The 70,450-nt window shown below is 37.9% G+C and overlaps 2 protein-coding genes and 1 long non-coding RNA gene across 5 annotated transcripts in view; all 3 read right to left on the bottom strand.

Moving 5' to 3' along the window:
- Positions 1-7,584, bottom strand: part of ADCY7 (adenylate cyclase 7) — a 29,637-nt gene extending 22,053 nt beyond the window's left edge. The window contains exons 1-6 of one of the 2 annotated variants that reach the window (XM_026856823.1): positions 7,429-7,584; positions 6,483-6,632; positions 4,082-4,230; positions 3,653-3,764; positions 853-980; positions 444-602 (exon numbers count right to left, since the gene is read on the bottom strand). In XM_026856823.1, coding sequence (XP_026712624.1) covers positions 444-602; positions 853-980; positions 3,653-3,764; positions 4,082-4,230; positions 6,483-6,632; positions 7,429-7,554 — 824 coding nt within the window. In that variant the 5' untranslated portion in view covers positions 7,555-7,584. The remainder of the gene's footprint in view (positions 1-443; positions 603-852; positions 981-3,652; positions 3,765-4,081; positions 4,231-6,482; positions 6,633-7,428) is intronic. The other variant, XM_026856824.1, reaches the window with a different exon arrangement.
- Positions 7,585-11,478: 3,894 nt separating this feature from the next.
- LOC113484442 lies at positions 11,479-44,003 on the bottom strand. Of its 2 annotated transcripts, none has more exons than XR_003399224.1 (3): positions 43,930-44,003; positions 22,282-22,434; positions 11,479-11,543 (listed from the first exon to the last, which is right to left on the bottom strand). It is a non-coding gene; the product is annotated as an uncharacterized LOC113484442 (long non-coding RNA). The 2 variants fall into 2 exon arrangements; XR_003399225.1 differs by lacking the exon at positions 43,930-44,003 and adding an exon at positions 37,077-37,180.
- Positions 44,004-54,552: 10,549 nt separating this feature from the next.
- Positions 54,553-70,450, bottom strand: part of TENT4B (terminal nucleotidyltransferase 4B) — a 21,715-nt gene continuing 5,817 nt past the window's right edge. Inside the window, exons 3-11 of the mRNA XM_026856716.1 lie at positions 68,017-68,137; positions 66,892-66,999; positions 63,609-63,737; positions 62,155-62,368; positions 61,197-61,323; positions 60,996-61,099; positions 59,083-59,270; positions 58,390-58,554; positions 54,553-57,183 (exon numbers count right to left, since the gene is read on the bottom strand). Coding sequence (XP_026712517.1) covers positions 57,004-57,183; positions 58,390-58,554; positions 59,083-59,270; positions 60,996-61,099; positions 61,197-61,323; positions 62,155-62,368; positions 63,609-63,737; positions 66,892-66,999; positions 68,017-68,137 — 1,336 coding nt within the window. The 3' untranslated portion in view covers positions 54,553-57,003. The remainder of the gene's footprint in view (positions 57,184-58,389; positions 58,555-59,082; positions 59,271-60,995; positions 61,100-61,196; positions 61,324-62,154; positions 62,369-63,608; positions 63,738-66,891; positions 67,000-68,016; positions 68,138-70,450) is intronic.

Below are 70,450 nucleotides of genomic sequence, written 5' to 3'. Positions count from 1 at the left end.
GGTGGTGGTGAATATAGAGCTAATATAAGTCAAGTGGGACTGATCAATATATTTAGAGAAACACGAGGTAAACATGCAGCTCTGCCTTGTCAACATAAGCAGCATATCTATTCTTTAGCTAAACTTACAAATAGAGTATTATCCCCATGTACAATGTCAATTAACTAAGTCAACACAATGCACTGCTGAAGACGCACAAGTGTCTCCAGTGCAGGGAAGGTCAAGAAGCAGTCACTAGCCTATGAACAAAATTTTCTAGTTCATTGCAAACAGAATCAGAAAATATTAACATTTTACAATTCTGGTAAGCACACATTTGTCCTGTTTTCATAATCCCATTATGAGGGTTTATGTCACAGCAGTTACAAATTCCAGACTCATAAACCAGGATTATGAAAACCGTGATGAGACAGTGAGTCAGCAGGGACAGGGAAGATCCTCACCCAGGTACGCCCGCGGACTCCATGCGGTTTGCCAAGGACACGTCGTGCGACCAGACGTCATACTGCCACTTCCGGAGGCCGATCACACCGCACAGCACATTCCCAGAATGAATACCAACCCTCATGTTGATATCCACTCCTGTGGCTTCTCTCACCTGCCTATGGAGGGAAGAGGGTATTACAGTGTAAGTTACACTTTAGATTTTCTCTCCTCCTCCTGGAGATCTGTTAAGGTTTAGTCTAATTATATGCTTAGTGCCAAGACAAGAAACAAACTCATGACCTAATGTGTAACTATCCAACTACAGCTAATAAACCCACATTGAATGTTGACAAGAACACTAAGAATTACTTTACCGAGTATCTTCATAGCCTTGATACATTAAAAAGTCTTCTGTGCTATACTTACTTTATTGCCTCACACATGTCGAGTCCCATTTTAACACAGTTCCTGGCATGAACCGGTAAGGACACAGGTAGGCCTGAGACACAGTAGTAACAGTCTCCAAGGATTTTTATTCTCATGCATTCATTCTCCTGTGAAATTACAGTAAACACATTTAACAGGAAGAAATGAACTGCAAGCAGGCTAATGACACTAACACTAAGACCTGTCTATATCGTTTTGAGAAAGTCAGGCTTCATTCAATCCTTATTGAATAAAGCTTACTTCTCTTTTTCCCACATCCAAATGTCTGGAGTTGCTCACTGGAGGATAACAGACATGACCACTTCAAGCATTTCTGAAATAAAATTGTCTTACAGTTTCTGACATTATTCTTGGAACTGTGGGCAGTTAACAAACCATAAATAAAACCAAAACTGTCACAGAATTTACCATCAAAATGATGAAATCTAATTATCTATCTTTTAATCTTTGTCTTTATTAACACCTGACTCAGAGGCAGTTTGTTCACCTTTTCCTCAATTTTTGCATGGCGTCCTCCTAAAACTGTGCAGTGTCATAAAACCTCCACAGAATTTAAGGAGAAGTTAGTAATTAAGATGCCCAACCTGGTAGCTTTGTAGAAACAAAATGCTGGTGGGGTTTTTTTTTTATTAAATATGACTGAAAAGGAAGCTGGAACACACTGCAGTTTGCTATCACTAACAAAAAAAAAAAACCACCAGCAATACTGTGTCAGCAGAAAACTACTTCCCAACTGTACAACAGAGGATACTGCTGCCCATGACTGTCTGGAGAGAGCAAAGAGGAAGAGCAAAGAGCTTCTCACACTGTCTTTTGTTAAAATATTATCGAAGAATTCTAAGGTTGCAAGCAAGCCAGGGCTAATTCTGCAAGGGTGCATAGTATTTGACTGATGAGTAGAGATGGCTTCATTTGGGCCAGCTGACACCTTCAGCTACCCAACCCTCCCTGCTGTAGGAACAGCCCAGCAATTCTTCAATTAACTCCAAAATCAGCCCAAATCAGTGGCAATTTATGAAACAAAGCTGTTCACCCTCATCAGTCAAAGCTGTAAGAGAATATCCATCATTCTCCATCATCTTAAGTCACCCAGTAGGTTCTAAGCGTTGCAGCAAGCTTAGACAGCCCTGTGCTTCAGAGATCAGCAGGGGAACGTAGCCCTTGATTAGAGATGTTAGACTTCAGTATCCAGCTCAGTGTCCAGGTTAGCTGTCGGCTTTCGTTAAGTAAATTGGAGCCTACAACATTTTTACATTATGGAAAGGATGACTGAGAATATGCCCCAGCAGAATAAAAATAGCACAGAAAGCAGGAATCTCTTCTAGCAGCTCAACCCGAGTTGCAAAAGACCTTGACTCACTAAATCCAGACATTTTTTTAAACAGTGCAATTTGCAGAAGGAGTAATTAAAACATAGCCCTCAAAATCTGGAATCTTTTCCATTTTTCTATCTGAGGAACAGTTGCAAGAAGTGACCAAATGTCTTTAACCTTAGCTTCTACTTCAATGTAAAAAGTTCGTGGCAACTAAGATGACATGACTTACTCTGTGTGTTCTTAATAGCTGCTGTGCAGCAACAGAATTACTAAGACTCTCTTATTTGCCAGTACTTAAAGCTTTAACAGCAACTGAATTCATATAAATACAAAGATTAGCGATGTCATTTAGTTAAAAAGGTTAACTAGGATTTTAGCTAGGTTTTAACCAGTGATATATTTAAGAATTTATTAAATGACATCCACAAAGTTTAATTAAAGCAATTTCATTCCTCTGATATATTAATAATATTAGAATTTTTCCACTTTTTCAGAATAATTTTTAATTTCACAAAATCAAGAATTTCTAAGTCCATTCATTTTCTCATTCACATTCAGTACATTCAAATATAATCAATAATGAAATCAAACCAACACCTTTAAACCATGGGAAGTTTTAATAGGTTGTCACTAGTCCTGACTTATGCTTTACTAATGCTAAATTTCTAGAACCAGAATTTGGGTTGATATGTGTTTTTTTGATGCCACATAGGATGCAACAAAATATTTTCCTACAGCCATATTTGCCTCATAATACTAACAGAAAAATTAACGGATATGACAGAACATATATTTAAGGGTCAGTTTTAGAGGATAAGAGAAATCATCAGAATCATTCATGCAAACATGTATATGATGCAGTCCCTGTAATCTGAGAATTCAAACCCTGAGTTGCAAAGAAATTAACCTCAAGGAGCAATTGGAAGTGGTAAGAACTACTACCAGCCTGAAGGGTCAGTAGCGAGGGTGCATCTTAACAGGGACCGGTTTGATCTGCTTCCCATTCTTACACTTTTCTGTAAGTATCCATTACTAATTATTACTCCTGAGCTAAAGAACTCCTTGGTCTGATGCAGTAAACTGAATTTATGAATTTAAGTGTGTGCCTGAGAGTTCTGCATTTGCAGAGCCAACAAACAATCCTTCTAACCGAACACAGCAAAGCCCCTCAATAGAGCTTGTATACAGCGGTATTACAATCTATTGCTACCAGACAATTCCCTTAACAATACAGCTAAACCTCCAGACCCAAGAATTGGAATTACAGTAACAACTTGTTAAATTTCCCATTTTTGTTTTAAATTTTGTTTGAATGTAATTTTGCTGCTTAGCTTTAAAGCCAAAGCAATCTTCCCTTCCTGACTTCAGAAGCACTAACACCAACTTTCTTCCGTATTGTGGAAAAGACTTCTTTTTCCAGTGGTGGCCTTTATCCCTGCTGCACAACAAACTGCAACACCTACCTTTGCAATCTGATCAAACTTTCCAAAAAGTTCATTCAGCATCACTACTAGTTCCTTAGGAGAACAGTCACTGGCAAGGCGAGTAAATCCTACAATGTCTGCGTAAAGAATGCTAAACAAGAACAAAAGGAAAAATCAATATAATTGAAAAATGAAGATATGTCTATTCCACAGTCAGCTTAAATATTAAAATGCATTTAATACAAAGCATCTCTCTCTTTGGAAAACAACTCCAGAAAAAAGGGTTCAGGTACCTCAACTGATTTAGAAGACAGCACATATCAGTTCAAGACATTATGCTCCCACAACGGGAAAGCAGCTCACTTCAGCCTCAAAGTCTACCTGCAAATTTTAATTTCACTGGACCACATACACTGTTAAAAATCAGCAGCTTATATTAATACAATTACTTCTAGAGTTTCCACTTACCTAACATTTTGGTGCCTTTTTACATACAGACTATGGAAGTTGTTATCATGCATTTGCCTATTATCATTAGTTTCCTTTAGTCGCTCTATGATTGCTAACTTCATTTCCATAGAGATATGAGCTGGCAGTATAGATAAAAGCAAATTTTCCTAAAAGGAGAGGGGGAAAAAATGAATGCTGCAAAATTCTTAACAGTAAATTTGAAACTGCAGGATTTTAGTGACTGCAAGAAGGAATAATAATAATAAAAAAGCGCCTTTATTCAAATAGCTTTTGAATAATACATTTCAGGTTTTCCAGAAAAGACTTTTACATTTCTGTTCTCAAAATCACCAATTTTGCAGTTAAGTAAGGGTGCTGCATATTTTTTCTCTTTTGTTCGTGACTTAGATGTGATCTCTCTCTGTAACTGTGAAACACACAAAAATTCAGTATTCAATACTACAGTTTTTGTATAAATGAAAACTTACTTTCTCCACCAATCTCAGTGTTACGTTAGCATCATTTGAAAAAGCTTCTAGTAAAAGCTTATATTCTGTAATGAACAATCTATGCGGTATTAAAAACCTTTGTGAATTCTCAAACACTGGTGAGGCAGCAACAGACACAAAAGTGTCAACAACATGCTGCTATAGCTTAAATGAACCAGGAACTGATGCCACTGAAAGAATCTTTTGAACTAACTGAGAATACAAACTCTTCAAAACCCACTTACATTGTTTGACTATTCAGTGCACTGTTTTACACTGGCTTTGACTTAAAAATGCTTGTTCTTCAAAGAAGACCCTGCTAAATTGATGGGCAGAAGAGGAAGACAAAAAGAGAATACTTTTAACCCAGGAAGGGCTCTAGCACCCCAGAGACAGAGTCACCACAGAAGGGGAAACTACAGGCAGGAACTTTTTCAGATGACATCACCAGCAAGGTCAACACATTGTGTAACTGAGTAAAATACTGTCCCTTCAGACCAAATCTTTGTCCCCTTTCCCTGAATACTCAATGCAGCAGTATACACATGGCAGTGAGCTGCCAGGGTTACTTAACCAGTGCCTGCCACCCAAAAGAAATGTCTTGCTTGGAATTATAGTGGAAGGGATTGATTGTTTGAGCATCGAGTACTGGCCTACTTATACCTAGTAAAACAGCAGTTTACTTTGAGACTGCCCCTGAAAAAGAAACACCTCCTTCCCTTCCTCTACCATTTTAATACTAAGAGAGTCAATCATGGGGAACAATTTAAACTGACAGCAGAGACCCAGTGAATGTAAGGGGGACATTTGAGGCTGACACATTACACAGTTTTCAGGGAAGTGATGATGAACCCTGAACTGCGTTTCTCACATCATTTTCACAGAGAAAAAGTGGGTGGCAAAAAGGAAACCTAAAATTGTGTGACAAATTACAACACAGATGAAAAGAAAGTTGTCCATAGACTTAAGCACATCTACACTTCAAAGGAGCAACCATTAAAAAATCCACCAAACAAAAAAAACCCATGCAAGTTACCACATAGCCTGAAGAATGAGAGCACACTGCCTGTGATGCTTCCCTGGCTGCTGCGTGGGGAAATTCTGCCAGGAGTTTCATGCAGATTTGTCATCTCATCTCACAAGATTAGCATCAGAGGACAGATCGCACCAGCAGTGTGGCATTTTCTTCTTTTCAATTTGGCCAACTCAGTTTTCAGCCCCTTCCTTTTATCTAATAACTGGTGGGCAGAGAACTCCTACACATCAGCCTTCTAGAGCTGCTGTTCTTAACCCTACTTATACCAGGATAAAAGGAAAGGCACCCTACTTTCAGCTTTGATACTTCTTTACAATCCTTCCTCAGTAAGGAATTCATGTTCCTTGCTTATTCTCCGAAGTGTATGGAAATAAACACTGACATACCCAAACACTGTAATCTACTATATGATTTTTTTTTTCTCCCTTAGGCTCCAATTTTCTTCTTCTAGCAGAAAAAATGGTTGCAAGACAATAAAATACAGGAAGAAATAATACTTCAGAATTCAAAACAAAAAACAATGCGACCAAGGGAAGCATGAAACTAACTGCTGAAATTACAAGTATTATTCAGGCCATTAGGGGCATGTTCTTTTAAGTTACCTTGGACAAGTCCCAGTAACATTTTATACTAGGAAAAAAGTAACTAAAATAACTGGCAATTACATTCCTGTTACAAATACTGTGATTTTCGTATAGACAAGCCACAGAGAACAGCTTCCTCCCTTTAACTTCCTTCTTTTGTTACAAATGGCACAACTTTTATTTTTGACACTAGGTGGGTACCACAAAGATTGGACCAAGTTTTTCAACATGCATTAATCACCAGCCTCATAATATTATACAGACTTTAGAAACAAAACCAAGCAATTCATAATATGAATTAGTTCACTCACTTGTTGCCTCTTTTCAATCTTCAATTTCATTCGGACCTGAATGCACTTTAACGTGTATCTATACAAATCCCACGAAGCAACCTGCATTTGGCGTTTGTGAAATGCACCCATCAAGTTACCACAAAGAAAAATGACAGCATTGGCAAGTAGCTGCACAAGAAGAAAAATATTTACCTACTACAGAACAGTCATTGATACTTCACTAATACATATACTAATCCCAGGCCATGTTCAACTTCTCCCTTACTCTGTCGCACACCAAATCAGTGTTGCAACTCGCCAGGACACACCTGGGAAATAAAAGCTAACTTTCACATTCACAGGCATTCCTGTACAAACATACAGTAGTATAATGAAACAGAAAATTCTGCTATATCATTTAACATTCATTTGCAGCCACCAGTGTTTGATTTTGGGATAAACCAGTCTGCAAACTCATGCATCAGCATGCTGGGTGAAGTCTAACACACACCTGCATCAAAAGAGCTGGGGTGCTCCTTTGAACACACCCTATTAATAGGTGTTGGGAACCCTGAAAGCACCCAGCAGCACTCCCAGGCCCTGCTGACTCCCCAGGGCAGGAATGGCCCTTTTGATCCACCCTGTAGGTAGTGCCAGATGAAGTTAGACAGACCCATCTGAAACAGCACAGACTGGGAAAAATGATTGTGACAAAGTTTGTCATTTTTTGAGTAACTTAGTTTGAAAATTAAAATAATAATTCTGCTTCTTCCACTTTGATCAGAAAACCAAAATGCATTCTAGACTACAATAACTGCAATTTTTTTGAAAAGCATGCAAAACACATTGGGCCAAGGCTCCAAATCCATGAATTTGAAACATCCATGTGGAAGTCTGGAATTTATCTAAACAGAATAGTGATGCCAATATCAAATGATAATACAACTAGCGTATTTAATCACTTAACCAATTAGTATTTCCTTACCTGAAACAGAATGGATTCCTTATTTTCCTGAGAAGTCATGCTTACCACAATGCTTAGAACAATAATATGGGAGAGAGCAGAAAGAATGCTAATTATGACAGCACCTCTCATCCCAAAGGGTAGCATGGTATAAACTGTGAAGATTATGAATAGAAAGAATGGAAAAAAAAAAAAAAAAAAAAAAAAAAAAAAAAAAATCACACATATACGTTATTAGCTGCCTGCCAAAAATCACTACAGAACAAGGAAGAAAGTAACTGGATTCTTGTTCATTTTCAGGCTGAACAATTAATACTGACATTTCCAAAGAACAGCTGAAACCATAAAGACAGTGGTAATCCTGAAAGCTTTGAGGGAATCAGCAGCTATAGATTCATACATGACAGTTTAACATGGCACATCACCTTGAAGTTTTTCAGTTGTCCTTACCCTTTATCTTTAATTTATCCGTTACAGCTGAAGATGCACTTTGTACATCCTGTGTCGGGAAGCGTGTTGCAAGGATAGCAATATTGAATAGAATCAGATTTCCCACCTTCTCCAAGTTATTATTCTAATTTTAACATCACCCGATTACATGCATGATTTACTCCATATTTGATAAAAGCCAAAAATCCAACCAATACTTCCTGATGCTGACACAAGAGGATAATCATTATTGCCACTAACTACATATTCAGCTGCACAGATTTTACAACATGCACAATGGTTCACTAAACTGCTCAGGATCAGAAGGAAGGTCTATAAAACTGAAATCCATATTTATAGATTTGTTATAGTGTTTAGCTCATATCTATGGAAACTAACACCCCTGATCAGAGGAAAATATTGCAGTGTTCCTGGCTCAACTCCATCTCATCGTTGCAGCTCAACCTGTGCCATTCCAGACATGACCTTCCTTCAAGGAAGTCTCAAGGCCCAGTCTACACTTAAATGTTTTGCCAGAATAGATAGCTTGGTTGGGACAGTAACAAACAACCAAGCAAGCAAATGTAAGTTTTCATTCAACAAAAGTAATCTTTTCATGTTTATCTCTACTATTTTATCTGGACTAAAAAAAAAATTTTCTGGCATACACACAACCCCTATCACACAATGTTCCGAATACTGCAATTTATAAGCATGGACAAGCAAAAGTCATACCTGCATTTAAATAGCAGCTTTAATTAGTGATAAATTCAGAACTTGAGATAAAAGTCTGAAATGAACCTATTCACTTCTAGTTTCTAATCTAGGGTCTCCTTATATCAATGAATTATTACCACATGACAACAACACAACACATTGGCTTGCAGCACTGAAAGCAGCAAAACCAAATCTTGCTTCATTACATATTTGTACTTAGGAACTGTAAATTTTGTTTTTTCCTAAGATAATAGCTTCTTAAATTAAAAAATACTGAACAGCAACTGTAAATACATGGTGCTGGATCCGGGCCATAATATAAATCAGATTTGGGTCAACTGATAATTTATATTTTTCTTTATTTGAAATAAAGAGGGGAAGGGGAAGAGTCAGTAAAGCAAGATAAAAAGTAATTTTTATTTCATTAAAAACTCTTCTGTTTACATTATGAGAATTTAGGAGGAGTTTCCTACAGATTATGATATTTTTGGCATCATGAAATCGCCTGTCTTCTGATCAGAGATACTAAGCAATGAACTTCAGCCACACCCAGCTATGCCAGGATGTGTCATTAATTCTTATTGTTCACTTTACCTCTCCCACTGATGTGAAAACATGCTCCCTAGGGCACACCCAGCACTGGAGTCCTTTATAGATTACTTGAACACAACTTTGACCCATATAAATTAACACAGCAAGTATTAGTAATGAAAAACTCTCTCAAAGATGAATTCATAGTAATTAAGATTTAATGAAAATCTTAAATAAAAATACAATTCAATTACATCTTAAAGATGCAATTCCTGCATAGATTTATGCAGTTATCCAGTACTCAGATTAACTGTATTTTCACTATAATAAAGAATACAAACTAAAATTTACTATTAAAAAAAAAAAATCAATAAAACCTATTTAGGAAAGTGAACCTAAGTTATAACATTCAGAAAAAAATAAAGCACACAAACACATTCATATATACCAACTAGCAGTTCTATGTAAGCACCTGAATGAACAAGATACACATACCTGTTCCCACAGTTGATAGTAATTTTCTTTTCCAAAAAGAGATACATATCCTACGGTTAAGAAGCAAATCCATATTGTGATTCCAAATAACGTTAGCCATCTCCGAAACAGGGATTCAATACATAAAAGTAAGTACATGACTGCAAATATGAGAAGAGCAGCACATACTACAATAATGAAGGCAAGATGATAATGTGCTTCCTGCAAAAGCAAAACAAAGTGTTATATTTGGTCTAAATGTCCCCTTTAGGAAAAATGGAAAACACATCTATACTGTCCTAGAAACAGCTTAGATAGCTTTAACATATGCTAACCTGAGTTCCTAAATAGTCTAGCTGTGGCACCATTAACACTTTCTGATATTCACACATACAGAGATAATAAATATTATTATAGATACCCAGTCTACCCCGGTTCCACTATTATAATTTCCCAAATTAGCAGTTTTGGTCTTGTCTTTTAAGCGAAATTCTAACTACACTATACTGTACAATGCAGGTGTACCTAAAAAATGCATTTAAGGAGTTCAAGCTTTGCTAAAAGGGAGTTTAACAGCTCTTTTCCTAAATTTTACAGATGACATAATACAAATAGTGGTGCTACTTCTTTCCTTTTTTTAAGAAATAAAAGCTAAAAGGGATAAAAGTGTAATTGGTAAGATTAGATTTGTTGCTAAAGAGAGACTTAAAGACACTTTACCATGAAGCACAGTATTTGGAAAGCAGCTAGAAGGCAATGAAGAAATTTAACAGCTTCATTACTACCTTTTTACAACATTATCTTTAAATCAACTCCCCTTTTTACCAGCTGTCAACTGGCTGGTTTGAAGAATACTCAATTTCTTTACAGAAAATAACAGTATACTACACAATACTAAGTTGCACCTTTCCTGTGCCTATAGGATCCCTCCTCTTTGCTAACTAAATATTGATTCAATGGATTGCCCATTGTACTGGGAGATTCCTGTTGTTTTCATTACCAAAAAAAAAAAAAAAGAATGTGTCCAAAGCTTTAAAAAAAACCCTCAGGAATTCATGAATCACTATATTATATTTCTTAGATGACTCTAAAAAGAAAACATGAAAAATGCAGGATATTTTAACTTATGTTCTTGTTCCTTCCTTGCCCCCTTTACTACTTATTTATCATCACAGTTACTATTTTGCATTGATTATGATTTGTTCATAACATATAGGAAAGAACAATCCTTACGGTAACTGTGCATGTGCCTGACAACACTGTCTCCTCTCTTCCCTGTCCCTTCAAAAACATACACAGCATTATATACACAATTACTTGATTCAACATTGCAACTTTGATACTACAAATTTTATTTATTATTTAGCCAGAAATGTTTCGTGTACTGTTATAGTGATTCCTCATCACCTCTGAAAAGACTGAACACAAAGAAAAAAGTATACTCACATGAGTGACAAAAAAGGTTATAATTAGAGTAGTCCAGAAGATGATTGCAATGAAGAGCAGCAGTAGCAGGAGTGGATGCTGCTGGCTTGTATAACGGTACTTCTCATAGAGCGGGTCTGATATCCTGCAGTCATCATTTTCGTTGAAGAAGTATTTACCTTTAGCTGGCATTTTCTCCCACGTTGGCTGCTATTTCTCTCAGTTCCCAGTGCACACAATAAGATACAGCTGAAGCTACTGCTTCAAAGAGAAGTGTTATCTTTTCACTGCTGCCTCTGTGATGTTTAGGCACACCAAGTAACCCACGTTCTCTGGTTTTACTTCTCATGAGCATTAACTTCAGATTTCCAGTGCAATCAAAAGCATTGGAGTTAGCCTCCCCAAAATCACAGGCAATTCATCATCAGGTCTACTCATGAATCTCTAGATCAGCTTGTATTTGTGCAAATAGGAGTTTTTGGCGTGGGTTTTTTAAATTATTATTTTGCAAGTCTCTAACTCCTTTCCGTAAGCTTGAATCTCACTTTCTGGGATGACATCTGCAGGGAGACAGTATTTTTAAATTATTAATTCAGTTAAGTATATACAGTATTCCCAAGGGGAAAAAAAAAAAAAAAAAGAAAAAAAGTATATTTCTTAAACTTCCTATCTTAATGCTCTAGCTAGCAAGCAAAAACTGTTTCTTGCTGGCGGGGTGGAAGCCCAGCAGCCCCGTGTGTGGGCAACGCTGCCCAGCAGCCACAGAGGCAGGGCTTGGGCAGCGCTCGCCAATGGCTGCTCTGCACACATCAACTGCACCTTCCTCTAGCAACTGAAACATTTTCATATGAAAAAGGTACTAAATTTTATTTCCTTTAGAGCAAATGACACAGTTTCCATGAGCATGGTGTTATAAGTGAATACTAACATCTCTTCTGAAGTGATGTGCATGCCTGTGTGTACATATATACATCTATAAAATCTTTATTCACAATACACATTGTTTGTATTCTTTTTCAAAACATGCATCTTAATTTTTAAGAAATCCCTTTTTTTATTCCTTTCATACTTTAAAGTATGAAAAAAGAATACAGCTGTCCAAGCCAAAATTAATTAAAATTTTTTAAAAGATACTTAATATCTAGTTCTATGTATTTCATTCAACTCTAATTAATAGTGTTTCCAAGGCAATAGGTGTGTTCTGTTAACAATGAACATTAAGCAATGAACAGTATTGTTAATTACTAATGACCAATGTTTTTCAAAATAGATTCATGAATATAGTTCACTCAATGCCAAGAAACATAAAACAAAAAAGCAGATGGATGGGTTGGAGGGAAGCATGAAAAACGGGATTTCAGAAGAAGTCTTATTAAAACTTGGTAACAGGACAACAGCTTCTTTGCCACTTGACTGCCATCACCATGGTGCCCAAGGCCATTGCGAGGAGAAAGAACCCGCAAAAAGACTTGTAAAAAAGCCAAATCCTAGCCAGTCACTCTCAAAATGCAAAATGCTTAGCTACACACATGTGTTTAGACTGCATTCACACTACAACCAGAAGTGGTGTTGAGGAAAAAGTTTCAGAAAGCATACTTCAGTGATTTAGCCTATGTAAACAGAGCCAAACACTAGCAGACTACCCAATTATTAATGCCCATGCAGGCAAAAAAAAAAAAAAAAGTGAACTTTTGCCAAAATGAGTAACTACAAAGTCTTACTCAGAGAATCCCACTAGCTTGGATTAATCACAAAAAGAGAAAAGACCACATTGCATCACTTTTATTCAGTAACACCCAGAATAAACTCACATACTTATTCAAAACTGAAATTAAAATTGAAGACATCTTTCAATCATTTTTCCTGTGTATAGTTAAAGGTACACCTAATATCTCACCTGCACTGGTTATTACTCAGCTTTTCTTCATAATAAGAGGCCTCTCATTTTTCACCTGAAAAAATTCTTCCCATACTCATACCATCTGCATGTGCAAAATAATATAATGCTTTTGCAGAGGTGTGTGAATGCACCTTAGAAATCACTAAATGTATCTATCTTTCAGTAACAAAGACAACACACTAAAGTCAGTGGGAACATTACGGCTCTGCTGCACCAGAGAGGCAGACAACTCACTGAGCAGCCCAAAGAATTCCTTCACCGTGAGGGTGGGAGTTCAGGAACTCACTCTGCCTGATGTGATGCACTCCACATGACAGACGACAAGCTTGCTGTCCCAGTTCCCTCTAAAAGCATATTTTCAGAATAAAAACAATGTAAGAGTTTAATATACTTGCAGAAATATGAAATTGAAGGTAATTTTTATGATAATAGGTATTTTGACAGGCAGCTTTATTTTTCCTGGTAGCAGAACCAAATCCATTTTCTAAAACTAACTGTTAATTGCTAAGCAGTAATACATTTGCAGTTAGGAGAGACGAGTAATCCTGTCTTGGGCTACTTAATACTGAAATCCAAGAAAAATTATTTTACATCTTGCTTTCTATAATTTATTCTTTTGACTATGTCAATGATAAAACAATACCAGGAACAACCCCTATTCTACAGAACTCTACTGTGTGGCTGTGGTTCAGTTATCTAATGTTCAAAAGATGAAAGAGATGTCAAATGTCAGTTTAGAACTCTCTCTGAATATTATTTAAGAGTTTTACAGGACACCAAGTTCTAATCAATTATAAACCATTTAATCCACTTTAATAAAAAAAGAGATTGCTACACCTTATTGTTTATTCCTCCACTGATCTTCATAGATAGACATTATAAGTAATTACGAATGACTCCTGGATCATAGCATTTTCTTCTCAAAACTCTATTAGGTAAAGAGACACTCAAACAGTAATTTATTGATTTACCAAAAATCTATAATACACTGCACAGCTGCTGCTTTGAGAAGAACAATTCAACTCTGAACTAGTTTAAATTTCCATGCCATGTCTCACTGTCACTACCACTCCTTTTTAAAAAGTACCACAGAGCAATTTGTGCTCCTTCAGTACAAGTTAAACATTTTTTAAATTGCAAATTACTGGCAACCCACAAAATTAGCTATTTGAAAATCATGAAATTACGCATTAAACAAATTTTTACATGTGACAAATATAATGACTCAATCATTGTCTAACAATCAAACCCAGAAATATACACACACATATTAGTATAGAATTTTATTTCAGCTCCAAAACTACTACAAACGCTTAAAACAACTTTTTGCCCTTTTTTCCTTTTAACATTACCAGCATTATCTCTTTCCATTAACAGACAAGACAATCTTTTATTTAATAAATAATTATTTAATAATTAGACTTAGCTGAAAGTCACCACTTTTTGTGTCCTTCCCCCTTCTCTGATTTTTTCCGAGCAATCATCTAAAAACGTAGAAAACAGACTTGAGAGAAGGAAAAATTCTGTCTCACAGATGGCATCACACACTAGTAAAATCAATTTAACACACTCCTGTTTAGATATTTAAGGATCACATGAGCACTGTGCACCACAGTATCACTTGTGCTTTTTTGCTCAGTTTCTTGGAGATTTGCCGTTCTGACACCACAAGATGTGTAATCCTGAAACCGCAACAGGCCACAAAAAACAAACAGCACTCCCAGAAGCACCAGTGGAAAACACACCAAGCCAAATGGGGACTGGATCTGGGCTGCTGCCATAAAAACACAGAGCTCTGATCATCAGTTTATCAAGAAAAAGCCTCATTCCTTTAGAAGCTTTCACTGTGTTCTGAAGAATTAGAAAGGAGAAAGAATCTGTCAATCAGATTAGTATCTATAAGAAACAACCCCAGCAACAGAGGTTGGAAACTACACTGAGCACCTAAAGGAACATCTACCAAACAAACAAATACAATTTAATCAGATCTGGGTGAGCGCAGCCATCTGTATGCCAATTAACGTGAAAACCATTTGGTCAGATAAAGAAATCTGCACAATGAATATGTAAGAACAAACACTGGACATGAGATAGGCATAAAAAACTGGACAATAGGATTCTTTCCAGAACAGCTACAACCTTCCCAATCTACTGTTTCAAGCCACCAGGAGCAAGGCTGTGTTCAGATTCAGCAACAGAAACTTATCTAGGTAAGTGCTAGGCATAATCTTGTGCACAGGCACAGCCACCGTTCACTTGCAAGCAAAAAAGACAACATTTCTATCTTTCACAAGCCTGGGTACTTCTGACTGCTCCATGCTTTCCTTCCCACAGATAGGAATTTTCAAGCATTGCTAAACTCTCCAGTCTCCTACTGACAAAGGCATAGGATGTTGTTACAAAAAATATGAAAGTGAATTATTTCATTAAGCTACTGGGCTTGGACTGAAGCTCTTTTGTTCTCCCCATCTAGTTAAAACTGTCTGCAGTGCTTTGTATCAGTACACAACCTTTTCTTAAGAATTGGCCTGGACTCAACAGTTGCAGAACAGACATGACCGCTCTACAGAGCCTATAGGGACCAAGTGTTTTAAAGGAAACCAGCTGAAACATGGTATCATGGGCTACACTAACAAGTTGTATTTACAGAAGTCAGAGAAGCCTCTTTCTTTCACAGTTTGATCAAGATAAGTAGCTACAAAACCCCAAGTCTCTTCACAAGGAAAACTAATCTAGGAACATGCATCACACAGACCAACCCTTTACTGGGGCAAAGCAGAGGCCAATCAGCTGTGGGGTAAGAACACAATTCCTCAGGCCTCCAAAGCAGCAAGGACTTCCCCCATTTCCCATCTCCAGCCTTGTCATAAACAATATGCCATGTATCACTAGGTAACAGCCTTTCCCTCATGCATTTGCATTGCAGGCGTATTTTATTACACAATATATTTTCATAATATGGCTAGTTACTGAACAGAGCATTCTTTCTCCCTTCTTGTTTTCTATATAGGCTATTACTACTTTCCAAGGTGCATCAGCACTGTATTTTCCATTCTAATAACCAACTGTCACCCAAATAATTTTGTTAGCACCTCAAATTTCATTCCATGGTCTGGTGACCATCTGTAAAATAATGTAAACCTTTGTCAGATAGAGGTGATTTTTGCCTCCCAGGAAATTCAGCCCTACCTGTGCATAGTGCAACCAGCATAGATGAAGCAAGAACTAAACAGCCAGAAAAAATTAAGTTGATTTTTTTATCAACTTGAAATAAAATCACATCGAATTATTGCATTTTGTAAGCTGCTGAGTGCAAAGGTTTTATTTCTCTGAAACAATACTGAAGAGGCAAATGCCGTTAAGACCCAGGCTTCTCAAGATATACTGAGATAAAGTTTGGCTTGAGTCTTTGTCCTGGCAATAACGACGGGGTCTTGCCCCTGGGCCCCAGCTCTTTTGACCAGCAGTAGTTAGTGATCGCTATCCGCAGGTCTTTGTTTCAGTTCCAGAGACATTTCCTGCTGTCTGGAGAACTGCCTTGCCTCCGGAAAGTCCCTACTCCTCACTGCCTGCTTGAGCCAAAGGCAGAGCTGCTTTTCTATGCACATCCCAATGATCTTGGTCACCTACTTCCCATCTAGAGCTCAAGTGAGTAGCAGAGGAACCCAGCAGTTTTCCCCCACAACATGCCGGTGGATTTGTTTCAAGCACACTACATAGGGCCCTTTTATTTCCGCCCCCCTTGTTGGTTAAGCACTGCAGGTCACACATCAGGCCAAGGGCACTGATGCCTGGGGTAACTTCAGCACCTTCCTCCCCGCGATTGTCTGCAAGGAGCAGTGCGAGGGCAGACCGTGGACGGAGAAACCGGAGAAGTTTGAAGGCATGGAGAGAGGAGAGCAGAAAGCCACTCATCACAATGACTTCTCTCTGGAACTGTGGCACAAAGACTGTTCGTCCCCCTGGCAATTAAAGGTGGAGCAACAGAAAGAATGTGCTACCTGATACAAAATCCGACTGATAAGCAGTTCTTGGGATGGCCCTCCTTTATTCTCTGTATTTGCAGAGCTGAAGAGCGTTCAGGTGCCAGCTGGGTCACAGGCCGTGGAGTGGGTCTGGTGCACCTGCACCCTCCTGCACGCTCTCCTCACACAGCAGGACGCACAGGTGGCCTGTGAATGCCTTTCCACAGGGGATCCAAGTATGGTGCAGTTCTGCAATCTTCAAAACTACTGATGTATTCACAAACACATCCACAGGGACAGCCTGGACAATTTTTAAAGTATTTTTTCACTTAGCTGTTAATTTGCCAAGGACTCAAGTCTTGTTCACCTAAAGCTGTTTACTAAAAAGCAGTCTCACCCATGAAATATTAAAACAAACCTTAATAGCAAGGACCAAGTGAAGTGATACACATTGCCTTATTCCTCACAACAACTGCTGCACAAAAGCAAGCAGAACCAGTTTTTCCATCTTTAATACAGCACTAACGACAGAGGGTAAAGTTTTGATTTCCATTCCATCTTTCCTTCCCCAAAAATGACATCAGTGTTTCTGAAATTACTTTAGCAATGTCAATGACAGGAATGATTGTTGACTGTAATTACCCATTAGCAGATATCAAAATGTAATCGTGAATCTATAAACATTCAGTAGAATAACTGAAGGAGATTAGTAGATGAATTATGAATCTCAGGCAAAAATAATCTCCAGTCTAGTGGACTCCGCAACTAATTCAGTCTCGGAAATGAACGTTAGCAATCCAAACGTACACCACAGGAAATACCACTCATGTTAAAGACAACACTTCTTCCTTTTAGACTTTGTTTTCAAATGCTAGCCTGCAGTCACCCTAGCCTTTTCTATTCATACAAAAATATTAAATAGAGAACAGATGTGTTTTTAATAATCCATCTGCTAGCAGTGGTAAATACTATGTGCACAGCTAAGTTTCTTTACAAAAGTAAACTTTTTTTTAGATAAATTTTGAAGGTTTTCATGTGAAATGTCACCTTCCTTAATTATGTTTAATTTCTGAAGAGCTCTTTCTGCTCTTCAGATAAGAAAAATCTTACTTATCTCTACCTTCTATTTTCTTAAAAAAACTGTGCATACCTACTTCAACACATAATCATTCAAAACTATATTTACATAAAGAAGCCAAATCAATACAAAAAAGTAGTCTCTCATTTTGAAAAAAATCAGGAGGCAGAAGAAATCCCACCACATGTCAGAAAATAAGGGTAAAACGTGACACTACATCACCTAGGCTGTGCCCTTGAACACAGAACCACAGCAGTGATAATACTAAATAAATACACTGCAAAGAAAGTGTTGAAACTGAACTTTTAAATTCACATTCTTATTTTGGTACATTGCTTCCTCTCTCTTCCGTGGCATTTGTTCTACAATAGCCTTTAAAATAGGAATAACAAGTTGTGTAATTTGAGAGCAGTTTTGTAGTCACTAATAGAAATGGAAGATGTGAAGTAGCAGAGGCAGTGGTTTCATGAACACCTGAGCCCAAGAGCCAGCCAAGAGCACCCAAAGGAGAAGGTCTCACCCACACGGCCCCCCATCCTGTGCCTGCTGCTCCGGTCCCCCGCCCAGGCACCCAGCTCCTGCACCCACCGGGCTCTCTTTGGAGCCTATTCACCAAATACAACAGAAAGCTGGTTTTGTCAGGTCATTTCTCCATCAGGCTGGTGGAGTGCAACAGCTAGCGAGAGGTATAGATAAGGTCTGGAGCTGGCCCGGTGTTTGGAAAGGAAAGGCAAACCACAAATAGGAAAGCAAGGACAGCAGTGAGTTGTTAAACCGACTCATCACTCCACACAGGTCCACAGCCTAAGAAAGAGGAAAGAGATTACAGTGACAGAAAGAAATCTCTATGCTACTGATCCAGGTAGGACAGAGAAATGGTAACAGAAGATAGCTCAGGAAACTCAAGATGTATAATTTAAAACTAGCTCACAAACTACATTAGTAAAAAAAGAAAAAAGAATCCCTATAACCAGATTGATGCACCTGAATTACATGGGAGGGTTTACTACTGTTCTAAGGTAGTTTATTGTGCAAACACATGATGGTTCAACCAACAAATCTATTAAGCCTTATAATTAACAGCTGGGTCTGGCTCAGCAGGGATGGGGGGGTTGGGGGGGGAGACCTTTTTATAATACTGATTTTTATAAGCAGCAAACTCCAGGGTGTAAAAAGATATATCACGCCAGAAGGAAATTGAGCTGTGCTTTGCATCTTTTGAAGTCCAAGGTGTGTGATTATTTCATGATTCTCAGACTCCCTGTCACATTTTACAGATAGATTTTCTGATTTTAGCTGGCTTAAAATTGAACTTACTACAAAAGTCAATATTCCACTTACACTAAGTTTTCAGTGACCTGTTTAAAATTCATGTCTTTGAACACAGCAGCCTCAGAAGTCAGGACAGCTTTTCATTGTCTAATTTCAATTTAATTATATCAAAACCAGAATGCTGGTGCAGTTGTTTATAGAAATAAATCCCACAATATTTGACTCTATAAAGTGCAGGAAACCGCCCCCGACACACAGAATATTTAACTTGAACACTATGGAGAAAAATAAAGGTTTCAGTTGAGATAGGAATAGGGATGAAGTGTGTGTGTATGTGTGTAAACCACAATAATTTCTGCTAGAATACCCCTGAATTTTACAGAAATTATAATCCCTGATATTTTCAGAAGATTTTTTTTAAATAAAAAAGAAATGTATTACACTAAGTAAACACTATATTCAAATCAGCACTAAGAAAAAAAACACTTCAGGAAAGTTATGTTTAAACTGTTGAGTTTTTTTCAGACATTATAATTTAGGATACAGAATGATAAGCATAAAGTGAAAAAGTTCTCAGGCTGACTACCAAAGTTCAATATAATTACTTAATTATAACTAGAATGAAATCTCTCTCATTTGTATATCAATATTTTAAATATGCCTCAGCTTTTCTAGCTCACTAAAGCAATCACCATCACAGACTGCTGGTGTGACAGAGCCAGAGTACAAGGATATAACTTGCCTCTTCTAACTCTGGCTAGATAAGCCAACAGATGTTCAAAAAGAAAAGAAAAGAAAGGAAAAAAAAATCAAAAAAAGATCACTGTGAACCAGAGTGTAATGGGCATCACACATTACTCTTATTTTTTCCATGTCTCAATTATTTAGGGAGAGTGTTACAGGTCAACATAGAAATGCATCCGTCCTACCTCTAGGGTAAATAGTCTATTTGCACAGAGCAGGTGCAATCACAATATGGCAAGGGATAAGGCCCACACTATGGGCGGGAAGCAGATAAAACCTGTGAGCAAGATAAGAAATCACTTGCTATTTAGGTTCAGTCCAACTAACAGCAGTAAAGCAGAGAGGGAGGCTCAAAGATAAAAACCTCTCTCTCCTATCTACAATACTTCCACACTTCTAAAGTGAGAAGAAATACATACAGGCAGCTGAAATTCAACTAACATACCAATGTCAACTTATTGTTTGTGAGGTTATAGATTTTTTTCTGGGCTTTCCCCCCCCCCCCCCAGTCTCTAATTTTTCAGATGAACTAACATTGGCATGTGCATTAAGAATGTGTCACTGAATAGTAGGTAACAGACCTTTAAGGTTGCTCAAAGCATAAATCAGCACTATATTCCTACCATACTCTTCTATCAGTACAGAGTTCTATTACAGACCAAGTATTTTTTTTAAAGCAATCTTACATCATAACCAAATGCAAGAGTAAACCATAATGTCAAGAATAACATCACTTGTGTCTATTGCCAAAGGCCAAAATGCTCGTTTCTATCTGAATTTCTGCTTACTCAACAGTATCATCTGTATCATTCTCCAGATTAGTATTCCTCCCAAAGCAAACAGACCCACTGGCAACCTCACTTTGGAAGTAAACCTCAGCCCAAGGCCAAGAGATGGACAATGGAAAGAACATGATTATGCATCAGTACCTGGAGCAGTGTACTGCAGGATGATATTACAGTACAAATATTTTTGTGAAGTTAAAAAATGCCCTTTCAGTTTAGGAAAACAAAGACTTCATATTATTTATGAAACCAGGAGGAAGGGGACAGATTAAATCCAATTTCCCCTTTACTTAACTAGTACTTCAAGAGTAAGTTCAATCAAGTACATGTATTAAAAATTTTATTTCTATGTACTAGTTATTACAGGGTAATTTGAATGTTTCCCAAACTTCTTCACATATCAACCATGTAACATTTGTTACACCACCACATCCGTACTTCACAGCCAAAAAACCTCAGACTAACACTTGCAATAAGGAAGTTCCCTCCCTTGGAGGTTAGGTATTAAAAACACCACCAAGAAGACATATCTATGCTTCTAATAGAAGCATTGTTTCTACAGTCATACCCCACCTCAGGACACAACAGCAGTCACACACACACAATTCTTTCAAAAAAGTTTTCCAAAATGTAACATTTGGTTTAGGACCATTTAGGTCATTTGTGGACCCATTGGGAAATAAAACAACAATAATGGCTTGCAAACCTCTGAAATCTTCTGTTTTCAGTCCCACTTGATAACAACACACACTTCAAAATTGCTAGGAGTTGTATATATGTTTTTTACTGATCCAGACGATGCCACATGAACCAAACATTCATGAGTGCCTGGGCAAGCTCTCTTGGATCAATGGAAAGAGCCAAGCCATGCAGAAGCAGTGAGAAATTTCCACAGACAACCAACATGCCTCACTGGATTTATTTTTTTTCCACGCTAAGTTTTGATAGTCTACTAAGATAACAGAATGTCTGAACACAGATCTAGGCACAATCATTCTTCTCATTTCATGTTATCTTTCATCTTACCATTTTCAAAGCTTTGCTTGACATCCAGCCCTACTGTTCCCAACTCCAACAGGCTACTGGAAATCTGCACCATGCAAAGCACTCACTCACCAAGGGAAACATGGGTATCTCACCTGGCAACAGCCAAAATGAAGATACACTTTCAAATTAAATTCTCCTTAAGTAGTTTTATCCTTTGGATTTGCTGATACTAAATCCAGCTAAGTAGTATTAAAACAGAACTAGTTAATAGCAAAACTTCAGGATATTACAAAAATCACTTTTCTAAAAAGCTATGCAGTTACTGCACAGAGCAACATGAAGTCCACAGAAGAACTTTTCAGAATAGCAAGTATGCAGCTACTACCCTAGTGAAGGTTATCACTGATCAGTATCTAACCAACCCCCAGGCCTGTGCGCAGCCATTGAGAAACCACTTTTTACCTGGACTGTAATGCTGAGCTCTGCATAACCGATCACTCTGGGGTTTTATGGCCCTAAATCTTACTGAGACTACTGACAGAACACACATGCTTGTAGTTTGCTTACCATTACAGGCCAGAGGATTCATCAGCAAAAGTTGTATTTCTCCATTCTGCTGTGGTCTGTTCGATCATTTTGAAATTCCTGCTGTAGAGTGAGTGTAGCCCATTCAAGTATGATCCTTGACACTGAATCTTTTGACATATCACATGCACCAACCTGCAACAAGACAGTGAACCTTTACTCCAAGAACCACTTAAGCATTAACAATTCTTTTATTTTTTCCCCTCATAGTTCAAGGAAGAAAAACTCTCCACATCAATATATGTCTCCACATATTATGAACCTTTTACCCAAACAATCAAGAGAAGAAAGAGTACATAACTATACTATGGCAAGCTGCAGTACGAATGTAACTTGATTGAAATATTTAATGATAGATGGAAATGTCTGAGAAGGCAGCTGAAGACTGATGAGAAGTATCACCTTTATGCTGATCCCAATGCTTTTCAAGAAAGACCTGTGTGACAGCAAAGGATACTCTGCTAAAAAATAGAAGAATGTTTTACTAACTTGTACAGCATTCTTGATAATGAAAGCCCCAAGTTTTTCAGTAAGTTTTATTACACACTAGATCAAATATTAGCAACTAGCAATTAAGGGGGGAGTAAAAAAAAAACACCCCAAGATGGAAAATTTGAATAAAAAAAGGTATAATTCAAAACAGTATAAAATATTATTTGGGATTTTGGATCACAGATCAGTGAATATGACAATATGGCAGGAAAACCAGTTTTAAAAAACCCAAATCCATTCCCTCCCTGCACCTTGCAGCTCTGGATAAAGACATATCTACTGTTAGTATGGAAATTAAGATATTCTGCCCACGAGGTTTGCTTGTCTTGGAGCATGAGAAGGGCAGAAAGGCACATTCCCATTCCTAAGGTGTCATGATCGCAAAATTGTATTTCCACGTAGGCAGATGATCAGAAGACATGGTCAGGTTATCATACTTGGAACTTAGCACACCAGCTCTCTAGTAGGGGGATTCATATCATATATAACAGCTCTTGGCTATGTTTTCCTTTCTTCCTACTTTATCATCTTCACAAGCATCATGAGAATAACTATTTAAATGTTACAAGATGCCAAAAAACCTCAATACCTCAGCAAAGAATCAGGCACCAGTAGGAGGCATGGGTGCTCACTAGTCATTGCTGGGCTCCAGTACACGCTCACCAGGGACAGGAACCAACAGAAGTAAATGGTTATACAGCAGGGTTGAAACAATGACCCAGAGGAGGAGAGGCCCAGAGCAGGAAATTGGAATTAAGATGTCAGTGGGAAACCTGATACAAGTTAAATAGTTGTGCTGGGAAGGGAAGGTATGAACATTTACCTTGCTGTTCACCCCAAAGCACTCACTCTCTCACACATCTCTCTCACTAGAGACCCACTTTGGAAACCAAAAGGCAAGTGAAACTGCCAAATAATCTGGCACAAAATCAGAGCAAAAAGAATCAAATAAACCTATAGTAATTTTATGTTAGTTTTTTCCTAGGATATACAAACAATAATCAACACTCAAAATAGGCACTCCATTCTGTCACAGTGGGTTAAATGTCCAGTTCATACCTAAGCCCTAGGACAGTTGTGATCAAGTCCCACTACCTTTTGGCCAGGAGGTAGCTCCACCTAGTGAAGCCCAACAGGCATCAGTATTTATAAAAATTAGTTGGAAACTGAAGATGATTCTTAAGAAAAAGGTCAAGATCTTGACAGTCTTCTGGGAGCTCTGGAGCTAGATTAGAGGAAAAAACAATAAGACATCTCTCAGAGTTCATCTAAAAAGGCAGATACAAATCTGCTGTGTTTGTGCATGTGTAAATCAGATAAAAATAAGACTTTGTTTAACCTGTTACGTGTTCAATCAGGAATGCCCAAATAAGCTGCTTTGTTACTTTCTCCTTATTATTTATCTAATATAAAGGATGAGTCCCAGTGTAAAGGATCAGCAGAGATGCCTCATGTTCCTTTGAAACCAACCAGTGCTGTCTGGAGAGCAATACTGGGCAGCAGTTTACTGGTATTCAGTTGGGAAAATGAGTAGGATGCCCAAATAGTTAGGGTGTCCCAGAAATTACATAATGCCTTTTAGAAAAATCTACTATGACAGTTTTTAAAAAATCAACCCAGAAACAACACTCCTCAGAGATTTTAGAAGAGGAGTTAAAGGACCTAGAATTGTTGTTTCCAACGTTTATGAAGGTGTGTAATTGTAACAATTTGTACTTGCAATGTACCTAGTTAGCTTTTAGAGAAATAATTTAAGGACTATACCAAATTCGCGAAGTCTCACTGATTTTTAAAAAGTTATTTTATTTTTTAAAGATGTGTCTAAAAACATAACTTTTGTCAGAGCCCTCAATAAACAATTTGTCCTGGTTTCAGCAAAATTCACTTTAGTTGCAAAGGGATCAAGATGCTCCCTCGCAAGTCTTCTCGGGATCAGGTCCTGACAGTGTGCTTCTTATCATACACAGACACCTACAAACAAAGATAACAAGTGACAGAAATACTTTACATCAAAATGTAAGGGAGAGGGGGAGTAAAAACCAAAAAAAAAGATTCTCTCTCTCTCTCTCTCTTTGTAACTGAAGCTCCTCGGAGGCACAGAGACCAGTCTGCTGAGCAGCAGCACGTTTGCGGAAGCGATAGCAGACTAAGTACTTTGAGCCATTTTCTGATCTGCAAGACAGACAAACCTCTCTGCATTCAACACTAACCACAGGCACCTATTTCCGTAGCAACAGCTTGCAGGCCATTTTCATTTTGACTGAAGAACATTTAACCAGTTACATTATGAGCACCGCACCTTGCCGCTCTAACAGCGGTTGCTTTTCACACCTACCGAATTGTTATTTGCGCAGTATTGAGCTGGTGGATCAATGCTGCACCTGCAGCACAGATCTGCTTTATTGTGTTTTTTTTTAAAAAAAAAAAAAAACTAGCTAAATTTTAAAAAAAAAAAAAAAAAGAAAGGTTTTCCTTTTGCTTCTTATTAACATCTCTATTAACTATCTTCAAACTTAAAAGAAAAATCTTGGAGTAGGATGTAACAATAGTTCTTGATTAACTTTAGGGAGACTTCAGTAGCTTAAAGAAATAACAAATTTCACATATCAGAAACTCCAGAATGGAAAGATTATTTTTGTATTATGAAATCCCAGATTTATCATACTTCACCAAAAGTAACACTCATTTGGAGCAAAGACTTATAAAATTGTTTGATTCTTCCCAGTTTTATTCAAGACATCTGTTCACTGATCATTCACCAGCACACCAAATAAACTGTGGCAATCCAGATTTCACTGTTATTATAGAAATTATACAGAAGTTAACAAAACTGATGTTTTGGCTTCTTTTTCTTTTTCAAAAAAGCAGCCCCCTTCACTTTTTTCTTTTGATCCAGTTATAAGATACACTTTTTATTCTGGGCAGTAGCTTCACTTTTTAAACATAAGTACAAAATATCAACGATAACAGCTTTGACTACTATTTTCAGAACTTTCACACTATCCTTACTCAGACTTTCTGACTGGTTCGGTGGACACCTCCACAAACCTCTGTAAAGAAACACTGCAGTGCACCAACAATTTCTGGTTATCTACTTAGTTTATTTATTAACTCAAAAGTATAAAGTTGCCACAAGTCTTAAGAGTTTACTCTGCAAGTGGGCATAACAGCAACACCAATACTGCTGAAGTCCTAATTTGAATGCTCATCCTGAATATCCACAACTGTAGAAATATCTTAATTAAGTTCAAATTAATCACATTTACACTGAGAAGTTAAATGTTTTACAGGAAGTTTCTTGTATAATTTTTGAATGACTTGACTAATATTCTGAACTGAAATACTAACATTCATTTGAAATCTTTTTGGGCAAAAACATAGTGGCATAATGTATTCCCAACACAGATTTGGAAGTATTTCATATCAAATCTGTTAAAACCACAGTTTATTAAGTATCTGTGACTAAACAAAAGTATTTTAAAACAAAAATGTGATTTGTATTATCAAAATACAATGCTATACTTCAGCTATATCTTAACAGGCAGATCCTTCAGACAACCTTTTAGAACACTGCTAAAATTATTTCCCCCTCAGCTACATGTAGTCCATACTTAAGAACTCTCAATATTTTTCAGAAATGTTTAAAATAGATTTCATATTATATTTCTAAAATAAACAATCATTTATAAGCAAACTAAAATTATTACAGATACTAAGATGCTTCTTTCTACTTTACTGCCTGGCTATACACTTACAGATCTTCTAAAAAGTCACTTCCATGTTATCCTAAATGATACGTAAGGAAATATAAATTGAACTGCTTAAAGTGTGCTTTATTCAGAAATGTCCAAGGCAGTTTACTGTAGAAACAATATAAATGCTCAGAAACAAAACAGAAGGTCAGAACAAAACAAGCATTAGATAAGACTGGCACTACTTCCTCTCCCATACCACCTTCTAAATTATACTGAAAACCACAAGTCAAGAGTGTATCGATTTCTCCCATAATGGGGATTTTTAAATTGCTAAACTATACCATGAAAGAGCATGCTGACTGTATTACAACTCACGGAACAGCCTTCACTTCCCTTCTTTATTTTACCTCTTGTTGCATCTGAACTTGGTTACAACTCACATGAGATGAGATCCTCCACTGGATACACCTAGAAAACTGGATTTCTACACAAAGATTGGTTTCTCATCTTTGTGTAGATGTTTCTCATCATTGTTTATCATCATTGGGAGTAGTATTTAATTAATGCAAGACCTGTCTCCTGATTGCGGGAAGTAAGAACACATGTGCATGCAGAGCCAATCTTTTAAAGCACTCCTAAGAAGGGCTCCGGGAGTTGCTGGTACAATCTTTCTTAGTCTGACAGGTCTACATAGCACTGCTGGAGTGGTTTTCAGTTGCAGTAATTAGGGTTTTTCTACCTGGTACAAGAAGTTAATTAAGAACTTAGGAAACAGTAGATCATATTTAAACTATTTCCTATGTAAAATTGCAACTTTTTTAAAATAAGCAAATGCAACAACAGAAACATCATTACTGCAAGGCTGTTTCAAAGCATACAGGGTGAAGCTATTGTTAACTCAGCGTGGGTCTATCTGAAGCTCTCTTTCAGCACATTCATACTACTGTCTCATTTACACGTGTACCTTGACAGGGTTGGTAGTGACAGGAATTTACACCAAAACTAGCCTCAGTGAAAAGCAGTATAGAGTTCAAACCTTACAGGATCAACCAAAGGAGACAGAGAATCTGCCAAACTAACAATGCAACAGTGGACTTTAACTATTCATCTATAAACAGATCAAATGGCATAATGAGATAAAAAAATTAAAAGTTGCAGAAATTCAGAAATTACAATCGAGGAAGTAATCATTCAAAAGTGAAAAACAGCAATATCCTTTAATGAAAATGTAATTAACTATACAACGTACGTACAATCCCTAAGTTTATCTTCTGATGTTGAGGGAGGAAATAAGTTTTTATGAACACTATACCCCAACAAACTACACACTCATAATGGACTTAAGCCATAGCCCTAAGATCTGACTTGGTGGTAGTTTCCTAAAAGATAATCCACGATTCAAAGACTTCACATTCTACACAGAAACACAAGGAGAAAGCAAGTAGTTACATGTAGGGAAAGTGCTCAACGAAAACCCATGCTATGAAACACCTCAGGAGCAGATCTGGGAAGAGAACCCAGGCTTGATAGTTCACTGGCCAAATTTTACCTGGTATATCAGGGAGCACCTGCAGAAGCACAAATCACCCATTTCATTAGCAGCACAGCCATTTCCCTGCTTTTCAAAATTCTGGTTACTTTTAACTTTCACTGAAGTTCTTTAGCACAGTTTAAGAGCAGGCCTGAGATCCAGATATTGCCAAAACCCCATGAACGTTATTTCAATAACCACATCCTGTGGTTAAAGCATAATAAATTCCAGAGGCATTTTTCTTGCCTGTAATCCGATTTTTCCATCCTGTGCACATACAGATTCTCAAACCCTTCTGAATCCCTTAGCCTCTGTATGAGAAGGACAACCACTGTGGTTAAAGTAAAGAACTCAAAACCCATTTTCTAGCTTTTGGCTTTCCCACAGATTTCCTGCTGGCTGGCTGGCTGGCTCCGAGTGTGTGGTACCCCTTTTTTCTCTCCCGAAGGAGCTGACCTAATATCATCATCCACACACAAAAGGTGCCAGCAAAATAATACTCACAAGACATTTTACGAATACAGTAGTCCCAGGCTTATAAAACACAAATAATTCTAGGCTATAACAATGCATTACAGTAAACATCTTCACTGGCACTTAAATCTTTTGTTGGACTTTAATCTCATACTTCCAGAAACTGATATAATCCCTGGAGGAGAATGTCTGTTCAACTGTGGTAGGAAGCACAATGCTGGGCTTTAAATATCACATAAAATAATAATTAAGTTATTGTGTAATATTATTACATTTAAAAAATAAATATATAACTAAAGAATGCATGATGTTAAGGATAGCAGAATGTCAGTCCTTCAACTCCCACTGACAGACAGAGCAATTACCAAAACACCACAGTGAATCAGTGCTGTAATTTCAGTTACAGAAATGGGGGAATCTTTCATTTAACGCCAATTTTTTCAGTAGCAAATGAAATCAGTATCTCAGCAATGGCAAGACAGAACAGTGGATGAAATCATTAAGTTCCTTTCATTCCTTTCATGCAGTTGTAATAACACAACCACTACTTTTTTAATGTACGGTTCAAGCTGACACATGCATCGTTACCATCACATCCTTATTTCCAAATTTTTTGCTCAAGCAAACAAACCCTACTATAATGGGGAAAGGGCCTATGTGTGAAGTGAGAGGTATCACTACCAGGAATATATTAAAATACAAATATCTACCACAGCAAATGCATGCTTATTCAGAAATCACCACCCTCCCTACACACAGAATTTAAATTGGTTTAATTAACAGAAATCTAGAGAGGAAACTTTTGCTGCTTATTTTAAACAACTAAAGCCACAGGTCTTGGCTATGGCTCTGCAACAGGGGCTTCTCCAGTAATATTTGCTCAACAAGTTTCTCCTCCTCTTCCTCCCTACCACTCGCTCCTATCTTGTCACCACACAACGCCATTCTTTTGCCACGTGCATGTCGCTGTTTCTAGGCCCACATGCAGTCAGATCAGCTCAAAAATAACCATTTGTGTCTCCTAGCTTTTCTTTTTGCCTAAGAGGCAGATGGGGTCAGTGATTGTGGACAGGGCAGCTTGGTGGGCAGTGTGGCTGGCACAGCTGAGAGCAGCCAGCTGTGGAGCAGAGGCAGGACAAGGAGGTGACGGCAGGAAGGTGCTCCTTCACCTGGAAATGCTGCTGCAGCCAGCGTGGAAAGGAACTGTGCTCCCACATGTGCCCCGAGACAAGGGACAACCTGGAGAGATGCTAGGCAAGAGCCAGCAACCCAAAACTTTGTGGGGGAAACCAGACCTCTCAATGTCTTTGCTAAACAAGTAGTCAGGGTTGTCCGTAATTCTCTAACACCTGACAAAAGCCATTAATAGTTTAGTTATACCCAGTCCATAATCTCTGGGAAATATTCAAGAATTTAAAGAACAGGGACTAATAAATATAGACAAGCAGAGAAGACTTACTCCAGTCAGACTGGCTCATCCCATCTCTGAGAACTGGATCTGTGAATGAGGAGATCCAAGATGCTTTCCCAGACTAGGGAGGAGAGTCATAATTGCATCATTTCTCTAGATGAGCAGTGTCAACGATTTCGGCTCTGAGTCAGTACTGAGCCAGTCAATGCCCCGCAGCTGTCCCTGGGGCACTGTGCTATTAGAAGTGATGACTTTCACAACAGGCTGCGGAGCAGGATCCAAACTGACTTACACTTATTAAATAAATAAATAGAGAACTGCTACTTTATTTTTCAGTAAGAGTAAGAACATACTGCCAGTACTTTGGGCAACTTCCAGCAGCCAAATTACTGTTAATGTCCAGAACGCTTTCAACTTTTGTCTGGGGGCCTCCAAGATAAGTAAATAAAACCTCATGTACTCTTATTTCTATCAACACTTTGCAGAAAGAAAAAGCCAGAAAAATGTCCAACTTGCTAGAATCACCCTACCAACACTATTCACATCATCTGACTGCCAGAATCATGCTTTCACCACTAAATCACACTTAAAGTTTGCTACCTAAAAACCCAGTAATTTCACGTGGGGGGAAAAAAGTGCTCTTTATTTCCAATTTACAACTGTTACATGGCAAGATCTACATCAAAAGTATCTGTATTCAAGCGCAGGAAAGGCAGGAGGATTAACTGAAGGAGTTTCAAGATAAAAAGAACTATTCAAAAAGCTTAGCTCACATTTTCAGTCAAAAGGGAGTTAAGCATACAAACTGAAAAAATATCAATCATTTTGTGATCATTTTGCAGTTCATGATACATATTTTACATATCTCACACACCTTCCCTAGGCAAATCTCAAAACCAAGTATTTTTGCAACTGATTACCATTCTAGAAAGACATACAAGTTCCTAATGAGACAGAAACAAAAACCCCACTAACATTTACTTGTGTGTAGTGTTTCTGAAGTAACACACTCCCCAAATATTTACAAATCCAAAGCCCACTTTTACAGTAACACTTTCCTCAAACATTTCTGTTGGTTTTAAATTGTTACTAAACTGACTTTCACTATGAAATACCATGATGCTTGAAAGAGAATGTAACTCAAAGGCAAAAATTTAAGAGATTAAGCAGAAACCACTGAAATACAGTATAATGCACAATATGACAAATCCTGTATTCGTATCTATCACTGAGTCAGCCCACTTCATCCAGGAGCTAACAGCCAAATGTTTCACAGTAAGAAAAAAATGTAAGCCATATGCAACCCTTCAGTGACCTAAACCACACATAAAACAGGCACATCTACATTTTTAACTACTCTACAGATTACACACAGACATAAACATTTATTTAAATCATGAAACACTGGTTTACACCCAGACTTCTACTTTATCACCATGTTAAGCCTAGGCATACAGACACCACAAGAAATCAGAAATGAGGAAGGGAAAGGAGAAAAATCTAAGTGAAAATGTCTGGTATGTATTTTTGTTAAATAATTCTTATCAACTTCTTAAAATTACTGTAAGCAGTTACTGTTTGATGATCTATGTATTCAGGCACATATATGTTGGACTATACGAATAATTTCATCACTGTCTTTTTGTTACGTATACACACAAAAACCAGTTGAGAAAATAAATTTAAATACAAACAGTCAAAATTGAATTTCCAAAACATGATAGTTGCTCCACAGTGTTTTTACAGACACAACTGCTTGAATACGTTCAGTGACAAGCATAGGAAAGACTGCCTTTCACACCAACTCTCAGTTTAGATGGAGTTTAAAAAGCAGATATGTGCAGGAGACAGCAGATTTGCAAGAAACTAACAGTTCAAGCAATGTTCAAAAAAAATCAGTGGGGTAAAAGAAAAAAGCATCCCTTGGGGAAACAAACTGTACACTGTCTGTAGCAGATGTCAAGAATAAATTAAGAAAGCATTTAGAAAAAGTTTTTATATTTAGACAATAGCTAGGGACAATGAATGTAGAAACTAACATTCACTGACATTTCCACCCAAAACACCGATTTATGAAATCCTGAATTCTTAGGATGACACACAAAAGGAGTAGAATAAAAGTAAAAGCATCCCTAGTACAAGAGATACTTTACATGTACTGTGCATACTAGATGTCTGCTTTATCAACATCACAGCTGGAATTAAACCTGCACTGTGAACATAAAGCGCAGATTCAAATAATCCACAATAAACAAATATAAGTTTTAAAGAAAATTATATTCATGACAGTAAATATAATAATACATCAATTCTTTTAAGTGTTGTTTGATTACAAGTTTCCCCTAAAGTTTCCTCCCTTGGCTGAGATAGAGCCTGGAAGCTAGCACAAAAATGTGTTTAGAAACCTATAATTTAAAAAAAAAAAGCAGTATGTAAGTCCTAACTGTAATAAATAATGCTGATGGACTACCACTACATACATGAGCAATTCTAAAGTTTTTTACACTGTGAATTCAGATTGTGGCACTGAGCCCTCCCTACTCCTGAGAAACTGATTGCGGCCACGCGTGACCTCCCCAGATCCGATAAAGACCAGACCAAAGGTCTGATCCTCCCCGCTCACAGACAGGGAGCAGCGCTTGGCCTGATGGCTGCTCCTCTTACAAGCACCTGAGTGACTTTCCCCATGTGCCCTTCTTTTATGACTCTACAGAAACCATCAAGAGGAGGTCAGTCTAAGGAACAGGGACGATTCAGTGGCTGATGCATCAAGGAACTCAGACCACATAGTAAGTCCAGGTCAAAAGATCCCAAATAAGAAAAGGTGTATTCTCATTCTGGCGGAAGTCAAACAAAAGAAAAGCCAGGAAGCTCATCAATAAAAGTGGATGTTCAGCATTCCTACTTTGAAAAGGCTGAACCTCTAGTTCTTTTTCAGAAATTGTGTCTTGCACAAACAAGTTACAGTAAAGTACGGAAGTAACTGCCTCAATACAAAACCATACGGCCTATTCCAGAAGCAGAGTTTATAATCTTAGCCATATACTCCATTTAGTGTGCTTGAAATCTAAAATTAATATTTAATTATACAGAAATATACATTAAAATGTAAGGAAATTACTGAAAAGTTTGCAGACTTTTGTCTGTTAAGACAGGAAGGAAGTTATAGGAATGATTTAACCTGCTGGCTCACAAGGTTAGTGTTTTATCAGGATATTAATGATAGCAAAGATTTTTAGCGAACATTAAATCACAAATTGTGTTTTATACACAGTTTTTAGCACTTGACCACAGAGAAAAACTAAACTTAGGCCAAAAATGGATCAAAATTCACAAGTGAAAAATTATCCTTACAGCTCTGAAGTTTTGAGGGTGCTTCCTGCCAGGTTATTAACTTATAAATAAGATCCAGGTGTTTTTTTAAACAAGCAAAAGGCCAGGTAGGTAAAAATCACTGTTTCCTAGCTTTCTACCCTGTTAGCTCTACATCAGCGTAGAAAAGAATAAATAATGAATAGTTTATGGGAATACAGGCAAATATCCCAAACAGCTTAGAATTACATAAAACTGTATCTTGGGATCATTCTGAGACAGGTATTATTTCCAATCAAAATGCAGTTTGTGTTCTACAGTCTGTCCAAATTAGCAAATTATCCAGATTTTAAAGATTTTTTTTTTAAAGGTACCATAGAAAAGAAAAAACTACCTAGTTACACAAATAAATTATTAATAGAGAGATTAAAACTTGAGGATTAATAGAATGTAAAATCTCCACAGTAATACCCGATGTACGAACTCCCAGCCTCCTTTACAGGCAAGTAGAATAAACTGTCTCACATTTACCTTATGTAGGATAACATTACACACGGGTAATAACTAAGGCATTTTTATCTTGTTCGCTGGCAACATTTTGCACAGTTATTATCTTGGGTTAGAACACAGATCTGTTACCTGCCCAGTTATTGTCTAAAAACTACCATGGCTGTAATTACCAAGGTGCTCCCCTGATGTAAGAACATACATTTATGTTAGAAGATACACACGCAGCCTGACTGCATACACTCCTGTGGAGCGGGTGAGGAAACAATGCTACCCTAAGCAGATCTGCTCTATAATCACAAATTCCTTATGGTTGCCACAAGAACCTACATACATATTCTGAAGTTCAGCTGGACATTACTAATGCTCTTTCAGATTATTTTTGTTCAAGAAGGGGAACACAGGAAGGACTGGTTGTATGGCATTGCACTGAGGGAAGAGTGGCACTTGGCCTCTGCTGCTGAACAAGGCATCTTTAAAGACCATCCACAATTACCTGGGCTGTTTCTGGAGAGAACGGGTGGTTAGCACCTATAAAAACCACTTTTTTGGGGTCTGAACTTGAATTGTGTGGTAACCATGCAACAGACCACCCAAGGGTTTGCGACTGACCAGAGGGTCACACAGCAGCAGAGGGAACAGCAAGAGAATTGCAGTCTGCTTGAATCCCTCTCACAGAGCAAAGAAAAGCCAGCACTGGGGGCATCAAATACAGAACGGGGACATGGGAACCCTGGAGAGCATCAACCAAATCTCAAAGAACACGCCAAAGAAGGGAGATTCAGGGAACACTCTGCAGCATAGTTTGTTTTGCACTGACCAGCAATCTCCAGCATCACCTGGAAAACTCCTTTTAAAATTCCCCCCACAACTAGCTATGTGGTGTTGGGACTGTCAGCTCTCTCATGCCTCCAAGAGTTAAGTGTTCCTAGCAGATGGGACTCCAGAGAACTTTAAACAGATGCAGAGAGTCAGCAGTGATGTTAAGGTCCAGTACAGTGGTTCCCAAGGTGCAGGCTCAGTGAGCGAGCCCAGAGAGGCAGCACCCAGAACGCCAAGGTGTTTAGAGCACTCACATACAGGTGGACACAAACACAGCTAGCTGGTGTATTGCAGAGAAGGGACGAATCAGGGTCATAGCACCACTAACTAGCATAAAAGAGGAGAACTTATTAAATGAAATTCAACCACGGCACTGAAAAGAGGGGTGGAGTTGTTACCCACTCAGAGTCTGCATGCTTCCCCTGCCCACTGCTAGGCCACTGCTCTGAGAGCAGGGTTCAGGTGAAGCAACTAAAAAAATATTCCTGGACCATTTGATCTTCAGTGTGTTACGTACCTGGATGCAAAAGTGCTTTTAAAACACACCAGGTTTCAAGAAGACATGTGCTACCTTCCCCCTTTTGGTACCTCCAGAATCCCCATCTCAACGTTATCACTAATCTAGCCTGACTCTGAATTGGGACAAGTTTTTCCTAGGTCCACTGTAGTATTGTTACACAACACAATTAGGTCTCCTCTGCCTGCAACCTACAATTATCCCTTTTCTGTGAGTGCAGTGCCACAGATAGACTCAGTGCCAATCAAATAAATCCTCCTTCCCACCAACTCACTTTTCTCCTCTCTTGAAAGCCCCCCTATTTCTAGTGAGAATGTTTTTATAGCATGTAAGAACTGCAGCACCTCACCCTCTTTCCAACGACCCCAACGAAACACTAGTTATTCAGTGTGCTGAAAGCTATGCTGAATGCACTGCACTGGAGAAGTGCTGCCTTGATGCTTGCCTTTGTTTAAATGAGAAAGCAAATTAACCAATTCCCAGCTTTCTGATTCCAAGATTTCCCACACTTTCCACAGCCAGCACTCCTCAGACTTACCAGCAAGTAATAAATTTGGTTGTTTGGGGTTTTTTTAGCAAGTGCTTCTTACAACATTGATTATCCATTTGTAAATGCACAAGCCCAAAGAATGATGCTGGGGATACTGATATACAGATCATGATAAGAAGCGATCCAGAAACATAAAAAGAAACAAGCACAGTGTCTTTTAGATTCTGTAGCCTCCAGGAATGACACTTCAGTTAGTTTTCTTTATTTATATATATACATGTGTATGTTTCTTTATTTATACATATACATGTATATGTATCTTTATTTATACATATACATGTATATGTATCTTTATTTATACATATACCTATTTTTATTGGCAGCATAGACAACTCCAAGAAAAGCCTAACCACCACTGATGAAGGATCTGTATTTCAATGCAGTTCAAAGTAAGTACAGCAGAATACATTTCTAAATACAACAGGCTGCATAAATGTAGGACAAAAATTAATTCAACACGTAAAACAAGTGTTTAACTCTACACTCTGGTAAACCAGTTTAGCTACAACTACTTCCAAATTCCCTGTGTAAACTTGCTTCTTAAACAGTTATGGAACACACAGTCAGTATAAGAACAACTCTCAATTCTTGCCTAAATCTGCCTAGATTCTTGAAAATGAAAATTTCCACCTTTATTCTTCCAATGTATTATTCATGAAATGCAATTTAATCTCCTTTATCTAGCAACAGCGTTAATTTATTGGTCTGCACCTGACCAGAAGCAATTAACACCCACATGCAGTTCTGCTCACACTGACAACCTGTGTCACTAAATCACGTTCTACAACTCTGCATGTGAACATTGAACATGCAAGTAATCAACATGACGGCTCACTGGGGAAAATAAAACTCCCTGCGTGGAATTTTGCCTATTGTGGCACTGTAAGAACTGCAACAAGTTGTTTTCACAAAGGAACTATACTGGGTTTTTTCTTATTTCTCTGAAAGCTGAATGTGGTGTTTATACTGTTATCAAATTAAATTCTCCCTTTCTCAGAGCAACTCCTAGCTTTGACCACATTCCAACAGCTGTGAATTTTGTATTATTATGTTACATGCAATAACACTGTACTTTCTTAGCAAATCACAATATATGCCAACACAGCTGTCGCTATAGCGCTGCAATGCATCTTCTGACGTATTTTAGAAGTGCAGCATCCTGAGGAAAAAGGGAGTGGGGGACTTGAAACTGGTTTTGTATTACAATTAGCAGACTAAAAATAAAAAGTAAAAACTGCTAAATCCAAAACAGGATACTCTTCAGGAACTTGCAAAAAACGTTAGGTGATTTTTAAGAAGTACTACAGTGAAATATTTTCATGTTCATTTCCTGCTGTACAAGTAAAGCAGAGAAGCAGAGCTTTTTCTTAAGTACTGAAATTGAGCTAATAATTCAATTGTCAATACCTCAAATCAAAACACGTTTCCAGCACGTCTGCAGAAGTATAACTTACTACTTGTGTAACTAGGAGCACAGTTTTACAGTACAGCGACCACTGAAGAGGGAACCATCCCCGTCTGTCTGTCCAGCAGCTCAGCAGTATGTTCTTGCCACTTCCTCTAGCCTAGCTGTTCTGTTCCTACAGAGGGGGAAAAAACAAAACAAAAAAACCCCAGACTTTAAAAATATGCTTATCCTACTAAAAAATAGCTTTTTGCCCATTTAGTTCCATGAATCAGCTCACCGGCAGGTCAGATGAGCACCAGTGCTGACTTCAGGGAGGGGTGGGAGCACAGGGGCAGGAAGCGAGCAGCGCTGCCCGATTTCAGTGACAGCTGCTCACTGAACCAGATTAGCTACGCCATAAAAATCACACCCTTCATTACATTTACTCCTGTGTTTATATTCAAGGTCATATAAGAATATTTATAGAAAAAAAAAATTTTACACAGCTATCGTTAGTCATTTTTACATAACTAGCAGAAAGGAATTTAAAGTTCCCAGGACGTTCCCAAAAGCAGCTGTGCCCTCCTGTAAATACACAAGCCCTGCTGAAAAAAAACTGTTAAATTCATGAACTACATGGATACTTCATAACAGAGCAAAATTGGGCCCCAAAAACCCCCAAACCTCAATCAGCTCACAAGATTGCAAAGTGACTGGCAGATTATGTCAATTCTAGAGAAAGAAAAAGGATTTGGGGGTTGAAAGTCCACTGCAGAGGGTTCACAGGAAGCCAGGCTCCACCAGAGCTCCAGCCCTACAGCTCTCTGGACTGTCAAACCAAGGGGGCACGTTGCCCACACCTGCCGGTGTGAGCGCTGCCCAGTGCCGAGGCAGGGTGCACCTCAGAGGCACAGCCTTAGCCTACAAGATGTGCCCGCTTGTTTTTGCGCCTCGCAAACAGAACTGCCGATGCTCCTCTGGCCCAACAGGAGGGAAGAGGCTCACACACCCCGCAAGGCTTACCCTCCCTTCTGACGGCGGACAGAAATAAATCAGGCCAGTAACCTACAAGTTATAAATCCCCAGAAGCAGTCTTTGCCTCTGTTTTTCTCCTGTCTTCTAATAAACCACACAGGACCTACATACACTAGTATATGCACTACACACAGAATAAGCAGGACACTAAGAACTAGCACAATTAAAATATCAGGATTGATTCACTGGCTTTATCTGTGATAAAAATTTTTAAAGCATTTCCACCTCAAAACCCAGTTTCTGATTAAAATGTACTAGTAATGATTATGCATATTTCTCACATCTTTTGTCATTTACTGTAGTTTATTCCAATAAATGTGTATCTCACAAATATATAAATGTTTGTTTCCTTGGCATTGAAACGACGGGCACCTTCATGGCAGCAGGCTGAAACCACCAGCAAAGGAGGAGCAGAAGATCAGGCAGAAAATGTCAGGAAGTGAGAAAGTTTTGATAACCATACCCCAGCTTCCTTTCAAATGAGGAAATTGAAACCGAAATTCAGTCCTGCTACTGGATTTATTTTATTTTTTTTTTGATTCAGTGGCACATAAACTCAGTGGCAGTAACAGATGAAAACATGCAGACACACAGAAAAGCCCCAGTACAAAGTTCATCCTCTCTCAACTTGACCCAATCTATTTTTTCCCCCCACAGACTAAGTTTGTGCTTGTTTCAGCAAGCAGGTCCTGCCTCAAATACCATAACAGATGGACTCAGGTTGACATGAGACAGATGCTAAGAATATGTGGCATTTAAATGAACAGAGTTTTATTGCCCATTCCCATTAATTTCAGCTGACTTTGAATAAACCTCAGTGAGCCGAGTCTGTCTGAACCCACCTTTGACAGCTCCTTCCCAGCTGCACTCATTACCCAGCCCTTCCATGTGCTTTGTCATTCTATTGGCATCCTTGTTTTGGTTACTTGGATGGAAAATGGTATCCAAGTAAGAATTAGTCACTGCTAGGTGGTTTGATCATCAACTAGTTCCTTAAAATGGAATGTATGCCCCAGTGTGAATGTATTGTATTTTTATATAAATAAATAAAGCAGAAAATGTCACAGATTCACCATTAAGTAAATAATGACTAAACCCCAGGCTATATTACAAATGAAAAGCATCTTACTGAAATATTTTATTCAACTCATTGAAATGCTAACTAATCATTATGAGTCATAACAAGACTTCAGAGTGAAAAGTAACAAATTAAAAACAAAGTCACATGTAAACTATTTCTACATTTATCTACCTATAAAACACTTAGTATATTGCCTCCTTCCTTGAAATAAAGCATGTACTCTTAAGACCTTACAACTTAATCAAAGCCCTTTTAAAACGTTTTCATATTGATTATATTACAAAGGTATGCTTGTAGCTTTATAACCAGCCGTTTACAAGGCAGCATTATATATTTAAAAAAAAATAAAATTATCGCTATACTTGCTAAGCATCTCAGAAAAACACATTCCTTCTGTTGTGTGCTGAATGACAACTCACATGTCAAACAGTATTTGTTTCTGTGTCAAACAGAAGATGGAACAAAGCCCCATCACTACTCTTAAGCAAACAGTGATGCACAAAACAGGAGAACAAGCCTGAAAATTATCTCGTTCAATTACCTTTACCAGAAGGCCCTGCAAGCTACCTGAGCAGAGCAAACGTATATATGCTACAGTGAACACAGACGTACAGCACTGGGGCACTTCAAGGAGAAGTTGCCAGCAAGAGCCAGCCGCATTCAAAGAAACTTGTCACCTTTCTCCTTACAGCCTTGCTAATCTGTGCTATTTCTGGTTTTAGCTAGAATGCGTTACTTAGTTTTATGCCCAGAAACAGAAGTTAAACACACCCTGTTTGTTCCTTCTCTTCTCTCTAATTACAGACCAGAAGCTACTTTTAATGCTGGAATGAGGATTCCAGAAGACCTGTTAAAGAGAGGTATATTTTGGCCATTAGCTGTGAAGGAAGCTCTTAGAAAGTGGTAGCTCGGCCCTGCCTCACATGAGAGCCAGCTTTGACTTTATTTCATCTTTAAAGCCCCAGCAGACCTGAAGCCTCTGAACTGCAGGGCCTGTGCTCTAAAACTTAAACCAGCAGCCTGATTGCCACAGAAGAGGGGGTTTATTTGATTTTTATTGCTGCTGAGAACAGGCTACACAGAATGAGTAGGTTTGAAGGTTCCATTCTGACACAAACTCATGTCGTAACTCCAAGCTACTGAGGTAAAGCAATGCCTTCATTTAGAAAAGGAACAGCGGCCCCATGTTCCACTTAAATTTTGCCATTTATCTTTCAGTAACCTAGACAAAATTATTTCACCTTTTACACCTTAATTTTACAAACTCTGAAGATATAACACTTATCAGTAGCAACCTACACATGATATGCAGAAAATATTATTACAGTATGTTTATGCCACAAGACGGAGCCTGGATCCTGAAGATAGGATGGCATAAAACGCAAAAGGCAAGCAACAGCAACAGTTATTTAAAGTGATTTGCAAGTCTATGGAGATAACAGTGATAATCTTTTTTATTATGAGATAAAAGTTTTATAAAACTCCTATTTTTTACAGACAGCATTTTTTCCAGGTGAAGATGTTGTGGCTTTTTAAATAAGAGTATGAGGAAATCCCAGACCTATGTTTTTACCGTTTTCAAGATGTAAAATATAAAATATGTTTTCCAGCAAACACAAGACATTGACTGTTCATGAAGTCTACCATAATGATTTAAGGAAGAAGTTGCACTTCCTTATTTTAATAGATGATCTAACTGCACAGTGGTTACGAACTATTTCATGCTGTAACATCCTGTCAGCTTAGCAAATACTCATCTTGAAACTTTTCAGATGCTAATATAATAGATTATCTCCCTATTTATGCAGTTTTGGGGGTTAGCTCCTCAAATAGTGCTTCCCAGAGACTGCATTTAAGAATCAGAATACTGACTGAGCTCTAGAGAAGGAAAGAGCAATCTTTGGCTCGGCCAGCTCCCAGTTTTCATCTTAAAAGCCTTACTGGTTTTAAGTAAGGTCTGTAACTCCACTTTAAGAATGTCTAAATCTTTGGAACCGCTTCTGAACACAGATGCTTCTCACACAGAGCATCAAATCCAGCCCCAAAGACAACCAGAAACATGAGAGCAGCAGTGTCAGCAACCAACGCACACTCACTGCTAGTGAATTCAGATCCTCACACCTTGGCAAGTCAAAGCAGCACTGAAGCAGACAACTCTGTAACCTAGAGGACAGCACCAATTCCATTGGCTATCTGCTCTTACACAACTCTATTCCCTGGTTAATTCCTTATGATAATAAAACAATCTCTGCTTTGCATACAAAAAAGTATTTCTAGGTAGAAAAAGTCTCAAATGACACTTTCAATACAAAAGCCCCGCAGATGCTTAGTGCATTTTGACTACTACATTTTATTAATCCGAAACACCAGGCAAATCCCGGTAGACAGGATCCTTTCCCAGAATGACAAAACATAACTTCAACACAAGCCATGAGACTGAGGGAGCAATCACTGGGTGAAGTATTTCAGCTTACATTTTACAGCCTTCATAATAAATTAAAATCAGAGCAGGCCCTTTTGATAAATTCTGTAATGCTAAATGCAAATCAAAGATGTAACCCAAGAATAAATCTAAGAATTCGGAGATTTATTTTGTAATTCCACGAGGGATATTGTCTTTTTCTTTTTTTAATCTAAGAGCAAAAGGCAATTACACAAACATCCACATTAACAGAAGACAATGATCATCTGTCTCTAGGCTAACACCTAAACTAATTAGTTCTCAACCAGCACCTGCTCTTTCACTTAGTGCAAACCATGAGAACATAAATATCCACATACATTAGGGAATGAAGTATCTTCTTTGTTTACTCTTAATGGCGTTGACATTAGCTTCATTAAGAAAAAAATTAAGAAGTTTAATGGCTGCTTTACAAGAACACCCAATGAGCCCAATTGCTGTTACTAATGGCTTCTGGAAGCATAAATAACATGCTATAATGGCCATTAGAAATCAGTATTGGCTTACTGGGTTCAGAGCGGTATTCCACACACACCTCATTTTCCATTCCACATTTCTGGATAAGGGGACACTGTCAGTGTGTCGGTGACTTTGGCAAATACCAGTTTTAATGTCAGCCACTGCAATGAAGACTTTTTTCAAGATTCCTTAATTCACGATACACACAAACATGCCACGAGTACACTGTATGACAGGTCTTAATACAGACCTGCAGCATGTTCTTCTGGCACGTATGGAGGATCATATGAAAACTTCCAGATCAGCACTTCAACATTTGAAACGCCAGGATACTCAAACACCAACACCACACCCCACACCCCCCCAACACACACACACAACCACATCACCACACTGTTTGGTTATTTATTTATTTCTGACCTAGGCACAATCATTAAATCCTCCTAGAAACTTTCTCGTTCTCTCCTAGAATCCTGCTTGCTTTAAAATGTTAAAAAAAACCCTGAAATACCACCACCTTATTTTTATTTATCCTCAAACTATATAATAGCTATAGAATTTCTTTGTGGTACATTTTCTTTTCAGACATCAAGTAAACAAGTTCATATCTTTTTTTTTTTTTTCTTTTAAAGGAGAGAGTCTTTTTAAGTTCCGATCTCATTTAAAAAAAAAAATAAAACCTACCACATTTTTTTAAAAACATCATGAATCTTAGCACAAAGCAGTAAGGTAACTAATGCAGGTACCATTTCATCATGTTTCCCACTAAGAATAAATTTTCATGTTGCAGCAACCAGCACAAGACACTACTTCCTATAATAAATCACAACCACCTCAGAATCAAAAACACAGTTTTTAGATGCATTTGCATGAATTTCCCCCACCTTATATTTGCTCAGCGCTTAGCACAGCATGGTCTTGGGCCACAACCAAGCATGTCAGGCACACCGCAATACAAATAAAACCTAACATATCCGACAGGAGAAAAGCAGATTTCTATGCTGAACCAAATTCAAACATTACGCCACGTATTTGCTTTGCATGTCCAAAAATGCTTTCAAAGTGTCTTTGCCAGCCTTCAGCACTTCTGCTGACCACATCCTTACCGGTCATAAAAGAAGTCTCGAGTTCAACAGACTTTAGTAGGGTCATAGGTTGCTGGCGATGACAGGGCCCTGCTATATGATAGTCTTTATCTGCCACTGGCTAACATAAGATCCTAACAATAATAATCAAACGCTGTACTATAGGTATTAAAGCGTTACAATCTCTTTATTAACACAGAGTGATCACTTGTTATAGAAATGCCATAACACATCCTACTGAGATCAAAAGTGACTTACCTGTTCGGCAGTAAAAGAGACACAAACCAACCTTCTGCAGATACTTCCAAGTTTACCCTGGATATTTAAGTACCTTTCCAGCAATTTAAAGCCCTATTGTACTAAGAAAATACAAGCAAAAAAGGATCCAAGATGCTCCGTAACAGGATAGTCAGCTTTTGGCTTTTGAGTGCATTACTACGCAACAAACAAACCCAGAGAATAACTTCTCCATTCATCCAGCGTGCAGAAAACACACGTAAATTATTCGGGCCTCGCAGCTCACCACACCTGCTTTTTCTGAGCAAGATAAGCTTGGAGAAAAGGTTTACGGGCCTTAAAATTTGTTCGCCGTTCCCAAGTGTATCAAGCGGTGCAATAAGGGGTAGTAAATAACCATTAGACAAGAAACCCGCTGGAGTCTTCGACGCTTTTAGTTTCGTGCTCCGCGGAGCGGGGCCGCGGGAGCCCGCGGGTGGCTCCAGGGGGGCGGGCTGCGACCCCCCGGCCCTCGCCCTCCCGGGACAGCTCCCTCCCCTCCCGGGACACCTCCCCTCCCGTGGCGATCTCTCACCTGCGGCCGGCGGAAGAGGAGCAGGCAGCGGCGGGGCAGCGGGGCAGGGCTGGGGCCGGGCGCCCCGCCTCCGCCTGAATATGTATTTTTCGAGACTGCCCAGCCATTAGGATGCTTTTGGGCTGCTAGGGCTGGGAATATCCTGTTTCAGAATTTGGGACATATTGCCATAATTAATATAGCCAGAGAAGAAGTGATTACGTACCTGAGGCACAGGACAGGGCAGCAAGTGAGCTGGACTCTGCTCCTCTGTTCCCTGCCCTGTAACACTTTTATGTGCAGTCTTGAGAAAGTTACTTGATCTTACCTAGGTCTTCCCATTCCTGTTCTGAACATCGTGTATCTAAAAAGCACTAGGAAATCACTGGAACATCCAGATGGAAGCAGTGCATAGGATATTCAGACCATTTCTTAGGGGAGAGGAGAAAAAGGATCTTCCAGTAAAATGACTGTTTAAAAGAATTCCTTGTCTTCACTGAAAGTTGGATTAGATAACAAGATTTTAAAACTGCAGGAAATGGAAAATACATTGTTCTGCTGAGATCATAAATGGAGTAGTTTCAGAACAGATGGACTCCATTTACCACTTCATCAAAATTTTGTGGACCTTCTGAGTACACAGATTGCTTAACATCATTTCTGTATAGCCACAAATATTTGCTATCCCAGAGTAAAACCTAGAATTCCTGCGTGATTCAATGCGAGTGACATGGTAGGGGTTTTTTAATGGCAGCAGTCCAAAACACTTCAAGTGCTATATGTACACTGTTGTGCAGATTGTTCTTCAACTACTTGTACTTACTATAACACATTTTTAGCAAAACGGATGTAAAAGAAAAAAGCAAAATATGGAAATTAATATCCAGTGAATTGGCTCCTGCATATGCCACGTAAAGACTTCCCCTTTTCTTTTTCTGCTGCTAATTTTTCTCTCGAGTGCCATGCAGCTGAAGTACAGTCAGGGCTGATTTTCACAACGCGGGTGCTACCGCCCCTTACTGGAAAGCACCCCTGACACTGCTGGGAACCCTGCTCAGTGCGCCTACCCAAGTGTAGGGTTCTGTCCTGAGGGAGAGAAAGGGATAAGATCTAACCTGCCATTTTAATGGCTTATCTTTTTGCACCTATAGATTGATCTAAAATAAATTTCCTATGTGTATGTGATAGCTGCAAACGTTTCATACTGTGAAAACATAGCCCTTAATCGAATGTTCATCTGAATTGATGTTATCCAAATTAGAATACAGCAACCCCTAGGGTTTTATTTGCTTCTGTGAATAGACAAGCAAGCATTATTATTTTCAAGCTCTTGCTTTGAGAAAGGTACAGCAGCTCTACAATTATATGTATTATATACACATTGAATGTAAAAAACCAGAGTATTAAACACACAAATCTAATCTTCCCAAGGATTGCATTGGATAACTGTCATCTATCAAATAATTTTAATTTTTACTCAAAATAAAATGCAACATGTTACCTGACAAAAATCTAAAAAAAACCCCTATTTTTCAATTTTCTATTTAAATTATTTGTAGACAGGGTGTTTATACTACATCTACTTGCAGTGTCATTTACAATCTGAGTTACAGAGCACTACAGAAGTCTGGTTTGTACAATTCAGATGTGCGCTACCATGTAAATTGTCATAGTGCCCAGTGCCATGAATCATTATGAAACAGGGGAAGATCACTATTTTTAAAAGAAACAGAAAAACATAGTAATCTTCAACTATAATTCTCACGTGGGGGTTACATTTTCCTCTTAGCAAGTCATTGTGGGTTGAATCCGCCTTCAGTATATGCATGCCTGTACTATTCACAGTAGTAAAGGGGATGACAGCATTTGGTCCCAGCAAGTTCCTTCTAAATCATTTTATTTGCAAACTGGACGTTCAGATTTTCAGTGGCTCCCATAAATGAGTCAGTTAGGACTCAGAGGATGGCTGACAACTAGATAAACATGTGACAAAAGCAAATCTGAAATATAGTTACAACCTCAGAAAACATTCTTTTAAATCCTTAGGAACAATTTGAAAATCAATCTAAGCAGGCTATTTGTGGGTTAGATGTGATACAATCAAGTAGCACAACATGTTAAGTGGTACTTTTAAAATTAGCAGTTAATCTTTCAAATATATTCACTTATTTTAAATACTCCTTTGACATCCTGCAAAACCACAGCAGAGAGCATTTAGGAAAGCATGCTTTACCACGCTGCCTTTTTGCAGTTCCTCAAATATCCAGAAACAGTGACCTCAACCTCTGCTTTTCTTCACAAGTTTCATGCTTCTGATTCAGAAAGGCAGGAGTAAAATGTTGTCTTTAATGAACGGTACGGTAGGAAGTATTTATTAGAACAATTTATTTGTTTTGGATGAGATTCAACATCTATTTACCGGTGTGCATAGGCACACGCTACTCTCCTTGGCCACTGGTCAATTTAGAGAATGAGACAAGTAGCTTGAGTAAATTATTTGCTATTTCCTGTAAATTTATGAGTTCAAAGTTATCTAATAATAGAACAGTTGCAAAGTGCTAGGCGGGATGCTTAGGAGGGATGGAATGAGAAGTTATTTTGAACTGCTACATTGCTATCACCCTCATTTACAAGACAATATTAGCATCAATTGCTGAAGACTATTAAGCTTGTGGTATTAAATGCAAGAGGATCTTACTGCATCAGCCAGCCTAAAGAGAAGTTAGAGTTTCACCGCTGTTATGTAGTTTGCATTTCTAGGCCCTCAGATCAATTGAACAAACTTTTGGGAATCATTTACTGCTTTTCTGTAGCTAAAGCAATAAATGCCATGCATGTTTGTTTAGGGAAATGAAAAGCTATTCAGGTTTCTTGTCCTATTTGTTATTTCTTTTAAAGTTCTCCAAGAGTCTAACTGCCTTGGAACAATGACTAATTTTCTAGCATTCCAGATTTCATGAAAGTCAGTGGGACTTCATTCTACACAGTAATTTCTCCAGAGAAAACTTCAAGCCCAATGCAAACTCATAGCACTGTGATATGATAGAAGAAATTAGGAAAAGTACCAACAGTCAAAAGAAATGTGTGACTGAAGAGCTAAAATGCTGTTTTCTAGAGAAACTGAAGGACTTAGGAATTCACTGCACTGCCTGCAGCTCCAAAATCTGGGATAGGAGGTTTTGTTTGACTTCTCTGATTAAGAATCAGAAATACAGCTCCATCTCCTCTCCCTTCCATGCTTAGCTCTTTCTCCAGAGGGAGAACATGCACTGTGACTTGAAAAATCAGTGCCTGGCTAATCACATAAGCCTGTACTTGTGGGTGTGATTTGGACAGCACTCAGGGCTATAGACAAGATTTGTTTTAAAATCTTTCTCTATACTCAAGTTGACCTGTATTGAAATGGAACATTTTCTTCTAGAAACTGAATTACCTCTCAGTGACAGAAGATCTGGTCTGTGACTTCCTAGAAAACTGTTAGATGGTCTTATTGAGAGGTTGCTCTTTCTTTTCGTTAATTGGCAAGTTACACAAGGGAAGAAAATAAGTGACAGGAAGGCCATTTCTCTGTTAGATACCATAACACTGCAGGTGGAGTTTCTAACAATATGGAAGATGTTAATGATTTAAAGAACACAGAAAAGAACAGATCATTTTATTTTCACAGTGAATGATAAAACTATTTAGCTAACTGCTTTCAATTTGCACTTCCAGTATCTTTGCATTAGTAGCCAGGAGGGCTTATTGGAAAGAAAAGACTACTTTGGAAAAATCAGTAAGGAACAAATGGACCATGTATATTATTAGGGGGAAAATGCTTTTATGTAAACCAGAATACTATTCTAGAAAAGAAAGTTCCTAGAGAATCCACTAGGAAACATGGATTTACTAAAAAAATTCTGTTACAAGGCAATTTTAAAAATGTGTTGACAAACTTCATCTGGTTAAATCAACACAGCCCTATTATATCAAAGCCATTGGAATATAAAAATTATTTCTATGACGTGAGGATCTAGCCTTTTTATATTAACTTGCTGAGCTTAAGGAAGTAGCTGACTTCTTGAAGATAGTAATATTGAAATGGCAAGAGACAATACAGAGCAAGTATACAGCCCTCCCTTTATTTTCCTTTATGCTGAGAAACAGTGTGTTTTCCTCCAAGTAGCTGGCATTTTCAAACCAACCAATAGAATAACTATGGCAAAGCTGAGTGGGACTAAGATAGGAAACGCTTTACTTTCTTACTATCCTGAAATCAGAGTTCTGCTGCAGCAGTGACAGATGGTGTCATTTAGTTGCTCACAAGACCAGTACCAAAAACCATCCTGGTACCACCAGACATCAAAATGCTATTAAATGTGGGGCAAGAGGTTTTAAGAGTCTGTCTCGCCTCAGCGGATCGATCAGCAGACAAGTGGTTAATCTAGCTCGTGAAGGCAAACATGGCCCAGGCCCTGGGACCCCATCCTTGGTGCAGTCAGTGGTACTGGAAGTCCTTCCTCATTCACCAGGAGCTGTAGGAAGGGCCTTGAGCACCACCTTCTCCTTCACCCACCCCGCTCCTGGAAGCCACAACCTGTGCACAGTTACTCTGTTGACTGGCATGGTTTCTGACATTTCGGATGTTGTCTTCTAAACAAACTTTGATCGAAGACAAGTCACTAAGAGTTAATGGGTAGTCTAGAACTGAGCAAGATGTCTGCATAGTTCTAGTCACCCTACTGATGTATACATAGTTGCTTTTGCCTAAAAAAAAGTCTTTGAAGTCTTACAGAGTGTTTGAAACTCTGTAACTAAGAGATTGAAAAATCAGAGAAAAAAACAAGATAAAATTGATCTCACTGAAATCAGTAGGAAAGCTCTTCTTAAATTCAACAGAACCAGGCTTTTAGTGGTAATTCTTAAGAGTTAAGGCAAATGAGTAACCCCAAATTTGCAACAGCAAAGGTTTCTCTCCTATGCAATAAAAATCTAAGAATTTTTATTGATACAGGAACACTAAAATTGTGTTTCGACTGCATCTTCACTATCCCAATACTATACACTATTTACTGACATAAGCTGGGGAGTGATTAATTTCAGCATAAGGATTGTCTAGTGGTTTAGCATGTCCACTGATAGTGGGTTGTACTGGTAATTTTACGATACAATTTTTTCACGTGGATAGACTACCAAACAAGTAGGGGAGAAACTTAGCTAGCTTCTAACATGATTGTATCAAAAATGGGTACTTGCTGTTCTTTCACAGTGATCCATCCAGCTCATAAAATTGTCTTAACCTACACCAGCAGCCAGTTAGGACATAGAACATCTGTGCAGGCTAGATGAGGCAGAAAGATAGAAAAAGCATATAAAAATTGAGACAAATTAAAATAAGTATCTTTCTAATAATGACATCAGAAAAGTAAACATCAGTTCTAACTTACGTCCTTTTAGTATTGTACCAGCTCATCACAACTGTTAATTGTAGTTTTCCCTTACTAAGCAGTACCAGAACATTCAGACACTCCCAAAGGTACAAATACAGTAAGTAGAGTTCACAACTACTGTTTTTCATGGATTTTTATGTCTGTGTTGGTAACTAGAAAAAAAAAGTACATAATACAGAAAATATAGAACTAGCATTATTTCATGACTTGTTGTTTTCTGTTGGTTTTACTTCAAAAATACTCCTCTAAAATCACCACTGTAACCTAAAATATTACTTTATTTAATAAAGTGCCATAATGCCATTTGAAGATTTAGGGCTTGTTTTGGTTGTTTTTCTCAATCAGACTGTCCATGCATGGCACAGTTACCAGACCAGTGCTCTCAGTAACTGCACAAGTTGGACCCCTTCCCTCTTACTCCTTAACGCTTCAGCTTCCAGATTCCCAACTTCTGTATTTGCCTACACTCTCCAAGAAGTTTGTTCTGGTTTTGATAGACTATCATGTGACTTTGTTCTGAAGAATTTAGAAGTACTTAGTTCTTAAATGTATTTATATAAAGCCCTTTGCGTAGGAAAGCAGGTTTAGGGCAGGGAGCGCTGGCCCTGGGGTCTCTGGCCCGTCTTGCTGGCAGAGGCGCAGGCTGCCGACCGGCACAGCCGCAGGAGCCAGGGCAACCCACTGCGCTGAATCCTCTTTCTGGTAGCACGTACCACTCTTACCCCTTGGATTTTGACCCTGATGATATTGTTTGAATAACTTCTTTTTAGGCAACAAAATTCTGTTTTCTCAGCTATACCCTTAGAGTAGTGGGATTCTGTGAGATTTAGGATGCCTAAGTGCAGACAGTAGCTCAGCGATACCAAGGAAGTTACTACTACCTGAAGGTGCTATTGTCTGCATACAAACTAGGTAAAACAGAAGCCTTCAAACTACCTTTCATAGTTGGGCGTATGTTGCTTGGAAACTGCACAGAAGTGATTGACTAGATGGCACACACTCCAGCTCAGAGATGCTCGAACTTTTCAGCAATTAGATTGCTTTAATATGTTATCTTAATGGATAAAAGTTGACATCGTAACATGGATTTAGATACTTGGGGATGAATAAAAATCTTACAGAAAAGATTACATTATTTTATAAATTATTCCTTCCTTGCACTGTCAAAAAATTTTGAAAAGAAAAAACAAACAATCTAGCATTGAAGGAAGACAATATGAAAGATTTCTACCTGCTGTCGGGTTAGTCATTGATTTTTCTGACTGAGAATGGTCTTTTCAGAGTTACTGATTACCAGGCAACCACAAATTAGTTTGGTTCAAGATCCACTACAGTGAAGAGGAAAAAAAAAACAACCGAGCCTTAATCAGTCCCCTACTTATTGTAAGAATGAACAACAGTCTTGTTTGGAAATAGGCCACAAAGGGAGGGAAACACAAACAGGAACCATTAATGCGTATTTCACCTAAACCACATAAATGTCATTGTTGTAAGAAAAATATTTCTTCATGCTCCTGGTGTAACAATCTGATGTATACAGACAGCAAGGTGGATTTGGTTTTGAGTTTTCTTAACATGGGAACTTTAAGATCAGAACTGATATTGTTGTGTCACATTGCCAGGCAGGATAAAAAAGCAATCTGAACCAGGTTTATTTTCAGATTTCACTGTCACCAAATCTGGTACAGTAAGTGAACTTTAAACCTGGGAAAATGCAACAGAGAGCACAGATTACTTTCTCTAATAGCTATGCAGAAGCATTCAATTGCTTAATGATCTTTCAGCCCAAGAGTCAAACATTGCTTCATACATAACCAAAAGTAGTTTTATAAACCTCTACAAGAGCATTTTTTTTTTTTTTAAACAAGCAACACTCACCAAATCTGCACCCATGGTTCCTCAGACTTCCTCCACCACCACACAAATGGTTTCTTTACAAGGCAGCTCTTGCATACAGCCAAGTGGTTTCTTCCTCAGGTGTTTTGTACTATGGGAAATTAGGACTTCATTATACAGAAATATTTTTCAAAATTTTTAAAGATCAGCCTAGCATCCAAACATGAGATTGTTGAATAACTTGCACTGAAACTAGTTTCAAATATGGATGTATGAGGGCTAGGGGGACATACCTACTTCAGCCTGCTCAATTAATGAGGTTTGTAGTTTGGGTTTTTTTTAAAAAAAAGCAGCTGTAGCAGCAGGAAATACTCTTTCTAAAGCACTATCAATCTCCATCCCCAACAGGCTTCGCTATAGCAAGTTGGACAGGATTTGATAAACGCCATATTCACCACCAAATCTCTGAGTCACAAAAAACAAAGGGTGGAATCAGAGTTTAAAAAGGATTAGGAAACTCAATTCAGCAAGTTTAAAATATTGAGAGATTACAGGTATCTTCTGAAGGACAGGAGAGAGCGGAACCCATTTGTAGCAGTCTTACTGCCAATAAACACCTTTGCAGCTATTTAAACGTGCTGCAGAACATCGAAACCTTCAGCATACTTTGATGGTGAGCAGATTCACCTGTTCGTTATCTGACAAGAAGCAATGTCTGAGCAAACTGACTCACCATACCTCATTGTTCATGCATCACAGAAGGCAGAAAGATGTCCTTCCTCCAAATAGCTTTTATGCAGACGATCTCCAAGATTTCTTTGCCTTCCCTTACTTATACATGTACATAACTGATTTTCAGGATCCTATGAGGTTTTACCCATTAATTTACAGCAAACTAAAGTTTCACATCCTTTTTTGTCCCAGTTTCACACATACCCAAGTTCTCCACTGGTTGTAGTGTTAGAGGAAGGAGCAAATGGGACCACACAATTTTTAAGCTAGCTACTACCAACAGAGAGAACTATTGAACTGCACGGCCAGGGTGTCTAACAAAGGCACCACACTTCCCTTACAAGTATTTGGACTCCACAAATCAGTAAAATATTCATGGTAGGAAATTACTGAATACACTAAACATTAACATCAAAGCTGTTCTAAATTTGAAAGTAATCTGAAATGTAGATTAATTTGATCTAGCACTACCACGCTAAAATGCACAATTAACAGCCACTTTCTGGCTCTTTTATTCCTATTTCAAGTAGACACTCGACACAAAATTTGGGCTTGTGAAGACGCAAGAAGGTCACTTGAATTTTAATTTCTGTGTTACTCAGGACATTATTTGTAAGTAACTTGCAAAGGATTCTTGGTGCTGGTTAATTTCTCTAGGATCATCTCAACCATCCTAACAATCAACCTTTGAAGGTTACTCAATTAGGCTCAGAGCAAATTATTATGGGGAAGAGCCCAGTAACTTTGGCACAGGAAAATCTACAACTGTGATGTAATTGAGCACCACGAGAACAGCAAAGCTGGTTTCAACTTACAGCTGAAACCATGAAATACATGTCTCAGAACCACTGGTAAATGACTCACGGAAATACAGTCAAGCCACATTTACTTTTAGCTCACTGCACCTGAAAAACATTTTAGAAGAAAACTTGCAGGGACACTACAAATTAGCTGGAAAATCAAGTGCTCAAATTCTGCACTTTCAAGACAGTTTCAAGACACAGTAAACTTGATTCTTAGAAATTCTGCATCATGAAGCAAAAGAATTGAGTTCTAAGCATCAACAGAATAAATAATCATTACTTTTTGCACTTTGACAGTAACTGGAATAATTAAATGTGGTTTTTGTTACAGCCCCTAAATAGGTGAATATACTCCCCTCTTGGCTAATTGCATACTTTGTAATCTCATACAGCTTTCACTGTTCAGGAAATAAAGTTGGAATCACACCTACAGTTTTAACATCTATCATGAGTTTTAACACTCATCAGTATGTCGAATGGCTGGCTGCTTTTATTTATATTTCCAAGATGAGACTATTTTCTAATCCGTTGCTCACGTTAGATTTTGCGTGCATTAATGACGACTCCAGATATAAAATGGAAAAGGTCCATTTTGCAAGTACATTAAAAAAGTTGCCACCAGACATTGGACTACTAACTATTTTCTAAAGATTAAGTTCTAGGAAAACAAGTTTGTAATAAACATTTAAAAACCCGAGCTGTAAATTCTGAGGAAGCTGCACAGAACACGGAGGTCAGCGAACAGAATCACATCATGTCTCACAAAGAGGAAGAGTTACTTACATTTCAGCTTCTTTTCTGCCACAAGATAGGAGACTGACAATTAAAAAAAAAAAACAACACAGCTTTTAAACTCTAAACACCTTTTGAACTATTCTTTTAAAAATATAAAAAACCCTTAACAAATCAATCTAATGGCAAACAGGAAGATATATAAACATTTCAGCTTACGTATTTCAGATGGTCTTTGGTAGACTACCAATGGCAGGAATACAAGAACTTACAGTATGGATATGTCTCCCTGCTGATTTATGCAAGGAGGAAAGATAATCAAAGTTAAGAAGATACTTTAGTAATACCAGCCATGCTTCAGGAACTATACTCAACACGGTTTCTAGCTGAACATAACTCATGTTAACTTTTGCATATTTCTACAACGCCCTCCTCGGCGTGGCAGCTTGGAACAGCTGCTATCCTGCAGCTGGAACACTACCCCTCACCCAAGGTCAGAAGGCAAAGTAAAGAGGTCCTTGCACAAGATTCCTACGTACAGTGCAGAGGAAAGTTAGAGAAAAATAATACATTAAGAACCCTTTACACATCTATATTCTTCCACTTATTCTCAGGCATACAGACTCTGCTTCAGCTCTCCCGGAAGGAAGTGTGGCATACCAGGCCCACTTCAACAAAATAAACTTCCCAATCCCATGCAGAGGGGGCCAGCACTCAGCTGGGGAAGCACCCAGACAGTACAGAAAACGTTACAAAGCGCCTTGAGTAGTCTGATCATTGCACGGTACTGTGAAGGAAAAAACAGGGTAAGTGTCAAGAATGGTGATAAACTGCAGTAGTTAGATTAAACATTTATTTTTCATATATTCACAAAATCTTCACAAAAGTATTGAAACTCAAAAAGGAATTAGACTTGAGTCAAATACAGAGATGAAATGTACAAGACAAATGAGCAGGCAAACTAAAAGGTCTTGAAAGTATTTTACTTCAGATTGAAAAACGAACAGTTCAACTGTTCTGTTTAAATAAAGATTTGCAAGATATACAGTATTTTATGAATACAATGCTGGTCATTTGAGGCAATGTAAAATACCTCAATTTTTCCTTCATGCTTTTTTTTTTTTTTTTTTCATACTGTTTACCAAAAAGAAACTTGAGCAGTCCAGGAAAAGCTATTTTCCATTAAATTTATGAAAACCATAAATTGAGGCAAACCTAAGATTCCCAATGGAATCAAGATTATCTTCCCGCTACCACCACCTTAAAATTATCACATGCTTATTGGAACACTAATATCTGCACCCTAAGAGTACATTTGCTTTCAACAATGAGGGTGATTCTTTTAAAAACACTTCAGTGTGGTAAATGCGATACAGATCTTTGCAAATATTAAGTTTTGGAACAGTTTTGCTAATAGCAGCTAACAATACTGGATTAATATAATTTATAAATAATTGTTCCCTAAGCGGTGAACATAAGTCTACACATTCACAATAATCTAAAACAAAATAAATACTGAGATTATGCATAATGTGGTGCAACTTTTACTAGTTTCTATGAACAAAAGCTCAATATCTTGTTGATAAAATTATCTGATCAAATTAAAATATGAATCTAAAAATTTTTTTTTAATTGTCAAATTAACATCACTTAAGCTTAGTGTTTGAGTAAATGTTATGACTTTCCATTATTTTGTTTTTTTTTTTTTTTCCTTTTTGAAGTAAAACACTTTAACACATTGAAAATGTTTATTAATTTAAGTGATGACATCAGTTCTGGTCTTATTTTAAAATTATTTAACTTTAAAAATCATTGCACTCATTAGTGCCCATTAAAGGTCAGGTTGGTCTGTAGTATTCTGTAAATGTATACCAAAAAAAAATATCTAAAAGCTAATAGTACTTTTTATAAAAGCATCATCTCCAGAACAGCTGCATTAAATACAGCCATGTATGCCGAGTACAGACTTTCCTCTTTAAAGAAACATGTGAAAGTAAATGCCACTTAACTTTCTACCACTGAAGTGTCCCAACTCCTGTTCCAAGCTATGCCTGTGGGTGTAATTACACATTTAATTCGCATTCATGGCATCAAAGTTACTACAACCTAGACCTGTAATGTGAGTGAACCAGACAAATGTGGAGTTTAAATTAAATGATGACTAGGTCAATGAAGAAATACTATGAGATATGAAAGGTTTGGGTCTTTAAGGCAATACAAAATATATTTCATTATCTGAAGTTGTTTTGGTTTTTTTAAATAATTAAGTGTAAATATAAAAATGCCTAAGAGGGGAGTGAGAAAAAATATTTTAATCGTAAAATTTACTTAAAGCTTCAACAGTTATCATCTCCTACAGGAGTTAGCAAAAATATAAAAGACAAAAAAACCCAGACCTGGAAGGGGGAGGGAAGGCACAAACAAAGAGGCATTGGATTAAAGCAGCCCAGGAATGCAAACGTCTGTAACAAGTGTTTGTTTTTTTAAAACCAAAAAAAAAAAGAAAACAATCACCACCACCAACCAAACAACCTCCCCCCAAGTGGCTTTGTATTTCTTTTAAAAAAAGAAAGGGTTGGGGAAAGACCACTAAGGGGAAGAAGAGAAGGATGCAACTATAAAACCCCATTGCCTGAAATGATGGCACTCTGGAAAACAAGGTGAAGGTTACTTCTCCGAGATGACGAGCTCAGTGTCTACACAAAGTACATGTACACTTTATACAAATGAAAAACTTCATTTGCCACCATAAACCTTTCTTTCAGAGGAACAGCTTTTGCAGATCAAATGTACTATTAAATCTTTTAAATGCCAAGAAAAGAAATTCTGAACAATGTAACTAGTAATGTCTCTTTATATGGATGTTAAGATGACAATTCAGATTATTTTCCAAACTAATCCTGAGAAAAATTTATGTTTACAATTTAAACAGTAATGTTATGTAAAAAGTATTAACAAATCCACTATTACAAATATCAGTTTTCCTATATGGTCATCTATATATACACAATAAAATGGTAAGTATATGCAAAAATAATAAAAAAAATCATGCACAAATTACTTTCACCTTTAAAGGCTGGGTTTCCCTCAAAATACAATTTTTTGCTTTTTTTTTTTTTCCTATTTTTTTGTGTTTTACTTGTTTGTTACCACCCCCTAGACACACTGAGTACTACCTCTACAGGTCAGCATGAGCTGATGGGAAATACATTTATTTTACATTCAAGCTTTTATATCCTAAATGACCCTGTTGTAGCATATGACTTATCAAATGAGCAGCCTTTTTCCTCTTTTTTTTAAAAAAAATTTTTTCTTTTTAAATTTTTTTCTTTTTTTTTTTTCCTTTTTTTTTTTTTTGGTTTTTTTTGTTTTTGTTTTTGTTTTTTTTTTTTGCAGTGATCAATCTTCATGATCCGTTCCGTGGCGAGCTGGGAAAAAAAAAATGCAGTTGCTAATCAATGTCTGAACAGTCTGAAGCTCCGGAAGAGATCCAAGGAGTCACTATCAAACTATCCTGTAGCATGAGATCATTGCACACAGAAGAACAGTCATAAAATAGGCAACTATCTACACAGGTCTGAAAGGGCTGCATCCCTCTTATGTTTCCTCTTTTTGCCGTGGAAAAACTGATGGTGTGATTTGCTGCCTTGATGTTGTTTGTTTGTGACTGAGGTACCGTGGCTTGAGTTTGTTGGACCTTGGAAGCCTTTGTTAGAAGAGCGAAATAACCGTGCAGATCCATGCTGTAAAAGAAGGAGAACACGGTAAATCATTACTAAAAAGAAAAAAGTGTGGCAATTACACAACCCTATTTCTGGATAATGAAGACATTAACTCATGAAAGGGATACACTTGCAATAATTGATATGCCCAAAGATAGGCCATTGCTAGACACCAGCACCATACTGTGAACCTTTCACTTTGGTGGCTGCAAACAAGTGTTCATCTCTAGACCCAAAACCATGCAGGTCAAGAGAGAAAAGCAGAGCACTGTGAATTTTTGAAAATCGTTCCCATTTTGAGACCATCAAAAAAGTGTTTTACAGAAACATAAATCCATAATCCAAGATGAAGATCGCTCAAATCTCATCTTCTGTGCAAACTTAAGACAACATTCTTTTAATACCATCTAATTTTATACGACATCTTTTTACAGATGTAGAGTTATCTCAGATCATGCATATTCACATTCCAGCACTAGAATTAGCTCTGCATAGTAACACGAACATACATTTGTGGTATATCCCAAGGCCTAGTTTGTAAACTGTCTCATTACTAGCCGAAGAGAGATCATCAGCAAGTAGGAAGCAAGTCTTCAGAATTATTTTTCAGAAAAAATATTCTAGAAGATTCCAGACTATTTTTCATACATAAAAGAAGTCATAAATTCTGAAAAAGTATAAAAATTTGAACCGCATATTTCCAAAGTATATTGTTTATAGAGGCATATAATATTCCCGATTACAAGAGGGGATTTCACATATCAGCAAAGAATCTTCCTCTTCCTTAATGACAGTTCAGCAAGTATCAACAGCTAACAGAGCAGCCAGCCATAGTTTTAAACATAGATTTTTGCTGTTTTTCACTAAGTGTAGGCAAGTCTTACTACTTCCCAAATTCTGCAGTAAAGACTGGACTGACATACTTTCTGCAAATAGGAAACGGCTGCACCACAGCTATATGCTTCTGGCAAATCTAGATTTCCCAAAATGAAGTCAATCCAATTTCATCTGTTTTAAGGCTGGGAAAGACATTACTGCAAACGCACCTGTGTAAGTTTAACAGAGAACCCGGTGATTTTAGGTACGATCAGTGCTCAAATCTTTTTAGTGGGGTAAAAGGGAGGTGAAAAATGCAGTGGTTCCTTTCCAGGACAAGCTACCCTTCCATGGAGGACGTGTAATATTCAAACAATCCGTACAGTTGTTGTTTTCAAACATTTCACAAACCTGAGATTTGTTCGTGTTGCTGGATGTATTGGCTGTTTGGCTATTTTGTGTTTTCCCACTTGACTGGGAGGATTCCAGTGACACTTCTTGTGACCCCACTCTGCTTGTGGTGGACTGACGACAACTCAATTGTTTAGAGGTTTTGCAAGGTGTTCCATCAGAATCCTTCAGGAAAATGTAAAGTATTAGTGAGTTTTTCTACAATCCCTTAAAAATAAAGCTAGCAGTGGACAAAACATAAAGCGTGATTATTTTATTAGATATTCAAATTCTTTCAATCCAGAAATCTTACTGAATAAAACAGATTTAAAAATGCTTTGATGAATGATTCTGATTTGCCTTTTATTTTTTAAATAGAATTCCGAGGGGCTTTTTAAGACCTTTTGTTTGTTTTTTTTTTCCTTAAAAAAAAGCATATGGCTTAGGACCAGTCTTTTTTGCTAATAGTTTTCACAAAGAAAGAGGGCTATATAATTTTGTATCTACTGTATTCACTTTCTATATGTGTTGTGTCAAAAACACTGCAACTTACACATGTAGAAATTGCATAAGAGGTAACATCTTATGCAAGTTAGGATTCTGGATGAAATATCTAACTAGGATTACGAGCTTTCAAAACGTATTCTGTGGCAATACAAATCAGGAAAAAAAATAAATTTGAAAAAGCAAAATCAGAAAACCTCCAGTACTTACTACATCGCTAGAGCTGGACAGTGTAGACGATGATGATGATAAAGGACCTGATGAAGAATTTGAAGAATGTTTACTAAGTGTTTCTGAAGTTTTATTTCTAGGTTTCCCCAGTGCTTCATTCTCTTCAGCAAGATTATTGTTGCATTTGTCCAGCTGTTGAGTATCTACTATCAAGGTTACTCCATTACCTATTAAGAACAAGACAGAAGCACATGAACTGCTAAAATGTTGCTTTTTTTTTTTTTTTTTTTTTACATACCCACTCAGTTATTATGTATCTACTACATCCAGCAGAACATGTACAGACATCTGCACAGGTACATACTTTTAATACATGCAGACACATGCGTGCATTTGTCTGTGTGTATGTACAGCATGCAGCAAGCCAACACCTTGCAGAGGGTGTGGTGGTTTCCTGCCAAGATCCATTAATGTACACTATGAAAACCACCAAGCATTACCCACAGTTCAAGATGGAAATTAGAGAGATAAGATGTGAAAGAAGGTAGTAGCAAAGTTCAGGTGTGCTGCTTAGTAAGATTGTTTCATGACACACTTCAGCAGTACTCAAATACATAGGTTTAAATTTTGTTCCTGTATGGCCAATACTCAGCAACTCCCATTTAATTCTGTGGGAGCCGCCAGGGTCATAAGAACTCCAAGTAAGTCTGGTTGCTTTGTATGACATTCTACACTGAAATTACAAGATACAGAACTCTCATATCTCACTAACTTCTACCCTGTTAAAAAGCCAAAAGAATCAGAACTTAAATCTAAACTAAAACTACAAGATGACCACTGTAACTGTCACCATTATCTTCTTGATACAGGGTTATTTTTATTTTTTAATTATCATTTTATCTCACATAAGACACCCAGAAGTTACCTCTGATTTATGTAATATGCACTCGTTGCCCCACTAACTGTATTTGCACATAGAGTTTAATACATGCATCACAATAGGTAGCTAAGTATTACTCTGGAGCTTGCGGCACTAAACCATGGTTGTCTGCCATTACCAGTTGTATGGCAGTGCCACAAGGCTCTACAGACTGACAATGGCCCAGAAGCATATTCAGTTTACAAGGACAGTGAGGGAAATCATTAACAAAAGCTTTAAAAACAAATAAGCAAAACTCCAACCTAGCCTAAAGACTATGTAGTTGTGTCATCTTCTGATTAATGCCTACCAAGAGAAGACTTCTAGTAGGCAACAGATTAAAAATCAACTGGAGAGTATTAAAATTAATACTAATGTGAAAACTTCCAGCCAGCAGATACACCAACTGAAGTCAGAAGATGGGCAATGAAAATAAAGATTATTTTAAAGGACATTTTCAGCAAGTTCTCTGGCTAGATTTTGTGTGTTTGCATTTGTTAGTAACAAAAATTATGATTGATATTGCAGCATTTTTCTGATTAAAAGATTTATTCCACTTATATGGTCATCCTGGTTTAAATATTGTTTCCATACACATACAATATGTTCAACTTTAAAATGAAAAATAGAAGAACAAGAGGGTGAGGATTTAGATTTAACCTAGCATTCCCAGTAATTCTTTTTAAAAGCTTGTCCACATTGAAAGGACAGAGGAAGTGTGACAGAAACAACACATGTAATCTAAACTGGAAGTTTTTCAAAAGTCTCCCTTCGCAAGCCAGCACTCTTTACAGACCTCTGTGCTGACCAAATCTATCACAGTAGAATAATGACGTGGTATAGTCTTTTTACTCTTGTACGAATCTAAGTTTACTGGATGAGAACAGAAGAAAAAGACCACTACTGAGCAAGAAAGTAAATTCACATGAAGACGCACACATTGCCTAATGTGAGGCAAAAGCAACAACAACATCTGTATGATCAAAATATTCAGGAAGTTTCCCACTATCAGCCATGCTTCGTCAAAACTTACCATTACATGAAGACTCTGTCCTGCTTTGCATTCCCCACTGTTTTGATATCCAGTCTCTGTATGTGGCCACTTCTTGCGTTACTCTAATTATTCTACCTAATATACTGTAAACAGGAAAAAAAAAGAAATCATCACAATTAATTTTTAGACACACAAAAATGTAAGCAATTAATGTCTGAGATTTAGACTCATAAAATTTACCTTTCTGTTTCGTTGTTAGGATAATATTTAGCTATTGGGGAAACTGCATGGCTCAAAACAACATAGGCATAATCAAAAGCCTGTTTCACTTGCATGGCACCATAGGAACTCCTCCCAACATCATTACCTTAAAATAAGAATATAATTAAATAAATAATTAAGATTGAAACCATGGTTATCTCCTTTCAGAAAGGAGACAGTAATTTTTTTTTTTAAAATTGCCCTTAAGTCTCTCAACTCACTGCAGGTACCTGTTGTAGAATAGGATTAGTGAAGCATAAATATTTGAAAGAGCTTAAAATACCTCTATTTACATGCACAGAAGCCCAAAACAGCAATTCTCTGGGTAGAAGTGCAATACATGAAGGAAAAAAACCAACACCCTGTACTGTATATATTACACATAGAATAGTACTGTCCTGGATGACATTTTCCTAGATTAGAAATATGTTAACGCTCTTCTACCAACAGCACTTGACTCACCATTTCAGACGCCACCCATTCAAGTCAACAATCAACCTTAACGTTAAAGATAACAGTACGGAATGAAATCACTACATATTTCACAGAATCGAAAAGGAGAGAGTGCATAACAATGTATGTACATTATAAAGCACAACTGCAACTGAGGCAAGCACAAGCTTGCAAGGCACAATGCATACACAGAGGTCCCTCCAGCCCACTCTCAGGCCCACGCTGCTGTGGGTACGGCGGGGTGCCCTCTCACAGCTGCCTCTGGCCTGTAAGGCAGGCCTGCTCCTGGCTCACACTGTGCCTTCTGCCAGGAACACGCCTTAAAGAAAACCATGGTGTTCTGAGTCCATCTTGCATTCACAGACATGAATGTTTCCGTCTGGTTTTTGGTGGTCATTCTATGCTATTCTCAAACTCCTCTGGATTAAGCATTCCCCTAACTTTTTTCTTAGTCAATATATTAAAGCTTGGTTTATGAGGATACCTGGCTGTAACGGATCTTCGATATACAGCATTGATGGTCTGTAGCCATCCAGCATGCTTTTTTGCACTTCATCCTTGGCAACATAAGAGCCACCATCCTTTATTCGGATTCCAGTCTTCAGATAATTGAAGTGACGTCCATATAATTCAAAAAACTCTATTAAAAGAACACCGTAGTTGGCATTGGGCATACAGGCATCTTCCCTGGGATGCAGCTATTAAGAGAGAAAAAAAATAAATAATTCTTAGGACTTCATTTCAAGTGCCTTGCCTTTTCTTTTTCATAGCAAAGCCTGCCTAAATACAATAAAAAATAATAAAACATTATATATATATATATATATATATATATCAAGCATGTCTAAATACAGTATTTTCCCTTGATAAAGCAGTTTTGCATCTTTAAAACAAGATGCTATCAAAATTTTTTAAAAACTAATTACCTCTTAAAAATAAGGCTGTCAAGTATTAATATTTTTGTATTTGAACTTTCAGTTCTGTAAGTGAACTTCCAGCATGAATGGTAGGATTCTTGTAAAATAGCAGACATTTGCACTTCACAAACCTGGGTTTGCAATACAAATACAGGCTTCTGATGTGCACAGCTATATAAGCAATCCCCTCTAGTGTTAAGTATGCTGCCTGAGAGATTTAGAACAAAGCCAATGCATAATTGTAACAGATACAAAACATCACTGCTTTTTTTAGCAGAAGCAAATGGAAATGCTATTAGTCAATATAAGAAAAAATTGGGGTTGGGAGAGATTTTGGTTTCTTTCAAAAAGATATGCCTGTTGCCTTTATTTCTTTTGGGCTCAGCAGGCAACTGCAATAACACTCAGCAAACACCAAGCTTCAGTTCAAGGCTCATGTTTAACTACAAATTGGAAAGCTACAGACTTATACACACACAGTTATACAGTAACATTTAGCACAAGAACAAGACTGATAAAACCACAACTCGTCTATTTCATATTTCTATTTTTCTCCCCCAGGCACAACAATACAGATTTAGCTCATACATTTTGTTGTTAAACACATTTATTTGATACCAGATTAAAAACCTAGACAAACAAGCAAAATTTCATTGAATTCATTAAAACACATACAGGCTGTATGACCTGGAAAAGAAGTATTATAAAGGACAGCTGCATCTAAGCCTAACCTATGTAGCTTGTTCCAAATAAGTTACACAACAGTCATGTTATTTTCCCATGAATGACATGTGCCTGGTATTGACACACCAACTGATGTTCCAAACATCTCTAATACCAAAAGCACCAGTATAGGCAAAAAAATAGAAGACAGGTGGGATGTGTCTATTTTTAAATGAAAAGGGGGGTGCAAAACCACACACAAGATAGCTTAAGTGATTAAATTTAAGGATTGATTAAATTCCTTCTTAATGTAATGTCCTTTTGCACCAATGGCATCAACAGATTTCATTAAGCTTACCTGAAGGAAACTGACAGCCATTAAAAAAAGACTATAAGAACCGATTCCACCTGTAAATACTTCATTAAGGTCCCTCTGCAACAGGAACTGTTTCAATACTAAAACTAGATACGGTAACACAGGATATTTCTGAAAGAGAAAAACAAAAGTATTAGGATACTGTGATGCATATATACAACTGATGCTAAGGAAGCATACTGAAGCTATCTGTTATATTAAGACTCAAAGATAACTTATTATTTTTAGTAACAGGGGAGAAGCCAAGTCTCTGCCTGTGATCAATACAGTTATTTTACCTCTAACTCTGGTGGCAGATATTAACAAGAGAAAAAGGTCATTATCTCATAAAATTGCTTTTTTCATACAAGTGAAAAGGAAAGCAAAGGAAAAACTACGGAGATATCCACATCTGTAACAAAATCTTCCTGCTACAACTAACATGATATCCCGAAGAGGACCATGACGTCTGTCCTGCAAGTACTTCAGATGCCCAGAGTTCAAAACAGTTCTTCAAAATTACTATACCCAGACAACATTTTCAAAGGAGCCAAATACTTACCTTGGGGTAACTGGTCCTTCAATAGGTCTGTTCGCATGGATTCCCCTAAGAGGCGTGCATGCACGTGCAGAGAACATGGACCTTTTGGACAGCAGTGGAGGCTGGGGCTAGGCCTGCACTCTGTACACACCCTCACTGGGGCGGGGGCGAAAGAGGGTCAATAACATCATTCCTTTTATCAACACAGAGCTAAAAAGTTCTTTAGTGTCAGAGATGTGGATCATGGTATCTGTGATCAAAAAAGTTCAAAGGGAAAGAAGAATTTCTCCAAGGACTTCTCTGTACGAGTCTTACGATGAGTTCTGGGAGTCCTATTTAACTGAAGATCCCAAGATCACTTTTTTTAACTATTAATAACTTGCAGTCACAAGCTGAAGCATTGAGTATCAGTATATATCAAAATTCAAAGACAGGATTTTTCTCAGGAAATTGCAAACCCTTAATCAAGGCTTCAGCTGCCTTAAGACTATCTAAAACTGGATGAAGATAAATAGGCATTTCCAAGGGTAATACTGACCACAATACCTCAGTTAGGTATTCCAAGTTACACGGAACAAAGCAAGACCCAAGAGAATGCCCTGAAAGTGCTTTATAGAGATCCTCAAAACCACCAACAAAGTCACTTGGCAAGTCCACATCAAGTTTTCTCCAACTTAAACAAATGACACTCCACTTCAGCACAGCCATTACCAGCCATGTGTCAGGGCCAAGTGCCACCTTTCCTCTGTCACACTAGGCTCAGCTGCCCATGCTCTAGGCCAGCTCTGGTGTGGCACAGCTGCCAGGCCTTGGCTTGGACTGCTGGAAGAGAACAGCCCTATGGGAAAGCGCCTCACTGGAGTCCCTCCACTTCACTCAGAAGCTGCTTTTCATCTCGGCGGTTCCCCTTGGTGCCTGCCCAAGACATGCTGCCAGGTGCTGATGTTGGCCCTGACCCTGATCCCAACCACTGACCTGGAGTCCTCAGCCTCAGCCTCCTCACTGGGGACCTGTCTGCCAGCCGCTGGGTGGACTGTGATCTGACCCTGACTCCTGTCACCAGACTTGCTCTGCTCTTCAGGCTGGGGTACCCCAGGGCTACACCCCGGTGGACAAGGCCCCCGCCCCGTGCCTGCCCAGCTGCCACACGCAGTTCCCACTCTCTCCCCAGGTGCACAGCCCGCTCTTGCCATGCCCTGACCTGAGGCCAAAGCCGCCTCTCTAAAGGGTCACAAATAACACAGGCAACAGAAACATGCTAACACTTTTTTCTCTTAAGCACACAAAAATGTCTTCAGGCTCTCAAGAGAAGACCACTTCCTACCTTGAGATTAATCAGCACATAGTATGCAGGGTTTTACAGACTTACCTAAAAATAAATTCGTATATGGAGTGTAACAGAAATGCAGCCTGTGTTGTGGCAGAAAACCAAATATGGACTGCCTGTCCACCACAGGCAATGCGGCAATGCACAGGATGTAAAAACTGAAGTTAGCTACCAAATTCCAGGTAGACATCTTACAACAGAGAATGTGGGCATCTTTCCCCAGAGAGGAGCTACATAGCACAAAGCTACCAGTCTTGATTTAGCAGCAAAGGGTTGGCCAACGCAATGGATGCCTGTTCACCAGCTAGAGGCTGAGAGGAGAAAGGTCTCTGGATCCACCTCACCCTCTTACTCTGAAGGCAGGTGCAAGAGGCCTCACCAACACAAGCTTTAAGCCGTTATATAAGCACACCAGTGAGACTACACAGACAAGAACTCCAACTATTCCACTGAACTAAGGACAGAAACTTTTCTCCTGTGTCCTAGTACGGGTTAAAGAAATAAGACACTGTAAAAGCAAACAGCTACTTTCATACTTGCTACTAAACATACATAAAAGAACTGAAGATTAACAAGTTGAAGGCCACACATTCATCAGCAATTGAAACTCCTCCCAAATTTAGAAGACTTCTTGCAACTCAATGACATTATTAAAACAGATGTACATGATTTCTAACCCTTTTGACTGAAAGTGTTTGCTTTATTCAGATTTACAGGGTCTTCTGAAGGAATTTTATTTGTCTAGCTCTTGAAACAGTAGTAAAACTAATACTTAAGCAAGACTAAACTGCACTTCATCTCCCTGCACAGAACACAAAAATCCCCCCAAAATTTTCTACTGCTTTTATGAGACATTCACTATGAGTGCCCAATGCACTGAACAGTGGAAGGGAAGGAAAACAGTGTCATGATACTTCAAAACTTTAAAAACAAAAGTGCATTAATCCTAACAAAATGACCCCACATATTAAGCAAAAGTAACTGCAATGTATCTATGATACAGGTATTAGTGAATCCCTGAATAACAACTTACTAAGTTTATCTTATTCTACTTAATTAGCATTTGTATGCTGAAACAATATTCAATCTATAGAAGATTATTCCTGCTTTCTCAGAAATGTGTGGTTATTGCTGATTTTAAGTACAAGCAACCACAGCTGGAAGAGTAGAACATTTAAGACATGTATTAGTGCATTTTCCTTAGTCACTGTACCATTATAACTTCTCCATACTTTGTACATTTTATCTTCATGCCTTTTAGGGCAACATATCTAAAACCTAAGATCACCACACAGTAGTATCAAAAAATAACAAGAGTGAAAGTGTATCTCTAGTAAGGGTGCTGTCAAAGTAAAACAGAAAATCAAATTAAGACATCATATATTCAGCTCTATAGTTCTATTATAGTGTTGTCTAACCTTGATAAAATCTTTGATGAGCTGGGCTGCTTTAACCCCGTTCTGTACATTAAAGCTTATATCAACTTTTACTTCAGTGAAGGAATCTGTCAGTTTAATAATAGGTACCTGTAAAAGAAAGACAGATTAAGCCAATGCAGATTTCCAAGACACATTTGGTTTCATTCACACTTAAATGCACTGAAACATTTTATGAATTTGTAGAGAGGAGGTAGACAGAAAAAACAAGACTCCTGTCTATTTATGAACTCACTCCTCTTGCCAATCTGTTTACATAAACTTTGTTTTTCTAACTCATAAATTGTATTTTCAATTTACTATTCTGTTTACAGAACTTAACACTTCATCTCTACAGTGATAATTTTAAATTGTTTTTAGTCAGTTCCTGGTGCAGAAGCATAATTCTAGTGGGAAAAGCAAACACCAGAGGGAGACAAACGCTTAAGAAATAAATAGTAATAGATACTCTTAAGAAAAGACACTCCTGTGTCATTGTGGGTCATTGATTCCTCATCACAATTGTCTTCAAACAAGAACTGCAAGATATTGAGAGCACTCTGACATATCTGCACCCGAATGGTTTTCAGATTACCTTTCTCTACTAATAATAGCCATCAATTGGACACCTGTTTAAACCCCCAACACTCTTACAATTAGCAAAAGGTAGGATGTTATAATGGAATGAATCCTATCCTGTTCAAGACATACCATTACATATTTATACAAGGCTGTACTTAATAATTCTATGTGAAATGTAGTATGTCTGCTTACTTGCAATAAGAAAAAATAATTTATTTATGTACAAACTCAGTCCATAAATTCACAAGTCTAATCATATTAATTAAAAACAATGACCAGTATAACCTCACTTAAAAGCAAGTGTATATTGTACAGTATGGAAAAATCAGATTACTTTCCCCAACAGAAAAAACAATTCTGTTGGCGCACCATCAATTATCTTGCCAGTAATAAAAACTGTATTAAATAAAAAGGTTCTATTGGTTCTATTTCAAATTTATATATAAAATAGTTTCTGTTTATGGAAATCCACCCTTTTAACTAAGATCCTCCTTTGATTAGAAATTTAGCTTACAACAAGGAAATACCCTCTTCCCTCAAACTTACAGTTGCTTTATCTAAAACCTTTACTGAGTTTTCATCTGCTACATTGTGCTTTCTAAGAGCTTCTTCCAGGGTCCAAAGAGGTAATGTCTCCCATTTTCCAAACACAACTAAATCAATATCACTGAAATGGAAAGAAAAAATAGATTTATTCAAATTAAAAGACCAAAACACTTAGCAGATAAAACAACTGACACCCGCACATAACTAGAAGAACGCTGTCAGAATGCAACTTAACCAAATAATTTATTCTTAGTTTTCTGAGGAAATGGGAGGGGATGAACTCTTACACTTGGGGAAACACAGAACATTTCAGGTTACCAAGGGGAGGGCACAGATACACACACAAAAATCAATTGGGCTGCAAAGCTCAAAATCAGTCTCCTCAGGCCACACTGTCAGCAGAGAGGGAGCAGCTTCTCCAGAGTGATTCAGAGCAAGAAATTAACTTGCTGTGAATCACCACTTTTGGGCTGTATTAATCAGTAATGCCAATGTAACAGCCTGTCACTGAAAGAGAAAGTTCTGTTCCCCATCCTCTACTCCCTGTCTCCTCCTTTGCTCTAGGTCTAAGTTTGTCTAATCCACAGCAAACAACTCAACATATTAATGAGCCTGGCAGAAACTCCCCCCCACTCCCTTAAAAAACCCCCAAAACATTCTGGGGGTAATTTCCTGCCTCTTTGCATCTCAAGAGTTGGTTTTCTGAGTGATCAGAGCACCAGTGGGCACATGGTAAGCAGCTGGCTTGTAGTGCCAAGAACAGTGACCAGGGAAGGAGAGAAGAAAATGTGTCAACTTTGACTTCAGGAAGCAACACGCTCTTAAATAAGATCAAACCATCTAATTAACTTCATTCATTAACTCAGCTCCTTGAAGAGGTGTCTCCATCCTGCTACACTTCCTCCTAATGCACATACCCATTCATTTGACTACACTAAGAGCTGACACCCTAGTTCAATGCCTAAACTCAAATTCAAAAGGTGACTAGTGTCCAAACTGAAGCCAGTGAAGGCTACTGTGAGATCCAGAGCTTCTTCCTTTGTGCTCCCCAACAACTTCTTTGATTTCCCCTGCTTTGTTGGGGACACAAAGGAGGCAAGTATATAACCCTATAGTTATACTATCAGGCCACTTCAGTGATATGGAAAACTGTATAACAGAAAATACCAACAAATTTAGGAATACTTCCCCCACGCATCCCCCCAGATTCTACAGGTCTGCTGACTCATGAACAACACTGCTTTAACAATCTCAAAAAAACTACATCTGCATTAGATGAAATATCTCTTGCTGAGAAGCAGTGTTGGCAGCAGGCAAGTTCAGCAGCAGTTCAGCTGCATACCATTCAGCTGACAAGGATAGGCAGCACTCTGCCAGTTTCAGAAAACTATGTTCAGAACTTGCTTGGAGAGCAGGAAATGCTGCTGGACACTTCTCCTCAACTAAGTTAGTGTTAAACCCACTACTGATGCTGGCAGACGTTTTTCTGATGCACACCAAGAGAGAAAAAGCAGTTCTGTTGTCACCTTGAGTATACATATTGCCTGCAAAATAATACAGAGATCCAGCAGCTAAACAACTGTGTGCCCAAACCTTCAGTATCGGCTCAAGTAAATTCTAACACAGACTAACAGAATTAAAACCACACTGTAGGCCGTTCTGAATCCCAGAACCTGAACTCTAAATAAACTATACAGTTACTGACAGGTAGGGAAAACCTAGGACAAAGGGAAGCTTTGACAGAAGGCAACAGTGGATTAATTACCAACATGCAAGTGCTAGTTATTTTGCAAGTTTGACAAGTACTGCCACAGGAAGGGTTTTTTATTGAGTATATATATACTGTATTTGAAGTATCTGCATTTGTTCTCCCCCAAAAAACAGGTGAAATAAATATGGAGGAAAGGCAGTATATGAAATCAAGTAGACAACAGCAAAGCAAAGTTTTACATCAGTTTCAAAACAATCAAGCAAATATACTAAAAAACTATTGCTATCAGTCAAGTGGATAGGAATTGCATTATCATCATCCAACCAAGCTTAATCAAACCTATTTAAAAATCAATGAAAACAAGGCCAAGAACAAGGCCAAATGTGAAAACAATGCATACTCATACACCTTACTTCTGACTTTCCAAAGAGGAACTGAGCAATTCAGCTTTCCTGCAACTCCTTAGACAAAAGCAGATACTAAAGCATCTGACAGAGGCTTTCTTTTCCAAAAAGCGATGGAATGACGAGTCAGGTATCCAATCACTTGCAGTCAGTACTAGATATTAATTCTTTATGTTTCCAAAGTACAGAACTCAATTCAAGTGTTAACCTCAGACTTATGCTATTTAAATGTGTTTATCCCCTGCAGCCATTTAAGCCTTTCATACTATTTCTATTTAATTGTCAAAAATACTTATATTTTCAACACAGAAGATATGAC

The sequence above is a fragment of the Athene cunicularia genome (assembly GCF_003259725.1).
Source record: "Athene cunicularia isolate RWA chromosome 11 unlocalized genomic scaffold, athCun1 chr11_part1, whole genome shotgun sequence".
NCBI lineage: Eukaryota > Metazoa > Chordata > Aves > Strigiformes > Strigidae > Athene > Athene cunicularia.
The sequence above is the reverse complement of the archived record's forward strand: the minus strand, read 5'-3'. Positions and strand labels throughout refer to the sequence as shown.